Genomic DNA, 60948 nt, shown 5'->3' on the forward strand with positions numbered 1-60948 from the left:
CCAAAATGACCACTGTACTCGATACACGTTAACGACATTTCAATTTAGAAGTAATTAAAATCATCATGATGAGTCATACGAGTGTAGAGCTCACACACAACTGTCTCCCAACTAGCGGTCATAGAAAAGACTAATCAGCACAAAGGGAATTGACAGGGATAATTACTCTATTTAAAAATTAATTACATTATCCTGAGGAAAGCAGCAGCATTCACCATGGCTAGCCATCATCATGACAGGTCCAGAAAGAGTACTAAGCTACTGTCCACCAGTGACCACCACTTCCCCACATCCTGGGTCGCCAGGTGTGATGTCTTCATTGCAGGTCTGAGCAGGTGAGTACAAGAATCGCTCTCCACCAGCATGGAGTAAGACACTCATACCCGAATAGATATGAGTGCTTTAGTGAAAGAAAGAACAAAATATATAATAAGGGTAATAGACACTAACAATAGCTAACAGCAAGAAGCACCAGGGACACAACAAATCAACCCACTCTCCACCAAAGCAATTGTCACGGCTAGCGCAATGCTGCACATAATTACTGTTTGAGAGGCAGGCAAAGAACTGAATCGTGATGCTTTTTTTGTCCTGTACAAAGTCTCAGATACAGATGTCCTGACGATGGGGGCCTCTTCTCCCTAGTGGTTACCTCCTGAACTAATTTAATTATAAAATCAAGGACTCGGTTACATCAATGTCTTCTCTGTTATTAAACTCATCAACCAATTTATGGCATCGCTTTTTATGGAAAAGCTAGAGGGGGCTCACCTATAGCACAGACAAAAATAAGGGTGCTTGGCAATTAAGCACTTTTACATCAAAGTCATAGACATACTAAACGACTAAACAGACATACCAGAAAGACACTTTTTCTAGTCAATAAAAAAACACTCCAATTTTTGCAATAAAATTCTATAAACTAGTTTTCACACTGTATGGCACCTGCTGCCACTACTGTCAAAATACCACATACCACATAGGAGACAAATATTAAATAAGCCCAGAAAACTCAGTCATAAATAGGCTTATATAATGGGCAATACAAAACTTACATTTTCTTCCTGTGCTGTCATCCTATTGTGGGAACTTGCACCTGCATTCGATTATCACAGGGTGGCACTGTAGACAGGAGGTCTTTACAACTTATTTAATAAATCAATATCACCTGCTTATTTTCTTTATCACACTAATAATGAGTTTCACTTTTACAATAAAAATCATAAAAACTAGTTCAGAACAAACATTTTGACAGCTATTTTTCAAACAACCAATTATAGTAGCCATAAATTATAATTTATGGTTGCTATATGCCCACTATTTATAGAAAGACAGCATACAGAAACAAACGCTAAGAAGAAAAAACATAACTGAGCTTGGGAATTATGTACTATTATCTCAAGCTCATAGGGATACTGAGTAATTAGATAAATAAATAATCATTATGAATGACTAAAATAACTTTTAGCAGTAAAATTGTACTCATTATGAAAACCGCTACCATTGCTGTCTAAAATAATAACATGCCCATAGGAAAGAATAGCAACTGAGACTGAAGCACTCAGTCACCAATACGCTCATCTATCGCATGCGACATAAAACTTGTATTTTCTTTCTATGCTCACTTCCCGTTTCTTCCTCTAGGATTCCAAGTCCCGTCATGGAGTGATCACAACAAGAATTATTAAATTTAGCAACTGTAAAGAACATTTACCGTATGGTTTCACAATTTGTCTCCATGAGCAGGCACGCAACCATTCTCCCTTTATTGTTCACATTGTCTATGAAATTTAAGTAACATTACTTAAAATGCAACAAATAATTCTTGCAACAAATGCAAACAAAACGATTTGCCGTGAAATATGGACTTGTCTTAGGGAGACGGAAATTTCTACCTCTTGCGTTAAACGCCCAGATACCAGCATTTCTGTCCAAATAAGAAAATAGCTATGACTGCAAAAATTAAGCCCCATCATCAACATAATTGTTATGATGTGCGTCATGCCTTCATCAGCAAAATGCATACTAACAAGCATGCACAAACACTTACTAACAAATAATATTTAACACACCATTTTCTATTGTCACCCTGTTAAAAAAAACGAGTACGCTTTAAACTAGAAATGTTACTGGTCAGAGTGGAAATGCCACTGGTCAGACTGGGAAACACTGGAGTTCAGACTGGCAATACTGGAAACTTGTTCATACTGGTCACTTGATGTACTGGATCTCCACGGGGTCATTGGAAACCAGTGTACACTGGTTACTGACAGTACTGGAGCTTCACTGGATAGACTGGAAACCAGTGCATACTAAATACTGACCACACTGGAATTTCACTGGGTACACAGAAACCAGTCCACTCTGGTTACTCATCTCCCTGGAGTTTTACTGGGAGAAGTGGAAGTGCCACTGGAGATACTGTAATCCAGTGTATAATGATTACAGGTCATAGTCCAACTGAACTGATGTACCAGAGATCAGAGATGTGTTAGTTTTACTCATAACCTTCAAAAAGTACTTACTTACATTACTGGTTATTTTTTATAATGCACTACCAAATCATTACTTCAGTACAGTATGCACCTAATCGGTCATTACATTCGTCAAGTTGCTAACAGAGATATATTACACATCAAGAATATAATGATTTTATATGTCACACATTATAATGTAATGCACTCTTGAGTCTTGGAAATATGACGAATTATCATTACTCGCTGCCACAATGTTGTAACACATTACAGGTAATTCGCGGTCCCCATGCTTGTAATGCCCTACTGGGTCGCTTCGAACATGTGATTATATGATTAATGAATTATATGCTAGTCGCAATCAATCTGAGTAGGTTGATCTCAAAGTTATTTGGATTTCTGAATTGTAACTGCATTTGATGCCAAACATCTTAGCTGGCATTCCTACAGATGTCTCAGTGAGGGCAATTTGACGAGTAAAAATTGGTATTCACCTTAAAGAGGCAACCTTGAATTCGGGGAAGAATTCGGCTAGACCCTAAAACTTCAAGATCTAATAATTATGCATGTTATGCAAAAAGCTCAAACTTGCCTTCCTGGAGAGATGCAAAAGAGTACCCAAAATATGAAAGCCTTCTCCACAAGGAATATACGTACCATGGTCTGTCCATACCAAGTGACCAAGCTAACCATACCTGTTTTGCTATAGCTGCTCCTATGAGCCAAAATCACCTGCTATAGGTGTTTTTCTCTCACGTGCAGTTTATATAATTATCACCCTTGATTAACAAACTGGCACATATGGTCTTATTTTTGCAGTTCGCACTCAACTGTGAATTCCAAAACTTATTTTTGAATTACAGTTTCGTTCCTGAGAGCTTCATGTGTGCCTTCATGTGTGGGGCACAATCATCAACAAGTTAGACGACAATTTGTTGCAGCATTTCTGGACCCAACATGAAACGGCGATTAGTTGCATTTCAGAACAACTGTGCCAGAGAGGAGGCATCCATGCGCTTGTCACAGAGAACACCAGAGAATCTGGAGGCCATTACCTAAGTAAGATCATACTGCAGTTATTTTCTATCATTAAGTGGACATTCAAATTCCAGCCTCAGTCAATTTGCATTTCTTTCTCTGAGCAAATTGAAGAGTCTGCATGAAATATTATGGCATATGCTGAACATCTCCAACATTTTCATTTTAGATGGCGTGCCACTTTACATTCAGGATTCACTTGAATGGGGGGCGGCGAAACACTGTCTTGTCCCTGGGGTTCCGCAGCAGATCCTGGAGGGAGGGATCCTGGGGCTACCAGTATGAGGGAGCACCTTGACTCGCACATCTTCCAAAGACGGTGATTGACCGTGCTGAATGAACGAACAACAACAACAACTTTGTTTTGACTTTGGAGAGTGGGGAGGTTCATCGCCAGAGGCGATACTCTACCACCATTGCTGGTGGGGATGTGGGGAATAAAATAACGAGCCCCTTCACAATAACGATTGAAGTCCGATTGTGTCCAGAAATGGCAAAAGAGCTTTGAGCGCAGATCGTTGCTGGGCTGGATTGGGCCAGGGACCAAGCAATTTTGATAGGAAGAAGGGGCGAGAGTCCAGCTGACGAAGAGACTCGGAGAGTGCGATTTGGGAAGGTTGGTAGTGGGAGCAATGAAGAAGAATGTGCTCCAGATCCTCAAGAGTACCACAGTGGCAGCAGGTGGGAGAGTCAACTTGTCTCAAGCGGTAACTCCACTGAGCTGTAAAGGCCACATCGAGGCGCATTCGGTGGATTAATGCAGCATCTTGACGAGAGGCGTTTCGTGGCATGCTGAAAGCGAGTGTTGGATCAACTCTGCTCAACATAGATGGGTGGAGAATGTCGGTTGTCCATTCGCGGGAAGCCAGTGTCACGAGGCGTCGCAGAATGGAACGGCGCTCTCCTCTCAGCAGAACAATACTAGTCCGTTTGCGATATGAGAGTGCTGCTTCTGCGGCGCTGTTTGCCTGCTTGTTCCCCACGACACCACAATGGGCTGGAACCCACTGGAGAACGAGCCTGTGGCCTGCTGCGTAGACAGTGTAGTAAGCCATTAACACATCTGTGACTTGGGGTGTGGATGGGCCTCGTATGCCGGAATTTTCAATAGCTTGAAGTGCAGATTTGGAGTCTGTGAAGACTGCCCATTCCCGCGGTGTAAAATCACCGATGTGTTGTAGAAAGAAAAGGATGGCATAGAGTTCCGCAGCTGTTGAGGATGTTGGACGTGAACGGCGTCGTCCGTGCACTACGCCTTCGGATGATATGACGAATGCTGAGGCGGACTTGTTTCGGGATGCGCCATCAGTATATGCTGCCATAAACGTAGAGAACTTCTCGTCTACCAGAGCATGAAAATGGGCTCGGAGGACTTGAGGGGGGACCTGATCTCTTCTCTCTAGAAGGTTTGGAAGGCTTACAAAAGTCGGCGGTACCGGCAGAGACCAGGGGGCTTCCGGCGGTATATAGTCCTTAGCTATGAAGCCAGTGAGAGTCTGGCGTGTCCTCTGCGCTACTCAATAGAAGTCGCTTTCAGGGCTGTATCGAATTTTCCTGAGAAGCGGGTGACAGGGAATATGAGCACGCAAACGTAGGAAGTGTCGAGCCGTTTCACGTTCACGTAGAACATGAACGAAAGGCATAGAGACCCGGGCTTGGACAATGTTTGCCGAAAGCATCCTCTCCTGTGGCCCCCGGATCCTGTTTCCAGCTGAAATAGTCTGGCACCTGGTCATTGAATAGATCGGCAAACAGGACCACCCTGATTGACCCTTAAAGCCTCTTTTTCCATTCGAAGACAGTCGGGTGTAGCTTCCAACTGCTGTGATCGGAATGGAACCGAGACGCCTGGTCCTCCACCACACTCAAAGTTCTGGAAATGTGCCGCGCTTGCACCATGAGGTCATTGGACAGGCACCAAGGCAACAGCTCATGGGCTGCCCGGTTGAGGCGCGTAGAGCAAGTGTTTCCCATAGGACTGACTGCTGCGACTGCTGCCCTTCTGAATTTGGAGAGTTGCAGAATAATGTACTCAATCTATTCCAAGCGCTTTCAGCCCCAAAGAGGCTGCCACCAATTCGAACTCGTTTATGTGGAGCTGAGCCTTCTTTGCAATCGACAGATGGTCAATTACATGGCCATCTGAGCTGGCTCCCCAACCCTGTAGGGAACTGTCTGTCTGAATCACTTCTGTAACTGGACATTTGCACCAACTCCGACTGAGGCAGGTGAGAAGCACCTTGCTCCACCACGACAGGTCCGTTCTCGCTTCTGAGAAAAGTGTAGTCATGCTCTAGTATGAAACCTGCTTCAAAGTTTGGAGAAGGAGGGATTCTAATGATCTGAGATGAAGGGGGCCTTTGAGCACGAAGAGATGTTGCGTTGAGAAGACCAATAGTTTTTGCCAACTGCCTCGCTGATATCCTTGCCCGCAGTAGTGTATTGAGTTCTCGAGATATGACCATGCCCTTTTTGCAGGGGGACAGCGACTTCCAACGGAGCTGCTGAGTTGGAGATAAATGAGACGTCTCCTGATTCACTACAAAGTCCAGAGAGCAAAGGAAATAGAGTACCTGCTGCATGGATGACAACAAGGATCGTGGATACTGATCCTTGAGCAAAATGTCGTTCAGGTAGATAACTAACCGGTTCTCTTCGGGTCTTAGGTAAGCTATGAAGATTTCATGACCTTGGTGAACTCTTGGTGCCCAGCATAGGCCAAAGGGAAGGACATCCCATTGATAACAAATGTCGTGATGGAGGAAGCAGAGACAGGGACGATCGGGCTGCGCTATTGGAATGGACGAGTATGCATCCTTCAGATCGACACGCACTACTAGATCCCCTTGGAGAAGCAGGCCCTTTAATGTGTCTCAACCGCCCATTCTGAAATGTTTGTGACCATTAAATTTGTTCAGCTCTCTCAGGTTCAGTATGGGTCGCAATCTTGAGTTGTTCTTGGGGACCAGAAAGAAAGAAGACACAAAGCGAGCGTTGTGTACTGGTAAGGGAGATAAGGCCCCTTTGAGTTGTAACTCTGTGATCATGCTCGTGAGAGCGTGAGAGTGACTGGTAGTCGGACTGATCTTGATGCGGTAGTGATGAGCTGGTATTTTGGAAAATTCGAGCTGATGTCCCGTAACGATCTGGAGTTCTGGGAAAGCTGAGCTCAGACATGAGGACAATGACGTATTCTACCTGCTGGCAAGAGTGATTGCGGGACTTACCGCTGGGGTTATGTGTGGCCCTTTCTTGGTATCCCTCTGGGAAAGGTCTTCCCTGAAAGGACTGGGCTGAAGGACGGGAGATGGTGGAGCTGGATGACGCCAGCCGACTGCGCTTGACTGCGAGCTCCTCTGGGGTACCCCGTGAGGTCCCCTGACATGCCTTATGGAGGGCTTGAAAAGTGGCATTCCGAGTCGGGTTCTGCTCGAAAACGGATTTCCCAAAAAGCTGGTTTGCTCCCTCATCCTCAGTCGAGTAACTTGTGTCCCCAGGGATCCTAGTTCTGGTGTAATCCAGAAAAGGACGCTCTCCCCGCGCTCATTTCCCAGAAATGCGAATAGCCATTCCAGGTAAGAGAAGGAGGCTGCTAGGTGGTCTGCCACCACCCGTCTCTCGACACGGCCGCCCGAGTCCCATCGCCATCCCATCGCCATTAGTGATGATTCTTGATTGGCACAGCATTCGAGCAGGGCCACTAGGGGCCTCACTGCTGATAAAATGGCGGCTTGTGCATTCCCGATGGCTTGGTCCCTCCTGCACACACCTGAGTCCGAGTCTGCCTGCATGCCGGTGCGCCTCCGACCCCCTGCCGCCTCCTGTACCAAAGACTTCATTTCCACATTCAGATCGGGGACAATGAAGAAGGGAAGCCTCGGGTGCGGGAAATCAACTAGGGCCATACCACAGCATTCAGGCGTCCCCTGTGGGCACCAGTGGGATCGTACAAACTCAACAATGACCACAGTCACCTCGAACTCCGTCCGGTCGAACTCCGTCCAGGCCTGCGAGTCAGTTGTTAGTCCCTGAGGCTGGCTCAGACTCCTCCTCCTTCTCCCCATCCGGGCCTATAGGTGCTGGAGGGCGCAAAGAGGCTCGGAGGATGCTGCGTCGTCCTCCAAGAAGAACGTGGCTACGTCTACCTCTTGATCTGGGAGCGGTGATAGAAGAGTGGCAAGAGAAGCCACTGTTGAGACCAGGTTCTCCACTATAGCGCGGAGGTCCGCCTGAGACTCGGTACGGGAGGACAGAGGCGACATCGTCTGCGGGAGGTAGAGAAATTGGACAGCTTGATTTACCACCGAAAAGGGTGTTCTGCTGGAGAATGCATTGTTTGGGCTGGCGTCATCCCTCCGCACGTTGGTTTCACCTCACTGTCGAAATTGGCTGAGTGAGGGCGTGGCAACTGTCAAAGCCGCCCTAAACTAACCTAAACTGTCGCTAGTTTTGGGTAGCTTGTGAAATATTTGGGTTAGTAACGGCACATAAATAGTTAAAGAGAAAAATACGATTCGCCGACCCTAGACTAGCCCTAAGGACAAAACACAAGTTATGGCTTGTGAACACCCTAGGCTGTTAGCCCGAGTGAGAAAACAATCGGGCCTCAGAGGCTATACAACCCAAGTGAGGTAGTCAGGGGCTTGACCATCAGGCCTAACGGCTCTGAATACCCAACTAGATATTAGTTTTGTACTCGGACCCACTCGGCGTAGTGATCAGGCCCACGGTTTCGAAACCGTTGCTGCTTAGCCATACGGAACCAGGGTGAAATCGAAGAGATGAAAGAGAGAGGCAAGTGGTGTATCCAGACCGGGATCGGTACACGAGACTTACCTGAATATGAAGAACTGAAAATAACGAGAAATGGGAAATGCAAGAGCAATGAACTGTCCTCGACAGTGTCAAGAAAGGAAAGACGGGAAGACCTACGGAAAGGGTATTAAGTGGCGCCATCTAGGGTTTTTCGGATGAAATTTTTTGGCTTTGAATTTGACCTCGAACGTGCGTTAAAAGGGAAAAAAAGAAACCTTGATAATAAATGGTGACAAATACAGAAGTACAATAGATTCCTAATCAAGAAGGACGGAACGGAAGTCGCAGGGCCGACCCATCGCACGAGCTTCCTGATCAACTCTCTCACCACGATTTGATCTTCGTATTAATCTTAGTAATACAGAATGAGGAAACGGCGTTTTTTGTCGTGTTGACATGCATTTTTAGACCTCGGTCAAAGTAAGCAATACCACCGTACTCATGCGGCGTTATTGGTGTGGTCGCGTAGGAGGGCTGGTAGGGACGCAATAATGATGATGAAAAGAAGAGGGCTAAGCACACTGCCTTGGGGGACCCCGCGGCAGACGGAGAAGGATCGGGTGTCACCATCAGAAGTGCGAACAAAGAGGGACCGTGACGAGAGGAAGTCCTGCACAAGGTATAGCCATTGTACTTCCTCTGACCAAATCTACCCGCACTTTACAATCAGTGATTTATCGAGACCCCCTCACTACAAGCCTCAAATGTTTGGCGTCAGGTTGTGTATTCGATTCCTACCGAGGACGCAGTCGGCTTTTCGCCAGGGTACAAGTTGCTTATACAGGGTGTCTTTTTTTAGGCGATACAGATTTTTCATTAAAAGACTATAAGGGCTATAGACATACTGTTCTCATTTCTATCATCTCTGGGCCGGCGGACGTTCTTGGCCAAATTTTGCTCGACCGTCAAATGACTAATTACCTAAAAATCGTTAATTAACTTTTTAATTATAAGAGATACGAAGTCGTCCTGAGGAGAACATCGGTTCCTTTCGGTGACCTGATATCGTAGCCGTTTTCAGAACAAAAATCCGTTCGGTAGATCGTCCGCAAAAAAATCGTGAAGGGACACCATTTTTTCTTTATTTTGTTCAATGCGCGTCTTCGAAGGCCCGTCTTTCCTTCACCCCCAATGTGAGAGGGGGAAAGAGCACGCTGTCGCATCTTGCGTCCTGGAAAAAGATTATCAGAAAATGCAGCCCGAGATAAGGGCTGTTCCGATAGCGTCGCCCGATACATGTGGTTTTGTTTTCTTTCCGCAAGTTAAAGCTCATCTTCGACGGATGAGGCGGCACTGTAGCAGCATTTCCTACGCATGAGGCTCCTTCACCATCTCACGTTGGGGGTGAAGGAAAGACGCGTCTCGGAATATGCGCAATGAAGAAAATAAAGAAAAAAAATTGTGTTCCTTCACGAATTTTTTGCGGACGATCTACCGAACGGATTTTTGTTCAGAAAACGGCTACGATATCAGGTCACCGAAAGGAACAGATGTTGTCATTGGGACAACTTCGTAGCCTTTATAATAACAATTTAATTAACGATGTTTAGGTAATTAGTGATTTGACGGTTGAGTAACATTTGGCCAAGAACTTCCGCCGGCCCACAGATAATAGAAGTGAAAACAGCATGTCTATAACCCTTATAGTTTTTTATGAAAAATCTGTATCGCCTAAAAAACGACACCCTGTAGAATGTGCACGCGCAGCGAGCGAGCGCCCAATGCATTGCCGAAGCTACTGGGAGGGTCCCTGGAAGCGCAGGGATCCCTCAGGGCTGAGGAGAATGCGGTGGCATTCACAGACTGTTGAATCATGTATGGTCATTGTTGTCTCACGACATAAAGCAACGCATTACCAATTGCAAGAGAGAGCCCAAGCAGCACAATGTACTGAAAGTCGAGTGCGATAGGGGTGGACGGTATGTGTCTTATCAGTGTTCTTCCGTTTAACGAGTCTGTTCAAGGCCTGCCACCTACCCATCCACCCCTACCCAAGCAAGCAATGGCCGATGGCCGACGGTTGACAAAAGGTCGGATGACGGTTGGCCAACGACTATTTCGGTCATCCAACTTTGGCGCAACGTTGCATAGTGATAGGCAGAGCGAGGATTGGAAAGCTGTCGGTCACGGTACAGATCCGTATCAAGAAACGAGCTCGTTGGCCAAGCACTTGCCAAAACTTACACCAACCTAGCTTGTTGGCCGATGATGTACCAAGCAAGACCAGGTAGGCCAGCCTAACTATTGCCAAGCTTGGCCCAACCTTTGTTTGTTGCTTGGGTATTGCACTCGACTTTCAGTACATTGTGCTGCTTGGGAGGGAAACTCATGCAGCGAGCAACGACCTTGTACTGACTAAGAGCTCGTGACGCCCTGATAAGCTATCCATCGGCACCGTCGAAACTGTTCTGTTTTCTAGCCGGCGCAGTGCGAACCTCTGAATTTCACGGGGAGGGCATGTGACTCGAAACTGAAGAGTACCTCGGATCCCCACAACACTCCTTCCGCAAGGCACGCAGCTAGCGTCAGCGCATGCGTGTAAACAGGCACGTGGCCGTGTGCCACGGCCGCGACCAAGCGCTCCCATGCCTTGGGTAGACCGGTAATCACACCAGTCATTCTACCTCACCATAGTAAGACTGCCCGTGACAGGCCTTGACATTTATGCCATGTGCATCAAAGAAACTCAACAAAGCTTTGAACACGTCTTCAGCCTCACACCTCTTGTCAGGCAGAGACCCTAAGGTCATCTTCTGCAATCCATCTCATCCTTCTTTCACTGTTTGTTAGTTTATCCTTTATTTCCTAATTATTTTCTTTTCTTTATATTTATTTTATTCCTGTTTCATTTCTTTTTCTTTGCGGAATAGCAAGCCGACGTCCCGTTTGGCTTGCCTTTACCTCTTTTTTTCTTTGGTCTAATAAATATACCCCCTACGAATCTTTCAACACAGGTAGTATCTTTCAAGTGCACAAAAGTTCTTGATGATTCACCTTGAGAGTTCTTGAAGGTTCACCTGATTTTGGAGACAACCTAAAGCCGTATCGTTTACAGAAGAAACAGTGACAACTGGAGTTGTTGAGGCTCCCTTTTGGTGAGGGCCTCCGGGCTATGCACCCTTTGCTCCCCTTACATCCAGCACTGGATAATATCATCAATCCCGTGAAGCCACAAAGCCTCAGCTTTCTGTTTTCACTTTATATCTTTACTTTTTTGTTTCTGTTTCTTTGTATTCTGCTTGTTTAATATCAGTTCTCCCGGGCCAGGAGCTACAGAACGAGCAGTCCGACACATGTCGCCGAGCCGAAGGAGTGAACATCGTTTATTCTCCAGCCAGTACATTAAAAGGGACTGCGTACTGACTGGCAAACCTGCAAGCTTCATACACATGAGGTCCATCCGCAGGAGAGCACCACTGTCACTAGCAGACTTGTCCCCATAATGTAGGTTCTCGTTCTCACTGTCCAGGCCTTCACCCACATAGCATTCACTGTACATTTTGTGCTTCCAATTTACTGTGCTGTGCCAGTATTATTTGTACCACAGCCCAAGTAATTTCCACGTTTTCATCCTGAAGAACCTCCTAAACAGTATATCGAAGTAAACCAAAATTCGAACCAAAGTTCGACGGGTCTACATTATGACGGCGATTTCGCTGTTTCGAAGCTAGTGCCCTCTGGCAACGCCACCAAGATACAGAAGGCCTGCGTAATGCCCCTCTCCCTCCTTCGCTACGTGGACACAGATAGTCAGAATTCGTCTGCTGCCGCGATTCGCCGTTCTGCGAATTCAGGAACTCCCAAGTGATTGCAACTAACTTGGAAAATATCAACCTGTAGAGTAAACGCACAACACATTAAGAGAAAATTTGTCTTGGAAAAAATATGGGGCCATTTTGCACTTTATTTTGCTTTTCTATTGTCACGAAGCGAAATGGGTCGGCGACTCGTCGAATAAACAGCGAACGGTTTATTAGACTACTTGGTAGCAAAACACAAGAGTGATAGCTCTCTGAACACAACTGAGTCCAAAGAATGAATGCTCCAGCTTGGAGCGCACAAGCATTTAAGCGTCGCGCCGAAAAGTCTAGAAACAGCACGTGCGTTTGCCAGAGAGCAGGCGATGTGTCTGGAAGCTTATTGCTTCTTCTTCAGCATGCGCCGGGATGAGATGTACCGTTTCGTGCCTGCGATGATGATTCGTGGCACTATTTAGTATGCGGCGACGTTCACTATAGTGGCAGACTACGGTGGTCACCAATGCGGCTGATATTGGCTCGTTTCCATGGCTACGACCGCTGAAAGCCAGTTCGTGATTGGCTACCGCCGTTGAAAACACGATCATGACTAGCTGACTCTTAAGGCTGGTTCACACTGGCACGTTCGCGCTTACAGGCTAGGGGTTGCACTTACGTAGTACCTATTTCGTTGCCGCCTACCCGTTCCTCCATCGTTCACATTACTACGTTTCGGCGCTCCGTTCCTCCAATGAGGAGCGGCCTCCTAGAGCGCCATCCTTCCGAAGAAAAGTGAAATAGAGCCACAGAGTAGCATGGCGTCCAGCGTCGAGCACCCCGGTGCCGGCTGCTTTGGAAGACAATCAGACATTCCTTGACGATGTTCTTAACTGTTAACTGTTAATGTTGTTAACTTAACGCCATCGTTGACAGTGCAACGTACAACTCGCTACTTCGGACAGATTCATTGAGTAAAGGTATCACCTGACAGGCCCACCGCTATGCTCATTGTCATCCATGAGTTTTCTTTTTTCGTGGCATCACTGTAGTCGCTTCTTTTGCTATTGTATAGCCAGGGAAACATCTCAACTAGCAGAATAAGAGCTTCTAAGACATCCAATGTTTCCGCTATCTTTGCAAGGAGACGCGCGGCATCCGAACTTTTCTGCCATCCTATTGGCCAGTGCGCTTACGGTTACGGAGCTTGCGGGAGAAAAGTTGAAGTTGCTTTAACTCCTTGCGGAAACGATCTTGCGGGCGTCGTCTCTTCGTCGTCATGGCAACCCCCACCGTAAGCGACCGTAACCCGTGGACGCAAGCTCAACGTGAGAGTGTGAACCAGCCTTTAGTTGTTACATCACGTCAACGAGTACGCAGGCTCTCTCTCATCCCGCAACACCAGAACGTAAACTAGACATCCGTAGAAATCTCCTAGATGCGAGGCCTAGCTCACAGCCGCTATCTGGAGGGTTGTGCCCAGCTGCAATGTGCGCTCCGTCGCCGAACGTGCACACTTGATGCGTCTCGCAACACCAGAACGTAAACTAGACATCCGTAGAAACCTCCTGGATGCGAGGCCTTGCTCACAGCAGCTATCTGGCGGGTGGTGCCCAGCTGCAATGTGCGCTCCGCTGCCTAGGTGCACAGTTGATGCATCTCGGAACACCAGAATATGCACTAGATATCCCTAGAAATCTCATGAATGCGAAGCCTTGCTCACAGCAGTCTTGCGGGTACTGCCCAGCTGCAATGTGCACTCCGTCGTCGAAGGTGCACAGTTGATGCTACCCGGAACACCAGAGCGTACATAAGACATCCGTGAAAATCTCCTGGAAGCGAGGCCTTGCTCACAGCGGCTATCTGGCGGGTAGTGCCCAGCTACAATGTGAGCCTCGTCGTGAAAGGTGCGCAGTTGATGCATCTTGGAATACCAGAACGTAAACTAGACATCCGAAATCTCCTGGATGCGAGGCCTTGCTCACAGCAGCTATCTGGCGGATAGTGCCCAGAAGCAATGAGCGCTCCGTCGCCGAAGGTGCAGAGCTGATGCATCCCAGAACACCAGAACATAAACTACACATCCGCAGAAATCTGCTGGATGCGAGGCCTTGCTCACAGCAGCGATAACAAGCGACTTTCAAAACTTTCATCTTGTGGTTACTCTACTAAAACCATACTCACGCCGTGACCGTGGGCATGGAACCCTGGATAACGCAAGACGAGCAGACGACACGGAGACGCTGTGAGAGAAAAAGGCCAACAGATGGCGCACATCGCACACATAATTTTATAGGTTACAACAGTTTAGATGGAACTTCGCAAGGCGAACTTCGCACTGAACTTCGTGGCGAACTTCGCACTGAAACACGGCAAGTACTGGCTGAAGCTGGTGAGCTCCCGATTGAGGTTCTCCCGAACGGGAAACGGCTCAGCACTACCTCCGTTTGCGTGCTCACATTCCCCGCCACCCGCTCCTCAGGAAAATTCGATACCGCCCTGAAAGCGACTTCTATCGAGTAGCGCAGAGGACACGCCAGACTCTCACTGGCTTCATAACTAAGGACATTATACCGCCAGAAGCCCCCTGGTCTCTATCGGTACCGCCCACTTTTGTACGCCTCCCAAACTTTCTGGAAAGAAGAGATCAGGTCACCTCTCAAGTCCTCCGAGCCCATTTTCATGCTCTGGCAGACGAGAATTTTTCTACGTTTACGGCAGCATATACCGATGGGGCATCAACAACAAGTCCGCCTCAGCATTCGTCATACCATCCGAAGGCGTAGTGCACGGAACACGCCTTTCACATCGAACCTCCTCCACAGCTGCGAAACTCTATGCCATCCTTTTCTTTCTACAACACATCGCTGATTTTACACCCTGGGAATGGGCAGTCTTTACAGACTCCAAATCTGCACTTCAAGCAATTGAAAATTCCGGCATACGAGGCCCATCCGCACCCCTAGTCACAGACGTGTTAATGGCTTACCACACTATCTACGCAGCAGGTCACAGGCTAGTTCTCCAGTGGGTTCCAGCCCATTGTGGTGTCGTAGGGAACGAGCAGGCCGACAGTGCCGCAGAAGCAACACTCTCGTATCGGAAACGGACCAGTATTGTTCTGCTGAGAGGAGACCGCCGTTCAGTTCTGCGACGCCTAGTGACACCCCTGGCTTCCCGCCAACGGCCAACCGACATTCTTCCCCCCTCTATGTTGAGCAGAGTTGATCCAACGCTCGCTTTCCGCATGCCACGAAACACCTCTCGTCAAGATGCTGCATTAATCCACCGAATGCGCCTCGATGTGGCCTTCACAGCTCAGTGGCGTTACCGCTTGAGACAAGTTGACTCTCCCACCTGCTGCCACTGTGGTGCTCTTGGGGATCTGGAGCATATTCTTCTTCATTGCTCGCACTACCAACCTTCCCGAACCACACTCTCCGAGTCTCTTCGTCAGCTGGATTCTCGCCCCTTCTCCCTATCGAAATTGCTTGGTCCCTGGCCCAATCCAGCCCAGCAACGCTCTGCGCTCAAAGCTCTTCTGACATTTCTGGACACCATCGGACTTCGATCGTTATTGTGAAGGGGCTCGTTATTTTATTCCCCACCTCCCCACCAGCAATGGGGTAGAGTATCGCCTGTGGCGATGAAACTCCCCACTCTCCAAGGTAAAAAAATGTTGTTGTTGATGGAACTTCGCAAGAGTTGCTGTTATTCTTCAAAACAGGTCTGACAGTATAGTAACGCGTTACGTAGTACATCAGTATCACGTGATACATCTCCGCCAATCCACTGCCCTTCTACTGTTTTCCTCAGCGAACGGAGAAGTTAAGTTTCTAAAAGTGTTAAACATTAGTTAGTACGAAAAGTATGAAGAACTGAGAGGTTAATTGTGTGTGTCATCACACAACAAAGCTCTGCATGACACGACACCGTTAAAACAGAACTTCACCACATAGCACGCTCATAGCCAACCATCATTCCGAATGATATCGTACTGTATATTGATTTGTTGAAAATGGGAGAAGGCGCCTATCTGGGATAGGTTATCTTGTCCCAGATAGGCGCCTTCCCCCTTATTTCGAACAAATCATGACACAGAATGATATTATTCGGAATTATGGTTGCGCGGAGCGTGCTATGCGGTGAAGTTCTGTTTTTAGAGTGTATCTTAAAATACGGTGGTTCTATTTCACGTTACAGCCCCTTTACAGGAAGCGGGCCACACCCCATCAAATCCCGTACCAGCCAACAACGTAAACGTCTGATACGCGAGAAGACAGTCTACACTCTAAAAACAGAAGCTCACTGCAAAGCACGCTGTGCACCAACCATTGCCACGAATGATAGAGTCGTCGCTTCTGATTCGCGTAAAGTGGTGGGCGTACGCCTTTTCTTTTCTTGTTTTTTTGTGGCAATTTGGATATATGATAATTGCCGAAAAAAAAAAACGTACGCCCTCCTCTCTCCTCGAATCAGAAGCGATAACCCTACCATTCGTGGCAATGGTTGGCGCACAGCGTGCTATGCGGTGAAGTTCTGTTTTTAGAGTGTACACTCTTAAAAATGAACTTCACCAAATAGCACGCTCCTAGCCAAACATCATCCCGAGTGGCATCGTTTTCTCCCATGATTTGTTGAAAACGGGAGGCGTACGCCTTTTTGTGACACTTATGTAGAAATGTTAATTGTCACAAAAAGGCGGACGCCTCCCGTTTTCAACAAATCAGGGGAGGGAACGATGTCACTCGGGATGATGTTTGGCTAGGAGCGTGCTATGTGGTGAAGTTCATTTTTAAGAATGTACCGCGCATCACAGGAAGATAGCAAGATAAAGTGAAGCCTTGTTTACACTGTTGTGTTTCAATGCGTGCGTGCGTGCGTGCGGCTGCGTGCCAGCGACGTTGAGCTGACAACGAATCATTGCAAGGGAACCTCCTTCAGGCTACAGCGAAGGTACACGTAAGACGCTGTACGCAGCCGTACACTCTTAAAAATGAACTTCACCGCATAGCACGCTCTTAGCCACCCATTATCTCGAATGATATGGATATCTGCCGTGATTTGTTCAAAACGGGGGCGTACGCCTTTTTTGTGACACTTATGCTGTTCATAATTGTCACAAAAAAGGCGTATGCCTCCCGTTTCCAACAAATAACGGCAGATAACGATATCATTCGAGATAATGGTTGGCTAGAAGCGTGCTATGTGGTGAAGTTCATTTTTAAGAGTGTAGACGCTGTAATGTGAATCAGCCTTAATCGTGTATGCGCGATGACAATGTGCAGCGTATCACGCTCTTTCTGTTCTGTTGCTCTTTTCTTTATTTTTGCGTTCCTTTTCTGTTTCTCTGCTTTTTTGTTTTCACTTTCCAGTCTTTACACTAGTCCTTTCATTTGTTCTGGCTCACAGCCTAACGGGAGCACATCACGTTCTATAGGACATTCTGACGCCGTTCACTTAAAACATGGCTACCTACATGCTGTTGACGACGTACCGATGAAGCTGGAACAGCTCTCCAATCCTGCTGTGGCAAGATTTCAGTTATAAACACTGGGAAGAACACATTCTCTCGATGCACGATGTTTTTATTCAATTTATTGAGCTAACATCGATTCGCAGCGTAGACCGTTATCAAACTACGATGTTGATTTTGAGCAGCCTTCTTTCTGGGGGTTTTGCGGGTTCTTGCTCTTGGTTTCCTTCTTAAATTTCTTCTTACAGCATTTCGCGTCACCTTCCTGAGCGCTGCTGTGTTTCCAAAGACCGTAAGCTGCAACGAGATTGATATTCTGGTCAGAAATTAAATGGGCGAAATCAGAAATGCGAAAAACCAGTGGCATGGCAGAGGGGGTTAAGGCGTCCCGCTCCCTGGTGGTAGCCAAGGTCGTGCTGAAGACTGGGAGGTGGTGGGTTCGAATCCTACCACCGGCTGTGCTGTCTGAGGTTCTCCCTGGGTTTTCCGAAGAGTTTCCCTACGAATGTCGGCAGAGTTCTCCGGATGTCGGCCCCAGGACGCATACTAAACCCCATGTCTACCCACTCCTTCCTCCTGTCCTCTATCTGTCTGCGTCTGTACGCCGCTCGTAGGCACAGTTGCTTCGCGGCGCTAACACGAAATAAAAAACGGGAAAAACAGCTCAGCATTTCTTGGCCCACATTCTCGCCTTAGGTGGTTCCATGTGTACGTTACTAATGTGTACGCAAGACGATAACCATTGGTTGGATGAAAACAAAAATGCTGTTTGTCTCACAACTACTACATTCCAGCCTCCATCTACATTTTCTACGAAATTATTCAATGGATTTCCATACTATTTTACACTGTGTACTTGCCAGCATCGGCTGAGCGACTTCGCTGTTACTTTTTTTTTAATATACGATTTTTTTACGAGTTATTCACGGATGAATAACTCGAGTTTGTCGAATTTGATTCACTGTCTCTAACAAGATGCTGCGTGCTAAAATTTAACCTAAATCCGTCTACTACTTTCTTGAGGTTTCCCTGACATCACTTTTCATAAATTTTGCCACTCTACGTGTAACCAATATACAGGGTGTTTGCTTTAAGGTGCCCAGAAATTTTATTTAAAGCGAGCGATAAAAGAGAAACGAGCGCTACTTTCCAGCTACTCGACTAAGCAACAGGTGCTACTAGTGAAGCAGTACCTGTTCCTTGCTCAAATAGCAGAAATGTACCACTTGCTTTTCTTTTATCGCTCGCTTTAAATAAAATTTCTGGACACGTTAGAGCAAACACCCTGCATAGAAAAGGTACACCGGCCTTTCAATAATAATACTACTGAAATTATCCCTATACCAAAATGTGTCCACTGTAGACCTCACTATACTTTCATAACAGAGACGCTGATGCGAGAAAGAACTGTGAAAAAATGCTAGCACTCACACCTATGTCTCTGAAGCTACAAATGTTTTCTTTGAACACACGTTATGTTGGATCCACTTTGTGTTGAATTGTTGGATAACCTTAGTATAAGACTACATGTACTTCGCAAAAATTTTCCAATGAATGGCTTTACTAACTAAAAGGAAAGTCGTGAGAGTGAGGAACATAAGAGTAATAATAATAGCAGTAGCGGAAAGGTTATGCTTTCAGCACTAAATTCCGCAGCAAAAAGCAACATATTAGCATTAGCCGGGCCTTATGACTTACATTTCCCAGTGGCGAAATCCCCAATCTCGAAGTACACGTTCTCGAAACAAGGAAAATCAAGGAGAATGCTCGATTCCTTCGTAATATAATATGTCCTGTTTAAAAACACGACATCACTATTTGACCACTCAAATTCGCGGGTTTTCTACGTCTCTTCAAGTCATTTCAGCGAACGAAAGTCACGGAACCGCATGTTGGTGAATTCATTATTAGGTTAGTCCAAAGTCAATTATTGCATTTTGATGTCCAGGTTGGTCTAAGTTAGCAGTTGGCAGTTTCCCGCGCGCGACTCCGCATTTTATAGTCAGGTAACATTTATTTACTGTAGTTTATTTTGCAGCGGGAATTTCGACCACTTTATTTCGAGGTAACCCACAGTTCTACATCTGAATTAACGCTAACAAAAATAAATATCCTGTCTATCATTATAAGAACGAACCGGCTGAACCAGCTCTTCACAAGAAACTGTTGATGTACTCACCACCATCCGGATATTTATTAACGTGGCATTTGCCTTCGTCATCAAATATCACTGTTCCAGTTAGTGTTCTATCACCTGCAAATGAGGAGGAAGATGTAGTTGTCACACAGACATAGTTCTGTAATGAGCAAAGCATGAGGGACATACAGGGTGTTTCAAAAAACGTGTCATTCGGACTTTATAAAAAAACGGGGCCACGGAAAAATACGGGGTAAACGGCATTTGTGTGGCAACTGAATTTGCCATCTTGCAAAAATATTTTCATTCGATTTTAATTAAAATAAATTGAATTTCTTTAATTGAACTCCAAAATTTCCCAAGTCAACCTCTCGTTTTTTTTTACAGAATTAGAGAGCCTGTAGCGAACTTAGTCAGATCCACCAAGAAATCCGCTCGATATTGCAAAGGAAACTGCCCAAAAAAGTCCCGAAGTTGAGGCTTCAGAGTTTCGGGTATTCAACAGCGCACCAAATCAGACGCAAAGATTTGTGGAGAGGAGGACATGATCCTGCTCCCATGAAAGATAGAAGGTCGAAAAAACACAGGGCGGGAAAAATAGGCGGAATCATTTTTGTTTGCCGCTTATCAACGTATGGTGGAATGTCACCTGCCTTGTTATCTGCGCGTCTTGTGCTGCACGCCGGTCCGGCGATAAACTGTTCTAGCTTCATGGGGGCAGGAGCATGTCCTGCCCTCCGCGCATTTTTCCGACTCATTTGGTGCGCTGTTGAATACCCGAAACGCTGAAGCCTCAACTTCGGGACTTTTTTGGGGCAGTTCCATTTGCAACATCGAGCGGATTTCTTGGTGGATCTGACTAAGTTCGCTACGAGCTCTCAAATTCTGTAAAAAAAACGTTAGGTTGACTTGGGAAATTTTGGAGTTCAATTAAAGAAATTCAATTTATTTTTTTTTACCGGCCTCGGTGGCTCAGTCGGTAGCGTGTTCGCCTTCTGATCCCGAGATCGCGGGTTCGAACCCGGCCGAGGACGCCAGCAACTTGGTGGCAGGGTACAAGTTGCTTAGACACGCCGTCTTCCGCGAGGGACGTTAAATACGGGGTGCCGTGTGATGAACTTTCATCGCACGTTAAAGAACCCTCAGGTGGGCAAAAGCAATCCACAGACCGACCGCTGTGGCGTCGCTCATGATCTCAGTTGTCTCGCGACGTAAACACCCAATTATGAATGAAATCAATTTATTTTAATTAAAATCAAATGAAAATATTTTTGCAAGATGGCAAATTCAGTTGCCACACAAGTGCCCTTTACCCCGTTTTTTTATAAAGTCCGAATGACACGTTTTTTGAAACACCCTGTATATGTCACACAAAGCTCGGGGGGAATTCGTGGCGGTTTTATTGCCAAGGCTCCTCGTTATCACTGAAGACCATGGTGTAACTTTTCAGGGCAAGTGGCCTCGACAGGAAGTATTTTTAACGAGTATCGCGAAACGCATATTCTCTCCAATGTTGCCGACGCAGGCTTTGGCCAGTCTAGATGGGCGATGAAAATCCGCTTTGCGAGAATTCCACACACAATTAAGACATGTTTCGATATACAGGTTGTCCCAGAAAACGTGTCATTGAATTATAATTTAAAAAAACTACGACACCTAGAATCATGCGGTCAACAGCATTTGTTCTTATTAGGTTTTTGCCACCTCCTAATGTGAATGTCATGTACTCCAAGTTTAATGATGTAAATATTTCCAAACTGAACTCGGAAATTTGTAAAGTAAAGGTCACTTTTTTACCCCAAAGAGCGTGCCGAATTCACTCAAATTCATGATAATTCACAATGATGTTCACGAGCTATCCCATCGGAAAAAATAGCCGAATATCGTGCTTTTCGGAGCACCGGATCATAGCGCGCGATGACTTTTTGAGCGCAATCGCTCTCAGTGCGACGAAAGGAGGTTCCTAAGCCAGCCCACAGAGTGATAGTAGAAAAAGTAACAGTTCCTAAAATTTGGAGAGGGAAAGCATTATCCCAGCGAAAGTCGGACGTGATAAGCCGTTCCTGTTTTATCTCTTTCTGCGATGTCGGGGAGGGCTGGGTTTCCAACCTCCTTTCGTCGGACTGACAAAGATTGCGCTGAAAAATTCATCGTGCGCTATTCTGTGCGACCTCCGTAGAGCATGATGTTCGGCTATTTTTTCCGATGGGATAGCTCCTGAATATCCCTGCCAGTTATTATTAATTTGACTAAATTAGACACGCTCTTCACATTGGTGAGGTAAAAAAGTGACCTTTACTAGGCAAATTTCCGATTTAAGCTCGCAAAAATTTACATAATTAAACTTACGTTACACGACATTCACACGAGGAGGGGGCAAAAACCCAGTAAGAACAAATGCCATTGACCGCGTGACTCTAGGTGGTGTAGTTTTTTTATTATAATTCAATGACACGTTTTCTGGGACACCCTGTATATAAACATCTAGGTGTTTCCTCCGTGCACTTACCCAGTGTTGCTGTTATGTTGGGGCCCGAGGTATAAAACTGCCATTCGTTCGACTGCCTGTTCCCAGCAGGAAAATAGAACAAAAATCATCTTAGCACGGACATGTATCAAAGTTGCCACCCGTACGCTACATGTAAAGTACTAGAGAAGCATATCCACATACTGTCTCACTGTTGTAGATATTCAAAACCAATGGAGATATAAAAATGGCCTACTCAAGATGAACAGGGTCTCGCTTTTGTTAAGCAAAAATCATCGGCGCCCACCAACGGTGAGTGTAACAAGCTAGCATGGTTCGTTCGCAGATTCCGAGAGGTTAGTAAGCTTAGCATAATACGTTGAAGGGGGGTAATTCGTGCGTCTCACGGAGCTGAATGTAGCGCAAACACAACACTGACACACGGAGAGACGCCGACCGGACGGACAGGCGCTTACTTTCAACTAACTTTAGTCGCCACCTGCCACACACACCCACACTCTAAATATTTTCACACCTTTAAAGGTGTAAAATTGGTGTATTCTCATGTATTACACCTATTTTACACCCTAGAACCTTGGCTTCAAAATTTTCGAGGGTGTAACTATGGTGAATTACACCCTTTTATGAGACATTGTCAGGAGGGTGTGATGAGGGTGCAACAGAGGGTGTATTTGGAGGTGGGACAGGCTCCATTTCACAGGCTAAATGTATTCCTGTTCCTGTGCAGTGTTGGAGTCCTTGTGGTACTCAGAACATAAGCTTGTGATACAAGTTGTGATATAAAGACCAAATGCACAGTTACTCAACATTTGGTACACTGTCATCTGACCCCTCAAGGTTAGATGACTGGAAAATATAAAATTACTACTATGTGATGAAGCTGTATTAAGTGACACGTTTGAATACCTTCATGCCTACGTAATGTAGGATATGTATGCTGCATGGCATAATGTCAACCTAATAAAAGCATAACTATTCAGTTCTTGTGATTGTGTCTGATATGTATGATGCCCGCATATACCCACATCAATCACCTATAACATGTGTGTGCTGTGCAACATGTGTCTGCAATGTCCTATTTTTGCTTCACACAGGGTACAGCTGAGTAGTGTACTTGAAAAGTATTACAAGTTCAGTGTGAGAAAAGTATATTCTTCACTTTTTAAAGAATATTTTGCATGGCTGTGATCGAAGAGTGATGCCAAGATAGCCACAATGACACTCCAAACTACCAAGCATGTGCCTTCTGTAAAAACTAGAAACACTATATTTTCGCAGTGAAGCTGTAATAATTTCCAGCTGCCTCTTCTATGGCCTGCAGGTTACATTACACCCTTCCATACAATTACACCCTTGATTTCTTGATGGTGTTCCGTTACACCTTAAAAGGTGTGCGCCATGCACATGTTCTTTTACACCCTTTAAGGTGTAAAATTATTTAGAGTGCATAGGTGGTGGTGGTGGTGATAGGGCTTGCCGTTGTCGGCCTCACGTATGTGGGCAACGTCACGACTCACGCCCTGGGGGAATGTGCGTACTGGGCCGACTTCTAAGGGAACTGTGCCGACATATGTCTGAACGCGTCTGAGGAAAACCCAGGAAAAACCCCAGACAGCACAGCCGGCACCGGGATTCGAACCCGGGTACCTCCCGGGTACCACCCATATATACACACGTACACACTGCGCTGACCATTGTCGTGAGTCCGAGAAAAGGAGGTTGCTAAACCCAGCCCACAGAGGGATAGTGGAAAAATTACAGACAACCACGGAAGGTACAGTCTATTTTGGATCACCACCCCCGCCTCTGGGTGATATACACAGATCCGCGGGCAGCACTGAAGTGCGTAGACAACATGGGCATCCGTGGCTCCTTGGCTCCGGTGGTAGTGAACGCTCAAAGTCTTAGAAGACAGGGGCCACCGGCTGACTCTCCAATGGGTCGCTAGCCACATCGGAATAAGAGGCAATGAAGTAGCGGATCGGGCAGCTGCTGCGGCTCACCATCGCCGCACCGCAGTCCCCATCTTACTTTCGAATGGGGATAGACGCTCCCTCTTGTCCGCGTTGACGTCGCCTTGGGCCCATCAGGAATGGTGTCATGACATCACCCGGTGGTCGCTTCTCTATGCTGTTGACCCAACTCTATTATTTGAAATGCCAGGCGGTTTCCCTCGCCTCTTTACGTCTCTCGTGCGTCGTTTACGACTTCGCGTCGCATTCACCCCTGCACTCCGGTATAGGCTGGGCCACAGCAACACGGCGCTGTGTACAACTTGTGGTTTCCCGGCAACAATCCGGCACATTCTAGAAGACTGCAGCCAGTACGTACGCGAGCGACGGGCCTTTAAATGTCAACTTGAAATGTTGGATCAGAGCTCCGTATCCGTGGAGGACACTGTGTAGGGAAGTCGGAGGGCGAGGTCGTGACCTCGCGTTCGTTTTCCTGCGAGACATAGCAGGCCGCTACTGATGACTCATTCGCTACCGACCCACCAGTATAGATGGCGCGCCTCAGCGGACAGGCCGAACTGAGATGCTCGAGCGCGAGCTGGCGGGCTACTGCCACAGGCACATCGTTCTTCCTCTGGAGGCCGGGGATAGTCGCACAGATAGTGGTCCTGCAAGCGTCCACATCGCAGGGGCGTGCAAGGGTAGGGAGAACTGTGCAGGGACGGACCCTTTGAGGCGAACGAGAGCACGACCGAAGTCAGAGGCCGGGCAGTCCTCGTCGACGTGGCGAAGGTAGTAAAGAGGGGATTCGGTGTTCTTCCTGGGCTGACTTCGGGCGAACTGTGCAGTCATTCCTCTTAGAAGTCTTCCACAAAACCCAGAGCCAACTTTACACAGTACAGCCGGTGGTGGATTCAAAGCAAATCTCCCGCACAAACTTGGCTACCGGACTCGTCTACCCATTCTGCAATGCCACTGATCGCTCAGTGTGGCTGCACGGCGCGTCTCACGTGATGTGGCCTACTTCGTCTGGACGAGGCCCATGCCAACCTATGGTCGGGTTTGCGGTTGCGCCGCACGCGTATCACGTAAGGTCACCGCGCAAAGACTGCCCCTTCGTCTGCTGCAATGCTATCGCGTTTCCTATGCGTGTGGCTGTGCACCAAAGAGTGCAGCGATAGTTTGTTGTAAATTAACTGGAATGGAACTCCGAAGCAAGAAAGAGACGTGCGTGGCGGCGTGCCGCGTTTCCATTGGCCAAGACCGCTGTCGACTCCACGTTCGAATGATAAAAAGGTAAACAGTAAGGAATCCGCCATACGTTCACCGTGTTTTTCCGTTTTGTTCAGCGACACGATGTTAAATACCGGCTGTATTTATAACTGTACTTCGTCGCATTTGGATGTACGAGTAGTATAACTTTTTTGTTATTTCCGAAGCGCCCACGGCTGCGTCGACGATGGGAGAACGCGATTAACTGTTGCTGCTACTGGCGGGTCCAAAAGCAATTCTGCGGCTAGGGGATTGTTTGTGTAGTGCGGTGTGTTTTATGGTAGTAACGGAAACAGTGCACTACCAAGGCTCTGCCTCGGTGGCGGAAACGAAGAGCGCTTCCGTAGGTCACAGTTTAAAGTGCTGTTTCGAGTGGCCCCATAGAAGTTCTAACGCCTAAAAACAGTGCAGTCCCACAGATTACATGGAACGAGCCTCATCATTGTCCGTTCGGGTACCACTGTCACAGTATCAGGCTCGTGTTGCCTCACATTGTAAGACTGGAAGTTCGAACGCGTGCTCAGGCACGGTTGGCTTCGTCCCGTCGTCCGCGGTAATTTAGAGCATTGTAGCTAGCGTGTGACAATGGGGAAAACGTTTGCGTATGCTTACACGAATGAACTTATACAAGAGCCGAATAGTCCAAACTTCAGCAAACATACTGCCCTAATCCTCAGTTTGTCTTTCGTCGGTAAACCAGAATCATCCTTAACGAAACGTGGAACCTCCAATACAGAAATCAGAGTTGTCTCACTCCTCCCGGAGGCACTCTGTGCATCGCAAGCTACTCTGTTTACCTTTACGAAGCGCGACCAATCAGGAGCGTCCTAGAAACTCCACCTTGACGTCATGCACATTGACCTCGCAGACTTGCGGAGCGTATGGTGTAGCAGAACTCCAGAATGATGGTATACCAGTACTTTCAGCTCCGAGTGAGTCTAAATGATCACGTGACTTTTTGTTACCTGTTTAAAGGGACGGTCGCATCCGGTAAACCCGTCTGTGAAACCGATCCCAGTATGTTCGGCATCGGCCGACAATCGACCCGGTTATTTATTTATTTCGTCCGAAAGTTCCTTAGATATTACATAAAGATTTAAAGACCAGTGCTGCTTCCGCAGCCGCGGAAGCTCCAGCCGCGTGACGTCACTCCGTAAGCCGAGGAGTGAGAAGGCGGCGGCAGAGAAGGAAAGGGGCCATCCAGACGCGCCGTAGCTCTACGAGATGTCCGCGCGGTCGTGGCATTCCTTTCTCAAGCACCCGCCCTCATTGGTTCTTGAGGAGTGAGGTTTTTTTCAGAGGGAATTCCGGAATACTTTCAACACCTGGCGTCTGCTCTTGTCATGTATTACCATGGAATAATAGTCAGTAGTCCAGAAGGAATAAAACAGCACTATAGTTTGGTAGTAGATTGGAACTTACGCGACCTCCCCTTCAAGGTTGTGTCAGTTGTCCATTGAGGAACTAACTCACCAGTCTCCATGAAAGGGTTATTATTGCTAATTCTCATGTGGTTACCTTTAAGCCGCTCATTATGAAATATGCAAATTAACAACATGCACGAATAAGTGCTTTACAAATTCGGCCTTGCTCTACCTGCTTACCATTGGCCGTCCTTGTCCTTATAAGTCATTTTGATTGTTGCATTTGGCTTAGTTGGATTTTTGGGTACCTTCCCTCTCAGACAGTCCTTCGGGTTTTCTTGCGTTGACAGCTGGAGCCGATATACTCCACTTCCGGGCTTTGTAATAGCCTGTGTTAAAAATGTTACATGTGATCATAGGAATAGAACCGCCGTTTCACGCGCGCACACACAGTAACGATGATGTGAGATGGGGCTGATGCCGGCCAGCAGGCTGGGCGCAGCCCCAGTGCCAATTGTGGAGAATGAAAGATGGTGAGGATGGCAGTTCAGGTGATCAAAGCATGGAGGTCACGCACATCGTGCATTGGACCGCATAATGATAGAAAGTAAAAGGAAACAAAAAAACTGTTCGAGGCGAAAAGCAAATCAGAAAGAGAATGTGGGAGACAATGGGGAGATGTCCGCGGCCAGAGAAAGTCGCTCTGCAAACGCGGCGTTACGGTATTTAACTACACCGTTCGCGGAAACGATAAGCGATACCGTTTTGCGACATCAGGATATTTTCCTCTTATCCCCATTGAAAAAAATAAAAAAACAGTGTTCTAGTAGATCGCCTGTGTAGCCGATACAATAAACACCAGGTAGGCGCACTTGTCCTTGTAGACAGTCGTACAGCGTCGCAGACATGCAGTTACCAAGGAAGAAAAGGCTAACTTTGACATCTCAGTAAGAACGCCCCCGCCTCTTCCGGCCAATCTTTCCCACCTATAAACGTTCATATTTAAACATTTGTGGAGACGAGCTCCATATTTGCGAACATCTGTGTTAACTAGGTCTCCGATAGAACGGCACAAGTAGGACCTGTTGCAATCAATCAGATAAACCGAGTCGTCCTGTATAGGAAAAACACTGCGTATATTCGAGATCAAAATGCCGTGAGGGGCGATCTGGCATCATGCTGTGTTTGCTAATGCGGGGCGCCGACGACAATATTTATCTTTACGTCCAATATACGTATTGTTTTCTGCCTACTGCAACTCATCAACCCTAAGTCCATACGGGAGACAAATGTTCTTAGCAAAGGACGTTAACTGTATAAACGCAATACAAATAGAGCTAGGAAAACCTTCACGGATGGCTAAAGAAGTATTTTTTAATTTTGCTCCATTAGCTAAAATAGTCCGTTTTATATTCAAATTGGCCAATTTAACAATAATACGCCTACTTCTCGAATGAAAGAACGAACCCCCTCAATGCACATAGTTCTATATCTGTTCTGTCAAGGATCACCCCTAACTTTTGACTAAAAAAACGTTCTAACCTCGTTCTCAGTCTAAGTCCTAGACACAGACCGTCTATGTCATAGAAGACAGTATTGTGTCCTCTGCTTCCTTATTCGAGATCAACACACCTCGACGTGAGCTCTGATATATCTTGAGACTATCGACACAGGCTCGCAGAACCAGTTTTTATAAGCTGAACCTCTCATCCCAATTCAGTGATTTAGTAATCAGTAACAGCCTGTCTGCCCCGATAAACAACATTGAAAGTTTCATTGAGAATAAGGAAGTACAGGAACCTACAGAAATGTACGGTTGCGGCAGAAGCCAGACGTTGACGTCAATAACGTTGAAAACCTTACTAAAAAAATATTAACAAACGGCACATTGTCGATTACTCGGATAGATCAATGAGGCCCAGTTTCACCAACGCCGATTAACACTTCAACCGAGATGAACGATTCCTTAACCTGAATTTAACGCATAACTGTGCTTCACTAAAGGGAGTTATTGTTAACATTCATCACTTCACCAACTAGCCTTTGTAAAAAATAATTGAGCGTTAACTTTTAAAGTTTTACCACAATTGATCTCGGTTCGAAGTTAACCAGCACTGGTGAACCAGTGCCTGAAGTCAGCTAACTGGCATTACACTGAATATGGCGTGTGTGTCACTCCATCGTCTTCCAAAGTCCCGCCCCTAAGTTAAGCGAAACAGTTGTTATTGAACAAGGCAGGATATTAGGTTGTTTTGTGTGTGTGTGACGGCATCATGATGTGATACGAAGCACGGACATTATGACTTGAGATGAGGGAGGGTAAGTAAATTCATGCCCACACCACACTCGCAACCCAGGGTGATGACGGTGTGCCCGCGCTACGCGCGGACGCTGTGCGGCTGCACCCACGTTTCATCCGTAACCTGCAACTGCAATTGCGCTAGTATAATGTACGCGGTTTCACTGTGTACTGCTTGCTGAAAGGTTAACTGCAACACTGCCTCGCCCCGTGGAGCAGGGTGAGAGATATCCTAGCGGCGTATACAGGGTGTTTCAGTTAAATCCTCGGGCTAAATAATTCGCGAACGGATGCACCAGTCGAGTAACTTTCTTTTTTACAAGTATCCGTCCGATATGACCAACAAGCAACGCATACAGTGCAGTGGCGCCTGCATAAGTGAGTGCCCCGCTAGAACCGTTTATAGAGACAGCTTGGCCATTAGTAGGAGCCTAACTTCAAGCACGTCATGCGACGTCACGGCTGAATGACCTCCCTCCACCGTGCTCTCTTGTTGTCCAGTCGTCAACCTGTCGCCGACGCCATCGATGCTGGACAAAAAACTAGAGAAACTCCGACTGAACATAACAAAATAACGAGGTTTATTCAGACGTGTCGTCCGTCATGCGACGGACATCATCAGACATCAGTGCCAAACGGAATGAGAGATTACACAACCGGTCGCTAAGAGATGCGAGTGTTGTTGGGGAAGGAGGCCACGGTTTTTGTTGCAAACCGAGGGGTCACCACGTATGTGCCAAGACTCTAGAAGCTTGCTGGGTCCCCATCTTTGTTCTCGAGGCAAGGTCACCGCGTTGTCGAAGTCAAAACAATGTCCCGTGTCCCAACAATGCTCTCTAAGCTCCGTCTGAAAGCGTGTGGCAAGCGTGGCGCTCTTTATGTCCAGCTTATGTTCTTTGAAACGAGTGTTCCGTTTCCTGCGTGTCTCGCTAATGTAGCACGTGTCACAGTGTTGGCATTGTACTTTGTAGACTACTCCAGACTGGTCTTCCGGGGGGAGGGGGGGGGGGGTCCTTCGGTTTCGATATGAGACTTCGAAGTTTAACATGCGGTTTGAACGTAGTCCTGATATCCAACGGAAGCAAAGCCCGGCGGATAGATTCAGAAACGCCTTTGACATAAGGGATGACAATGCGTGTCCGGCGGATGCGGTTCCCGTCCCGCGATCCAGATGCTTCCATGCGTTTGCGAGTGTCCTCGATAAACCTGCGTGGGTAGCCGCGTTTGTCCAGAAAATCGGCGATCGTCGCGTCCTCAGAAGCCTGTAACTCGGCGCAGGATGATAACTGTTGATGAGTTCCACTCGGTTCTAAACACCATTGCGCCATCGATCAATTTTACTTACAAGATGGAACAAAATGGCAAGATTCCTTTCTTGGATGTGTGTGCGCGCCGATGTAGCTCGGGAGACATTCAAACATGTGTCTGCTGAAAGCCTTGTGATACCGGCAGTTTCCTTGGCTTTGACTCACACCACCTGTCATGTTGTCGGCTCCGGGAAACAGCAACGACGACGAGGCATTGGCATCGACGGACTGCTCGTGGCCAGGTGACGAGGAAGAGAACTGAGGAACGGACTGGCAGTTCGAGCCTGGACTCGGAACGAGGAGAATAAACCCTGAACACTCTCACGTTGTTGTCTTGTTGTAGGTCCGGGAGAGATTTAACTGGCGCAGCCGACAGGATCCCGACAGGATCCCGACAGGATCACCCAGCGTCACGCTCCTGGCAGGACAGGTGGACAGAGTGTTCCGGCCATCCTACGTCACTACTCGGACCACTCCGAAGGAGCGGCAGCTCGGCGGATCGGACTTCTGGCCTACCGAGCTAAGGCAACGGCAACCACCGTGGGCTGCGTGGCATCGGCTGCAGCACACTGTAAATTTCGGAACACCTTTTTTGGTGTGTTTGAGGTGTAATTAGGGTGTAACATTGCATATACTCCCCTATTACACCTTCTATGGAAAAACAGTCACCAGAAGTGGTGTTAATGGGGTGTTAGTGTTTCGAAACACTCTCTTTCCAACGTGTTATCACATTTTGGTGTAAATATGGTGTAAATGAACAACATATACACTAATGAGACTTTTATTTGGAGGATATCCACAGTGGGTGAAATGTTGTGTTCCAGTTTGACATTTTCTTAAGAAAATGCAATGAATGGATATGTGGCGAATAACGAATTACCTTGTGCTTGTGCTGTCAGTACCTAATATTTACGACATGACTTCATCATTAACTAATACCATAAAGTAAAAAATACCTGTCCTGCCCAATGTTTTTGTGGACATTATGTCAGATGTCAGCCCAATACAGTGTGGTAAGCAAGTGCAGTGCATATTCAGCAAAAAAGAATTACGATAAAGGATTGGCAGAGCAAAAAGTTGTGTATTCACAGAACAGAGAAAGGCAGCATTTGCATAACGAATACAAGGGTACATACTGCACTAACAAACACGAAACCATGAAGAACTGTATGTTCAAGTGAACAAAATTTGTACTAATATCTGTATTTATTAATTTTATTTTTATTATATTTTGTTTTATTTCATTTATTTATATGTATTCATCTGTATCATCCGTATCATTTATGTATCTGTATCAGTTTGGCTTACAGTGGTTGCTGGAATTCGATTGCTGAAATTCCAAAGCCCAGCCATGGCATCTTCAGACATTCCTCAGACGCGTTCGCGGACTTCATTTCGCCGTGTCCCATATACGACACATGGTGCACTGCATTTACACCCTTTCCACAAGGGTGTACAGATTCCACTGGGTGTAGGATTACACCAAAAAGGGAGTCAGTTATGATACCGTTGAAATACACCAATTTGGGTGTAAGGAATACACCTTTTCTGAGGGGTGTAACTTTTCCAAAGGGTGTTGATATACACCAAAAAGGGAGTCAGTTATGATACCGTCGAATTACACCAAAAAGGGTGTTTTGAAATTTCGTGTGCAGCAGAATTCTTGCAGTGGAGGACAGGTGGCGAGTCCAGGGACGGGTGAGAACCTCAATTGATTTTCTCCCGAAGGACCAGGTCAATGGTGAGGACGAGGGGGATGGAAAGGGCAGAACAGGGTAGGGATCTCGCGCCGGAAGGGGCACAGCAGACTCCATTGTCTCCTGGACATATGGAAGGGGTGACCGACTCTGAGCAGGACAGAATGCGCGGAGACCCTGTGAGGCAGAGTAGTGGTGAGATGGTGAACGCGACCGCTGATCTGGGGGCGGATCGAAGGGACTTGGAGGCGCTTAGGTTGCAGATTGAGTTGCAAAGGTTAAGGTTGGCGACAGTGCAGACAGAGGTGCAGGCTCGTGGGGAAAGCGCGGCTGGAGGTACGCGAAGGCGCATGGGCGAGTACGCAGCAGAACTACGGGCTACCTTGCCCCCGATGCCCGATCTGGATGCCTTGGTGCCAGCATGGTTTCGGAGTGCTGACGCGTTATGTAATTCCCTGGAAATTCCTGAGTCTGTGCAGGGCGCTGTGATCCTCCCTTTCTTGAATGAGCGGATGCGAGCTTTCGTGGCTTCCCAGACGGCCACAGAAATCCTAACCTATGGGCAGTTGAAGACGTTAATTCTTAAAGAGTTAAGGCTAACGGCGAACATGTACAAGCGGTTATTTAACAGCGCTACGAAGACTACGGACGAGTCTTGGAATCAGTTTGCCACTAGAGTAGAGACGTTGTTGAGGTATTACTTGGACAGTCGAGGCGTTCAGACGCTGGATGACCTCAGGAAACTGATGATATCAGACAGACTGACGGAGGAAATGTCTGAGGAAATGCAAAGGTTTGTTTTGCAGGGTGAAGTAAATCAGTGGTTACGTCCTAGGGAACTGGTTTCAGCCGCAGAAAATTTCGAGGAGTCGTGGCAGGATGTAGTTGATGCGAGAAGACGCGGTGGGGTCACGCGAGATTATCAGAACGGCCATGTTAGGGCGGACAGGGATACCGCACGACCACGTAGGACAGGGGACAGTGACGATGGGAACCCGAGACGCTGTTTCCACTGCGGGAGGTCCGGCCACATGCGTAGGGCTTGCCCAGAGCTTCAGCGGGGATCGGAGGGGCAACGGTCCGTATCCCGAGCGGATGGTCCACGGAGGTTAGTCGCAAAGGTCGGGTTCCAGGGTACAGACGGAACAGTGCGGGATCGTGCGGACTGGGTGGACATTGCCATAGAAGGTAGAGCGGTCACAGCCAGAGTAGACTCCGACGCGGATGTAACGGTGGTGCACCCGAGAGATCTACCAGCGAAGTGTTGGGCACAAGCGGGGGGTGTTGTACAGTTAAAGAGTGCTTTCGGAGCCCCGGTTGAGGCAAAACTGCGATATTTGGATATCGCGCTGAAAGGGGAGAATAGGGGAGTGGGAGTTTCTGCTCAGTGTAGGATCTTATGTGCGATTACCAGTGAGTTGTCGGATGACGTCGGTGCCCTGATCACGCCTCAAGATTACGAGGAGCTCACCAGGGCTGTCCGAAGGGCCAAATCTGAAGCGGAAGAAATGTTCGCTATAGAACGCCAGGTGGATGCAGGTGCAGGGATGACCACGATGTGTGAGCACATAGAATTGGAAGACAGCGTAGCGGAGGAGTCAAGGGAAGCCGGCGCAGTTGTAGGAGCAAACAGTGTAGGGGTAGCGGGCGAATGTGCAGAACCCCGTTTGCCAGGGAGCAACGGGAAGACACGTCCCTTTCGGACGCGTGGGAGCAGGCCCGAAGCAAGACGCATGGCATGCTCATTGCCACCCCCGCGTATCGGATCGTGTTCCAATCACCCCGCTGACCAGACCGGAACAACCGTTTCAAATCGTGTATATAGACTGCATAGGCCCGCTGGAACCGGCATCCGCGAGAGGTCATCGTTACGCCTTGTGCCTAGTAGACCTCTGCACACGTTGGGCCGAAGTGATTCCTCTTAGAGCCTTAACAGCAAAAGCGTACGACCCATGGCGGTACGTCAAAGCAGCTGAAGGGTACGATGTACTGGACACAGAACGAGCTAGGCTCAAGTTTGAAAATACGGTACGGTGGCGTTGTGACGACTGCAAGATGGAAAATCGAAGGCCGCGGGGTAATGCCAGGATCGTGAGGTGGGAGATATTTCATGTCCACAAGCAGTCAGATTTTAGAGAGGGAATAGGTCTGGAAGGATAGAAATACTCCATTACCAGGCTCAGGCAGTTTCAGGTGGGCGACGATCGAGCGCGAGGCGTGCGCAGTCGTGCGGGCACCCGGGCGGCTGGACACTTGGGTATTTCGGGAAAGGACAATGTAGCTGCAGATTTCTTGTCGAGGTCGTGCACTTGATCGGGCCGAGGGTTGGAGAAATGTATGCAGTGGTCGAGGGTTCAATTGTGGGAAATAACGTGTGCTCCCTGCTCGGGACGGTTGCGGGATTTTAGTATAACGTTAATGTCAACTGTGTTTTGCTTTTGCTTCTTGGGGTTTAACTTTATGTACATTATATACTGGTCGTTCGTGGAACGTATCAGTTGAGGTGCTAACCGGTTCAGGGTCATGTCGTCTCTAAGTCCGCAGTGTCTCGTGCGCCTCATGTGTATTCGCCAGCCTTCATCAGCACGCATGAAACGTGGACACGGTTTCATACTCGAAAGGAGGGAGGTGTCATGTTGTCGGCTCCGGGAAACAGCAACGACGACGAGGCATTGGCATCGACGGACTGCTCGTGGCCAGGTGACGAGGAAGAGAACTGAGGAACGGACTGGCAGTTCGAGCCTGGACTCGGAACGAGGAGAATAAACCCTGAACACTCTCACGTTGTTGTCTTGTTGTAGGTCCGGGAGAGATTTAACTCCACCCCACGGAGCACAAACAGAATGTGGTACGAACGTTATTTCACCGATCTGAACAGTTATCATCCGGCACCGAGTTACGGGCTTCTGAGGACGCGACGATCGCCGATTATCTGGACAAACGTGGCTACCCACGCAGGTTTATCGAGGACACTCGCAAACGCATGCAAGCACCTGGACCGCGGGACGGGAACCGCACCCGCCAGACACTCGTTGTCATACCCTATGTCAAAGGCGTTTCTGAATCTATCCGCCGGGCTTTGCTTCCGTTGGATATTAGCACTACGTTCAAACCGCATGTTAAACTTCGAAGTCTCATATCGAAACCGAAGGACCCTGCCCCCCGGAAGACCAGTCTGGAGTAGTCACTGTACCCGGGGGAAGAGTATCGCATTCGCTTTCCCCGTGTCGCCGCCTTGCTCATTCGCAGAGGCGCGTCACGTGGTGCGTTTTCCTCCTCTTTGCTTCCAACCTCTCGGCGGGTCTACGGCAGGTGGGAGTAATTCGCCATCTTCCCATGCATTTCTCCCTATTCAGCGCGTCAAATGGCGGCGGCAGCCATCAGACGTCCCACAGTCATTAGCACAGAAATATCTCTCCCCATACTTGGAGCAAAGTATAAAGTGTCTGGGCACACTGCGCCTAAAGTTGGGTGATTGTTTGGATCCAAGTGGATTACAGACTCAATCCAAGCCATCCAACTGGCAACTTGTCCAAGCCAAGCCTAAATGCTCCTAATGTCAACAAGAAGCACAGCGAAGGCGAAGGTAATGCGAAATCGTCGTTTTGTGAATTGAGGAAACGTATTTTTCGAAGTTCTTGATCTACAGTATGCTGCACAGTTTTGTGAAATTGGTGATTTGTGGCTTCCGGGCTTCAAGCCTTGTTTACGTCGTCGCGTTTGTTGGAGTAGTGTTGTCGGTGCTGTGGCCTTTACATTTGCGTGCCATTTACCACTTCTACCATGAACGATGACCTGCGTTCGTTTTTTGTGAATTCGTTTCAAGTTTAGCGAAGTGAAGTACGCAGCATATGGATCATCGTGCTAGCTGCATCATGCAATTGAACTATTAACAGATGCATCAAGTTGTTTGCATCGAATACGCATGTTGACGGTACTTCGCACAGAGCTCTGTAGGTCGATGTGCGATATCACAATCTGCCGTGATTCAGGCAGAATAGCTATTCGAATGCACGAAGTAGAGGGAAATGTGTTGGTGAATGAGAGAGCAACACACAACTTTGTTGCAACAAAGAAAATCTGTTTATTAATGCGCGTCACGATTTCATTAGAGAACAGTACAGTAAAATTTGGCTGTTTCACGGGGTAGTCGACAGACATGTAGCTGCTGCTGCCAGGGAGCATGTAAAAACGTAGTTGTGGATGGGATGCTGTTCTACAGCGCTACGTCTGGGCAAACTATACTTGCGTCAATCTTTTTTTTTAAGTATGCTTCCTAGAAAAGGGAAGAAAAATGTTGAGGTACAGTCTTTCAGTTTCCCATCTGTAAATCAGGATGACATCAGGTGCTTCTGATGCATTTGGGTGTTATAAGCTTCGTAATTTTTCTATTGTCTCTGTGCAACTGGACGTCAGGTAAAGGAAGTCAAATATACAGTTGTCGCAGTTGTCACAAATGCTGAATGTTGTCAAACGTGCCTTGCATAGTTTATTTTTGTACTAAAATAATTTTACATCATACATATGCATTCATATTGCCACTAATTAGTAGATATGATACATGATTGGAGTTCAGACAGAGATCATGTTCAACCAAAATTGGGCTCAACTGATTCGGGGTAATAATCAGTAGGAGATGAGTTTAACTTGAAAAAGTCAGACCGTAAATATAATGTTGTAGGTACACAGGCGTTGTTCGACACTGGTACACCTCTATATTCAAAGAATGGATGGTGATCATGAGTGGTCTACTTTATTGTATCGAATACAATTAACACACAATTTATGAATGGTCAATATTCCTGCAGAATATTATAACTAATTGAGATTCATAAAGCGAGGCTTATAATTTTGCAATAAATAAGGAAATGGGTTTTGTTTGTGAGGGCACTGTTAATAAAATAAAGGAATTTGTGAATTTCATCAATCAAGAGGTGATTCTACTTTGTTTCAGTGAAAATACAATTGTATTGACTTTCTCTGTAACATGCTGTGACTGTATTACACAGGAGCATTCACCACGCCACGCTGCACTGTCAGTGTCGGTACTCCCCATATAAAAGAGACGATCGACTGAGCAGCCACGATGTAGAACATGTTGTAGCACATATATGCTTGATGTAGACAGTCGCAGTGCCCGCACACTTTGCTGGAAATTCTTCCTTGGGTTTGGAATAATTGCACAAAAATATAAGCCATAGTTTTGTGGTTAGAACATGAATTTTAGTCATGTAACATGTGCTAGATGAGTATGCCTCACACAAACTGTCAGACCACCCTTTTTTTTTTGCGTTTCTGGCTTTTAAAAATTACATTTATGCAGCAATCGTGTACTTTTAATTAGTACTTTACTTTTTAAAGGATTTGAAAATCCTCGCTCAAGCAAAAAGTACACTGCAAGCAGACTTTCAACTGAATGGCCCAGGTGAAGCCGTTCCTGTGTCATGGCTTCATGGCAAATGCTTGAAGAGGTTTGCATCTGGGACACACTTTGTTGTTGGTATACTCTTGCATGACCTGCACACAAGCATGAGCAGGATAAAATTGATATTGCTGACAAATTGACATTGTTGAAAATGAGTGGAGCACATGAGGTCGTGTTTGCAGTCAGTGTAGGATTTCACAATCACTTCCTCAAGTCGCTGAACCCATGTCGAATATCGTTCCATGCGTTGTTGTGGGAGACTGTGAAGGCGACAAATTTTCATTAACAATGTTACAGAAACAACAGAAGTAGTGCCCTCTTTATCTTTATGTAGCACACGTATAATACACCTTCAAATGTGTCGGAAAAAGCTATAGGATCTCCAGCTGCAGGTGCATGCATCCCCAGAGCCTTGCCGAGTGGAGCTGTTCATGGGATGGTGCAGCATCTGCTTGCCATATTCCCAGAGTGAAAATATCCGAGTGCTTGTATTTTCTTGAGGAAAATACCAGGTGCTCCTATATGTGTGTGTACTCGTATCTGAAATGCAATTATTTTCTTAGTAACTTGCACTGCTTCTTTCGGTATCTTTTCTCAGATGGTTGAACAAAGGCATGGCAGATGGGATCAAACAAATATAAGTAACTGGGATAAGGTGGGTGCTAAGCGGCATGCTACCTTGCGGCATATGCCCTCTAGTCAATGCTGTGTTAGTAAAATATTTCTGATGTTGAAATTTATAGGTTCGGGTGAATGTTACAAATATAAAGCTATGTTTGTACATATTGGCACTCTGATGGACAAAGCTGCACGGCCAAGGAAAGGCAACCTTAATTCGCTCAAAAACATAGTGGAAGAATTTCACACACATGAAAGTAGGAAAAGCAGGCTATACTTACTTTAGAAAAGATGCTCCTGATCCACCCTCTCTCTGCACTGCTTGCAGTTCTCTTTTATGCATTTATTGGGCAACAACAATAACAACTTTATTTTAAGATTATGAATGGGGAGTTCCATCGCCAGAAGCCAATGGGGAGTTTCATGTTTATGTTGCTGACTTCCGAAACAGAGCGTCGAAGCTCTGGGATTACGGCTCCATTTAAAGGCATCGGTAACCACGATATCTTTGAAATTACCAATAAACTCACTAATTAAAGACACGGTCACGTGTTTTATGGCTTGACAGGTCTGACAACCACGGAATAGAAACCGAAATCTAAGTAGGCTCGAGTTAGAAAGCTCAGAGGTGGAGGCGAGTCTAAAAGAATACATCGGAACAATAAAACACACAAAATATGGCCCCACTCTAGATTTAATCGCTTTTTACCACGTTTCACACATCTTTGTTTGGTACACAGAGTGACAAAACGACAAACATGAACCAAAACCATTGTTCAGATTTCCTCCGCCAAAACTAGCGGGCTCCGCCAGTTCTGGCCTGGCAACACGGGGACGTCTAATGGCGGCTTCCTTAGTTTGACGGCAGTTTTGGATGAGCTCCGGTGACCTGGTCTACGGGGAACGCAATAGCTGGGACGCATGTGCGCGTATGTTCGTGTGCCGCTCTTAGTTTTTTGTACGTGAAATGGATCTCAGAGAGCTGAGGAACTACGAACAACCATGTCCGGATGTTGTGCTGCAACGGGACAGAATGTGCAGAGTGCCTGAATGTGCATGTGCCTGAATGCAGAGTCAGGCAAAGCATTTTTCTGCATTCCGACGGGCAAAAGTGACGAAACGCGTAGATCGGCACAGAACCTGCCGGAAGAACTTCGCGCCTACGAATAACATACGTTTGAGCGAGGTAAATTTCGTGGCGTGTTTATTTTTCATTGCAGAACCTTTGCACACAGTATTGAATAACAGTTCAACTGTGCGAAGAACAGCCGGTCGTATCAAAGTAGTGCTTGTTGGATCTTCCCATTGCGTTCCCTGTCCTGCGGTGCTAACAAAACGCCACTATCAGGACCACTTCACACGCGACGACTTCGAGGACAAGGAGATTCGAAAGAAGTTGAAGTGGACAGCAGTTCCAAGCAGTTTTGCATACCGGACACCTACGAGGCTCAGGAAGGCTCCTATCCCCCGTTCTTCGCACGCAGAGTTCTCCGAGGACTCACCAAAAGACTTGCACACTGAAGTTGATGACAACATAGTGTAAGATCAAGGGGCAGTGGAGGATGATAAAGCGTCGAAATATATGTAGATATGCACTATGAAAATTATTGAAACTTATGAAAACTATTCCTAAATACGATCAAGGGGCAGTGGAGGATGGTAATGCGTCGAAATATATGTAGATATGCACCATGAGAACTATTGAAACTTATGAAAACTATTCCTAAATATTGAGTTATGAAAACTATTCCTAAACATTGAGCTGTAATTGTGAGTGAATCAACTTTGTAGAGGAGGACAACACCGTCACAAATTTCTGTGACCAGAGCATCGAGGAATATGTACAGGAAAAACCTGCAGACAAGTCATGTGATGGTCCCCTCGACGAGGTCGCAGTCTTAAAAGAAACAAGCAAAGGCTGAGACGGAATGTAGTGACTTGAAGCTCACGGTCTACTCCTCATGGAAGATCAACTGCTTGCGTTGGAGCGGGGGATTGGAAGAACAACCCACAGCACTTTACATGCGCGTGAAAAAACGTTGGCATTCACATAGCCATTGAACGTGTGAAATAGAAATTTAATTGCGAACAGATGAGAATAAAACTGGTGGAGGTTATTTATGTCAACCTGAAGCTGCACACACGAGCACTATAGTTTTATGTCCACAAAACAAGTGAACTAAAAGAAAAAAAAAACTCATCTATAGAGCGCAAACGAGACTCGACGATGCCTTTTAGAGGCGAACACGCGCCAACATAATTCGTCTGTTAGCTACAGAATACAACAAACTATACTGTAGTGACGCTCGTGCCCTGTTTTATTAAGTATTAGCCGAGTCCCACCACAGGAAGTCACAAAATTTTTGGTGCACAGCCGCGAAATCAACGCGATGTAACACTGACTACAGCCAGAGGCGGAGAGTTTTCATTTTCCCAGGGGGGGGGGGGGGCAAGGGCGCACCGCGAAGTAAGTACTCTGGCGGGGGGGGGGGGGGATATGTTTATTAAGAAAAAAAAGGAAAAGAAAGCCAGATGGATGTCGGCTTGTTATTCCAACAAAAAAGTGAAAGGGGGAAGAAAAAGGCAAAGAAAAGAAGAAAGGCAAAAGAAAACAAAAAGAAGGAGAGAAAAGGAAAAGAAAAATGATGAACACAAAACTAAAGTTGAAGAATCACACACTCCGGCGGGATCCTATGATGTATGCAGAACTGGTATAGAAATAAGAGGAAGGAAGAACAGAAAAAACAAAACAGAAAGAAAAACAGAGAGAACGTAAACAGTGAACATGTGCACAACTGAAGGCATTACGCCTTTGAAAACTGAGTGCAAAAGGAACAAAATGCATTGAATCCTCGGTGTTTGACCCGAAATGCGCGCAATATAATGAATATGGTCAACGAAATAAAGCACCGGGAGTTGAACCCGCTCCCAACGGATATGCGTTCCGAAGATCCTACCGTTACACCTCGCAGCTGCTGGTACCCTTTCGACTGCTTCGTTTCATTGACCTGATTGCTTTGGGCGAAATTCAGTCTATGTGTTGTGTCATCCTCTGTGTTTCTTCGCCTCACCTTCTACTGTGATAGTGAGTATGGTGGGCGGATACATATTTTACAAATTGCAAGATGCATTTTTGGGGTTGGTGCCTCTTCGCTCTTTTGACCCTGGCGCGCCGAGCCCCAAAGGTTGGTGTCAGTCTCTTAGCGGGACTTCCCGGGGGAGGCGGCGCCCCCCCTAGTTCATGTTCCGGGGGGGGGCAAGGGACCCCCCGCCCCCCCGCAGTCGGCGCCTATGACTACAGCTATCCTAACACGCGATCCGCGGCGGCTTGGAAGCAATATGGCTGCCGGAGCAGACGACGCGGAGCGGTTGCGGTACTCTTCCCCCGGTACAGTGACTCTAGTCTGGAGTAGTCTACAAAGTACAATGCCGAGACTGTGCCACGTGCTACATTTACCAGCTCCGGTGGCGCAGCGGTAACGCGTGCGCTTGGAGACTGGGAGGTCCGCGGTTCCAATCCGCGAGCCGGCTGTGCCGTCTGGGGTTTTTCCTGGGTTTCCCTCAGATGTGTAATAGGCGTATGCCGGCACAGTTCCTCTGAAGTCGGCCCATGGACGCAGCTATCCTCCCCCCGAGCGGATTCCGCTCGGTCTTCCACTTCACCCTTTCCTCTCCTCCTCTCCACCACCTTTCCCTTCCCGAGAAACATGCCGCCTAATCAGGCAGGCAGACCTCTCGGGTTCCTCCCAACGACACTCCTCCTCCTCCTCCTCGCTACATTGGCGAGACAGGCAGGAAACGGAACACTCGTTTCAAAGAAGATAAGCGGGACATAAAGAGCGCGACGCACGCCACACGGTGACGGAGCTTACATTGCATTGTTGGGACACGGGACATTGTTTTGACTTCGACAACGCGGTGACCTTGGCTCGAGAACAAAGATGGGGACCCAGAAAGCTTCTAGAGCCTTGGCACATACCTGGTGACCCCTCGGTATGTAACAAAAACCGTGGACCCCTTCCTGAACAATACTCCCATCTCCTTAAATAGCGACCGGTTGTGTAATCTCTCATTCAGTTTGGCACTGATGATGCCCGTCGCATGACGGACGACACGTCTGAGCAAACATTGTTATTTTGTTTTGTTAAGTCGGAGTTTCTCTATTTTTTTGTCCAGTTATGTCGTCTCCCGGCTTTTTGAGTATTTTTGCATATTGATGCTGATCGTTGTTTACAATCCCACGAGAGAAGACACGTGCGTACTTCATGCTTCGAAAGCCTTTCGTCCTTGAACTCTTTGAGTTTGGCAACAAAGCCCCCCCCCCCCCCTTATCACTGGCGCCCGTGGGTCATACGCCGGTTATTCCTGCAGATTACATTTAGCGCGACCACGAAGCTGTCGACCAGCTGGCAGACAGCATCAATATAGCGCGGACCAGATGGCTAAGAAGCGCATTCCGCTTGATTCAGACTTTTTGGGCGGTGCAACGACGACTCTGACGTCAAAATAGGCTCCACCCATGGGGCGGCAAAAGATTAGAGAATGGCCAAACTCTCCCTATAAATGGCTCTGCGCTTTGCGCCCCGCCTTCACAGGGCACCGCGCCAGTGGCGTCTTCTCGAATTAGAGCGGTCGCTAAATACCTAAGAGAACCCCATCGCGTGCGTTGTCGGTGGGAGAAGCATGGAGTAGTTAGCAGATCACGGCGCCGTATTTGCTCAGGATTAAGCTTTCGTTCCTGTTTGTAGTTTCAGAGCTTTGCGTGCATCCAGCTGTTTAATAATGGAACGATATCTGACCGCCGTCAAACGATAATCATTTTGGGAGTCCGAAAGAACAAGTTTGGATCCTCTGTGCATGATCTTGGGATAATTGTGAATAGCGGGCTTCTGAATAGCGAACATGTGAATAGCGAGCTTTTGAGTAGAGCACTTGAGAAGTATTTTGGGGGGGCGGGGGGGGTGAGAATTTATGTTAGGAGTAGCAGAACAAGTCGGGAGACGTGTTCAATTTCTTCTGCTGTGCAAGACTTTTTGTTCCAGAGCACTCGCTCTGAATGTAGTTCCAATAAAATTTCAGTGTATCGTTTGGGCTAGCCTTCATGCGTTGAGATCGGAAGACGTCCGGCATCGCGGCGAAGGAGACCACGGGGCGGAGTTGTTGCGACGGGAATCGTCTATATTTTCAAGGACCGTGAAGTGGCGAAGTTTGGGAACCACTGCACTACGTGTATATTGATGTGATATTCATAATTTAGTCAGGTAATGGAATGTCCTGTTTGCCTTTTTTCTTTTTTTCAATCGTTCAATCGCGGCACTATTCCACAAAATTTTCATGTTACGCGTCGCAGCAGTCTTTTCTTTTCTTCAGTTTCTTTTCTTTTCTTTTTTTTTTTTTCACGTTACGGTTTCTCATAAAGCTTTATTTGTGTGTGGGGTCTTCGCATGCAGCTGTGGCTGTCAGAGGCATACAGACGTGGACAGATGGAGAGACGACAGCAGGAAAGAATTCGCACGGGGGTTAGTATGCGTCCTGGGCCGACTTCAGGCGTACTCCGTCGACATTGGCCCGGAAAAATCTGCCGCGAATGCCACGGAAAAACTGAGACCGCACAACCGCTGGTAGGATTCGATGACACGTACTTTGTAATAAAGTGATCACCGTAAAATCGCCGTTGCAAAATAAACCACTGTAAATAAAAAATTAATAAACGTTATCTGAGTATAAAATGCGCAGTCGTGCTCGCGAAACTGCCAACGGTTAACCTAGACTAACCTGTACATATAAATGCAAACACAAAACTTGGGCTACTAACCTAATATTAAACTAACCAACATACTGCTCTGTGGTGTCCGCCCTGCTAAGTCTACCGTCTACTAAAATGTGGCCTTCGTTCGCTAAAACTAGTAAAACGGACATCGAAAATCCGTGAATTGCAGTGGTTAAATAGAGATTTCGAATCGTGATTACGAAGCAATTGAACATTCTATTTGAGTTTCCTTGCTTCGAGAACGTAAATTTTGAGACCGGGCATTTCGCATCCAGGAATATCGAGGTCCTTCCGTTGTAACGTACCTCTTCGGGAAAGCAGCAGACCAACATCGATTCGACACGTGTCACACCCGTATACAAAGGGTGTTTCTCTTTGTTCAGCTGCACTCCTTCTTTCGCGCTTAATTTGTGCCCATGACTGTAACTTCTGTCGCCTTGTTGTTTGTGACGTCATTATACGCCGTGTCTTTGAAATAGTGGTCTTCCTGGCATGTCGTGAGGTCGAAGGAGTCTCGATACACAAGAAAGTGATAAATATTAGCAGCAACTCAAACTAATACTCTCCACGTGCAAGTCGTGCTTCTCCTGGAGAGACATTTGAGTCCGCGCGAACAAACTAAGCGTACATCCTCGCTCGCGTTTGTTAACATAAACCTGAATTTTTGTGTTACTTCTATCCACGCAGGCAAAACTGGCTACACACGAGGCAAGTGCGTACATTAGGGCACGGTCAATGTATCTAGACGGTCATAGAAAACTATGCTGCTCTTACGTTCCAGGCATCAGGAGTTCCTGTGAAATCACACTGTTTCTCCGCAAGGGCAACGCCTCCCAGAAGGCAGAGCGAGACGAAAAGAACGTGAGGAGTTCCAACCATCGTCGAACTGGACGTCGTCTTCAGATGAGCCTGATTTCAGGCAGCAACTGCAACACAGCGCTTCCCCTTGTGTAGTCGGCTTCCCTGGATGACTCACAGCAGCGTGACAGTCTGCCCTTATATCTCCTAATTTTTTTAATTAGCTGCCTGAAGAGCTGCTTTAACCGCCGAAGTAAAAATTTACCGCCTTAGCAATGAACTGCCAGAAGTCGATTCGATTATGCTGCGCCCGTTCCCAATTCACATGGACCAAGATTGCTTTTCATGTAATCACTCCAGTAATTACCCCTACGTCGCCTGCCCGCGCAATGCTGACAATGGCCCAGTAATAGCGAAACAGCTGCCCAGCACCGCTATGTCGACGTCGAAATTAACCGCCTTAGTAATAACCTGCCACAAATGAATTTGATTATGCTGCACATGCTACCAATTCACATGGACCAAGATTGCTTTTCATGTAATCACTCCAGTAATTACCTCTATGTCGCCTGCCCGCGCAATGCTGACAATGGCCCAGTAATGGCGAAACAGCTGCCCAGCACCGCTATGTCGACGTAGACATTTACCGCCTTAGTAATAAACTGCCAGAAATGAATTTGATTCTGCTGCACATGCTACCAATTCACGTGGGCCAAGATTGCTTTGCTTGGAATCACTCCGGTAATGGCGAAACAGCTGCCCAGCGCTGCTATGGCGACATAGAAATTACAGGCGACGTCTAGCCACGCCTTCTTTTATTGTATTTTATTTTTTTAGTCATACCTGCTTTCGGCCGTCTACCCAAGCATCGAAGTGTATTGTTAGCGCAACGTTGTTTTATTTTAGGACGAACAAGGTGCGAAATTCTTTTTGTAATCCGATCGTAACAAGCAGATGCTGGGGAGAGGGTAATTTAAATAAATGCGCCATACGTGGCACTAGGAGAGGGTGAGTAGGAGTGGCGGAGAGGGTGAAATTCCTAGGGCTTTACCTTGTGCCAACATTGAACGCTCCAAGAGCATTTTTGGAGCTACAGGAACAATTTTTTGTGCGTTTGTTTGTTTCTTCTTCTTCTTTACGTCAGAGATAAGGTTTCGGTATCTGTGTCACTTGACTAAGACGTAGATATGGTCCGACGTAGAGCCATTATCTGAAATAACAAATGACCTCTTCCGGAATGGGGTCTTTTCCCAAGAACCGAAGTTACAAGGGTTGGGATCTGTGATCGGCAACGACAGGCCTACGTCTCTTATTATTGAAAAACTGATCCGCATTAGTCTTGAGCACTTTTTTTTTTTAATAGCTGTTTACTTAGCGAGCAACCGTTTGGTTTTCGAAAAAATGAATTCACCACACTTGCATCCTTACATGCTACCGAAAGAACTACGTTCAATATTGAAGCTAAACTATCAACCATGAGTATATTTGTCGACGCCTGTCTGTCTGTCTGTGCGTGTGTAAGAGAGAGTGAAAGCCTCATCGAGGCAGAGGTATAAGTGGAAAGCGAAAAAGTGGAAACAACAACAACAACGCTATTTAAAGGTATATAAGATAAAGATTTCATGTGTATAATACGTCTTGGCAACAAGGATCTTTACCACCAACCTGGAAGAGGCATTGGTTGTTCCCATCTTGAAACCAGGCAAGCCCTCAAATGCCCCATCCTCCTTTCGCCCTGTGAGCCTGACAAGCTGTATGGGAAAACTGATGGAGAGAATGGTTTTGCATCGCCTCGACTGGTGGCTCGAAAAACAACGTGCGTTCCCTCAAGAAATGACCGGATTTCGTCGCCACCGAAGCTGCATGGATCCAGTTCTCGACCTAATCTCTACAGTCCTACACTCTAAGAAAAAAAAAGGAGTACTTTTACTCCTTTTGGGGACTAAATGCATTGTAACAAAAAATAGTCCCGTTCGGGAGTAAATGAATGTTACAGAGTGGAGACTGCATTTCACGCGCTGTTGTAAGAGTCCCAAGTACATAATTCATGTGCATGCATGAAAATAATTTGAAGCAAACCGTCCTCCATGATATATCGAGTGATATAAAATCTTGCGCCATACATAGGGCACAATTTACGAAGAAAGATGCGCTGTTTCTTACCCAGTGTGGCTGGAAAATTGCTACGTTGGCTGAGTTATGCAGCCCTATGCCGTTCAAATTGACCATGGGCACACATTTACGTAGACTGTTGCATTCAGGATACCATTCGCGAAGTTCAGTGAGAATTTGCAGTCCTGGGGAGTAAATGTCGGGACTAAACGTCGGGTTAGGGGACTAAAATGGGGAGTAATCGCAGACTAGGGGAGTAGAAGCTGTGGGAAAACTACCGCCCCTGCCCAACTGGGCACAGGGCTCCCACTCTCGGGGCCTTCCGCATCCGTTTGCCTCGCCGGAGGTAGTACGAAACAACCATTCAAATAGCAGAGAAACAACAATTTATTACCATACTCGCATACCCTGCGATGCCAACGATCCGTGACCAGCTCGAGGATCCCCCGGGAAGTGTCACAATGCAAACACGCCCGCCTTTTTAAGGGTATCGATGACAGTCGTCAGCGCCCCCTACTACTGCACGTGTACGATATCAGCGGGCGATAACCGGCTGCACCGGCCGCGAGATAAGTCACTATCTCCAAACCCGACACTCCCCCGACCAAAAAACTCGACGTGCCGTCACGGCACTGAAAAACAAAAGAGATCCCAAGGCGCGATCACACACGCAATTCAGTTCATATTTTCAGAGAAGGTCGTCCATCTCGTCGTCGGGGATGTCGATTACGACGTCATTTCCTCTTGGCGGCTCTGCAGGTTGCTGCTTGGTGTCCCGTAACGTTTCCGGTCTGTCTTTGGATGATCGCAAGGGCTGCTACCACATCGGCATCTCAAACCCTCGAAGCCCGGGCGGCCTCTATCCTGGCGCGGTGGAGGAACGTGGAGGTAGGGGCCTCCTGCGGCGAGAACTTGCTGGATTTCGAGTTTGCTGGGACGCCTAAAATAAAAAAAGGAAAGGTAATACAGGAAAGTGACCAGAAGGAATCTCCTGGCGAAGAGGCGTTGTTGGACCCTCTAATCACTATGAAGTCGCGGTCGTGTGAATGACAGCGAACTGGATGCCAGGACGAGTCAGGAGCACTAGGTCCTAGTGACCGACGTTTCGGCGGCCACCTACACGGCCTGTAAGGTAGCATACTGTAGGCAGCACTGTATCGGTCGCGAGTCCGTCTGCATGTCGGCGCTCAACCGAAATTAATCCCCGTCGAACACATGCAACGCGGTTCTGACGCCTGATCCGACGTAGGCGGGGATGGTATTAGAGTTCAGCTAAGAGGTCGCCTTGTATAGCACGAACCTCCTACGGCATCCTTCCCGGCTGGTGAAGTGACGGGCTCGAAAATTGGGCGAACGCGTGAGTGGCACTGACGGATAGCCGATGCGACCTTCCGCGCTTCAGTCGCAGAGGAAACAACCCTACTGAACGGCCGAAGTGAAGCCCGAACGAATTCTACATGGCTCTCGTCGCAAGGATGAGTACGCTTATGCAGCTCCTTTCGGAAACGGCGTTCGTAATCCGGCAGGAGAAATTCGTTCATGAACCGTGCTGGGAGTCATGGAATGACGTGTAACTCGGCTGCAGCCGATGCCCGCGAACGGCCTCTCCGAGCGTGCCGCCAGCGCAGCTGACGCGGCGTCAGGTAGCAGTAGCGCGTGCACTGCGGACGGTAACCTGTGCGGAGTCGTGGATGAGACGCCATCGATACGTCGGACTGCCGCGCGAGCCCTGCGGGTACTACTGCGACCAAGTCAGGCGTCCTACTAGAGGAGGGCCGGGGAACTGCGAGTGCCCCAGTCTTGCTCCAGAGTCGCAGCCACGTAGCAGCTTACAACTGACCGGGAGCGACGAGCTGGTCACAGAGAACAAACATAAAACGATTAGCAACGCCGAAAACAACTTGCCAGCCCAAACCGCCAACATACGTGGCACATGACATACGGGAACCCTCCACCGAACGGACTCGGGCACAACGTTGGGCGCCATTGTAGGAAAACTACCGCCCCTGCCCAACTGGGCACAGGGCTCCCACTCTCGGGGCCTTCCGCATCCGTTTGCCTCGCCGGAGGTAGTACGAAACAACCATTCAAATAGCAGAGAAACAACAATTTATTACCATACTTGCATACCCTGCGATGCCAACGATCCGTGACCAGCTCGAGGATCCCCCGGGAAGTGTCACAATGCAAACACGCCCGCCTTTTTAAGGGTATCGATGACAGTCTTCAGCGCCCCCTACTACTGCACGTGTACGATATCAGCGGGCGATAACCGGCTGCACCGGCCGCGAGATAAGTCACTATCTCCAAACCCGACAAAGCTGCGATTACTCCCCGTTTTACTCTTTTTTTTTTTCCTTAGAGTGTACATGCTCGTGCCCATCGGCGGATCGTCCTGTGGGTTTTCCTCGACATCAAGCGCGCATATGATACCGTCTCGCACATTTGTGTCCTGCACGCCTTGCGCTCGTTTGGGGTATCCATTCGGCTCTTCATCTGGCTTCAAGACTTCCTTACGGATCGAACTGTCGCTATCCGTACGTTCCGAGGCCAAAGCCCTCAGCATCCTGTTCATCAAGAAGTCCTCCGAGGAAGTATTCTCAGTTCGACACTCTTTAATGTGGTGATGGCCGACCTACAATCAGTAATTCCTTGCAAAGTGTCGTTTTCCGTGTATGCAGATGACGTCGCCCTTCGGACAGTAGGAAAATCACGCCCAGCCATACAGCGCCGCCTGCAGCTCGCTTTAAATAATGTGTATACGTACCTCACGCACCTTGGGATGGACCTTTCACCCGAAAAGTGCGTCGAGCTCCCTTTCACGCGCAAAGCTATGACCAAATTCCCTCTTTGGGTTGGTGCCAAGAAGCTTGAGCCGGTACGCTTCCACCGCTTCCTTGGCGTGGTAATCGACTCGGACTTGCGCTGGGCTCGCCACATTAAACACCTTGAAACTAAAGTGCAGCGATGGCTCCCTCAGTGGCGTCACTAGGCGGGTGCGGGGGGTGCGGTCCGCACTGGGTGAAGCGACGGAAGGAGTGACGAGCCGCACCAATACTGCCGCTTCCTCCCGTTCTCTGCGGCTCGATGACGCCAAAAAAACAACATGAGGAGCCTTCTACGAGGCACTTTTTGTTTCTGAGTGTGGTGTAATATGTTTATTTATCGTGAATCGCCTGGTAGGGAAACGGATTCGTTAATGGGGCATGGGGTTTGGGCGGGGGGTGACGCACAGATCCCCCGCACCGGGTGATGCGTACCCTAGCGACGCCACCTCCCCGCAATTTAACATCTTTCTGACTCAGGATGGGGCTGTGATCAGCGTTTCCTGCTCGCAGTTCACGCGGCGTTGGTGAGGGCGACTGTGCTTTACAGCCTTCCTATTCTGCACAGGATATCAACAACATCATTAAATGCCCTTCGGTCCTTGTTTGCTCGTAGCCTTCGTCGCTGCCTAGGAGTCCCAAGAATGGCTGAAACACGGCAAGTACTGGCTGAAGCTGGTGAACTCCCGGTTGAGGTTCTACGTGAACGTGAAACGGCTCGGCACTTCCTACGTTTGCGTGCTCACATTCCCCGTCACCCGCTCCTCGGGAAAATTCGATACCGCCCTGAAAGCGACTTCTATCGAGTAGCGCAGAGGACACGCCCGACTTTCACTGGCTTCATAGCTAAGGACATTATACTGCCGGAAGCCCCCTGGTCTCTGCCGGTACCACCGACTTTCGTAAGCCTTCCGAACCTTCTGAAAATAAGAGATCAGGTCCCCCATCAAGTCCTCCGAGCCGATTTTCATGCTCTGGTAGATAAGTTTTCTACGTTTACGGCAGCATGTACAGATGGCGCATCCCGCAACAACAAGTCCGCCTCAGCATTCGTCATACCATCCGAAGGCGTAGTGCAAGGACGACGCCGTTCACGTCCAACATCCTCAACAGCTGCGGAACTCTATGCCATCTTTTTCTTTCTACAACACATGGCTCATCTTACCCCGCGGGAATGGGCGGTCTTCACAGACTCCAAATTTGCACTTCAAGCTATTGAAAATTCCGGCATACGAGGCCCATCCGCACCCCTAGTCACAGTCTTGGCTTACCACACTGTCTACGCAGCGGGCCATAGGCTAGTTCTCCAGTGGGTTCCAGCCCATTGTGGTGTCGTGGGGAACGGGCAGGCCGACAGCGCCGGAGAAGCAGCACTCTCGTATCGGACACGGTCCAGTATTGCTCTGCTGAGAAGAGACCGCCGTTCCATTCTGCGACGCCTCGTGACACACCTGACCTCTTGCCAATGGACAACCGACATTCTCCACCCATCTATGTTGAGCAGAGTTGATCCAACGCTCGCTTTCCGCATGCCACGAAACATCTCTCGTCAAGATACTGCATTAATCCTCCGAATGCGCCTCGATGTGGCCTTTACAGCTCAGTAGCGTTACAAGTTGACTCTCCCACCTGCTGCCACTGTGGTGCTCTTGAACACCATGGATCCAGTTCTCGACCTAGTCTGTACAGTCCTACATGGGCCGGAGTTCAAATGGGCTGGATTGGGCCAGGAACCAAGCAATTTCGATCGGGAGAAGGGGCGAGAGTGCAGCTGTGTAAGAGACTCGGAGAGTGCGATTCAGGAAGGTTGGTAGTGTGGGCAATGAAGAAGAACGTGCTCCAGATCCTCTAGAACACCACAGTGATAGAATCTGGGAGAACCAAATTGTCTCAAGCGGTGACGCCACTAAGCTGTAAAAGCCACATCGAGTCGCATTCGATTAATTAATGCAGCATCTTGACGAGAGCACATCTTCATGAACAATGCAGATAAGCAGTCTCAAACTGGTATACCGTCGAGTAATACGCAGGAGCAAGCGACTTAGGTTTGTCCAGCTTCATGACCTGCATGTAAGAGCATTATCAAAAATGCAAGAACCAGACTGCACAGAAAAACGGCTTACGTATCACACTTGGTTTGCAGCATGCAGCACACATGTGTATCTATGCAGCACTCATGCACCATGCAAGTATAACTAACAACAACAACAACGTTATTACGGGATGATGGCTGAGGATTTTCATCGCCGGGGGCGGTACTCTACCCCATTGCTGGTGGTGGTGCGAGGAATGAAATAATGTCCTATGGTGTCCAGGAAGGTGAAGAGAGCCTTGATGGCAGAGCGTTGGTATGCTGGATGTAGCCAGGGACCAAGCAATTTGGTGAGAGAGAGAGGAGGCGGGAGTCTAGCTCGTTGAGCGATGCGGAGAATACGGTTCGGGAAGGTTGGTAGTGTGGGCAAGGGAGAAGAATGCGCTCTTGATCTTCAACAGCACCGCAGTGGGTGCAGTGGGGAGAGGCAACTTGTCTCAAGCGGTAGCGCCACTGCGCTGTGAAGCGCAATGGGCTGGAACCCATTTGGGAACGAGCCTGTGCCCTGCTTCGTAGACAAGTTTGCAAGCCATTAACACATTCATAACCAACGGTGCGGAGGAGCCTCGTATGCCAGAATTTTCAATCGCTTGCAGCGGAGATGTTGAGTCAGTGAAGACCACGCAATTCAGTGGAGTAAAGTGAACGATATGTGCTGCAGAATGAAAAGTATGGCATAGAGTTCCGCAGCTCTGGATGAGGTATGATGCCAAAGGCGACGTCCTGTCAGGTATAGCTGGAGCTGGCATACCCCATAAATTCACAGAAGCGTACAATAGACATACAACACACAATACCGCACAATCGAAACTCAAAATGAGACTAGAGAATAAATGAAAAGCAGGCACGCGCTACTTTGACTCCCTCCACTGCTGGCAATCATGCCCGATAGTTATTGAGGTGGGTATCGTATATCTAAAGAAATAAAAAAATAAGAAAGTGAGGGCGGTCCACCTGCCGATAGTTACTGCGAAAATGTATACCGGGAACGGCAAGATTGTGTCGATATGATGCACAGGTGTTTACGGGCGATTACACTGACGGAATCAACTGGAAAGACCAACGTTGCTTTTCTGGAAGTAATATAAAGCACCTACGCCATCTTGTCTATGCCATTAATTCCCTAACAGTTTTGTAGGTGATCACGCTCGACATGATGTGGAAAGACCAAGGCTGCTTTCCTGGAAGTAATATCAAGCGCTAAGCCATCTTGTCTTTGCGATTAACTGCCTAACACTTTTGCAGGTGATCACCCTCGACATTAACTGGAAAGCAACCAATGTTGCTTTCCAGAGAACGGACGTTCTCTGGAACGAAAGAACGCATGTATCTTCTAGGAAAGCAACCAAGGTTGCTTTCCTGGAAGATACATGCGTTCTTTCGGTTCTCAATCCCAACTCCGAAGTGTGTTGTCGTCGAGTAAACAAAGGAATGAGCTCACAAGACTGCGCAGATCACTTCTCGCCAATATTATTTTATTTTGCTCCCCTCATTTGTGTTGCAATTCTACCTGCTCGAGATGAAAGGGGTTCTGAAACGATTTCCAAACTTTTCAAGAAATCAACTGGCACATATTAATCTATGTGTACCGAACATGCACATCAAAACGCTTTGTCTCCGCGGTCCCGCATTACGAAGCTATTGCAATCCAAAGGTCGCGCGCTGAGCGAACTCATCCATCACTCTCAGCCCTTAATCTCTTCGACTATTTTCGGAATTAAAGTCACCCTATTTATTGACTCGATTTGGAATAACGTCTCATGTTCGAAAAAGGAAGCGCATTCTTTTCCGTTTCCATGACGACGTAAAGTGTTGTAAAGAGGGAGACGGCCGTCGGACCCGTTTCGGCACGTAGACCCTGGGGAACTTCGGGCAAGCGCGCACACCTAAAACGTCACTTCCTGTTCGTCTGCAAATGTCTCACAGCACTGGTCAGCGCCACTGTCTACGGTGGCATAAAAATGCCGTTTTAAAAACCCAATAGTAAGGAAACTGTACAAGTGATGAATGTGGGACTTTCTGGGTCGGCTCCATGGAGTACAGTATATGAAACGATGCCATATATTTAGTAGGTTGCATTTGGTTTCTCAACACCTTTAAGTGGTTACTCACCTTACGTGGCTTTGTGGCTCGTATTCTATACTGTTCCGTATTCCATATTCCGTTGTACTCGAGCATGGCGTCTCGAGATGTTCTTTTCCTTTTTAAATGCCTTCACGGTATGTTAAATTGTATTGAGCTGTCAGCATCTATTGTGTTCCGTGTTCCTTTCAAATATTTTCGTGGTTCCTCAGTGTTTCATGCTGAAGTTCATTCACACCTGTCTCCTATCTCGCGAATTATGACTACATATTCGAGACTCTTTTCAGCACTTGATATTTTTAACGATGATATTCGTAGGATTCGAAATGCTGTAGTGTATAATCGTAACTCCGATGGCAACACCGTTGTCATTTTATCGTTGCGTTTTATTAGTGCACCATTATAGAGCCTCTTGCTGTTCATGGACACTTCGAATAAATATTCGATGCTATCAGTACAATACTCAATACATACTAGTACTCAATACATACTCAATACAATGCTCAATATGACAGGGTGCATGATAGGTTGATATGTTGTCAACCAGAAAAGTCGCATGGCACGGTTAATGCGAACTACAGAGAAAAGTGCAACATTTTGCGATAGCAAGTATAGCTGCAGCATGAGAAATGAAAGGCGTTCCATCAATCCTGTGTCAAATGCATGCGTAGGAAGTAACAACTTGAGCAGGTCAACAAACTGTTGAATCGTGCGATGTGGCCGGGATGGGCCAGAAAAACAACTATAGGACCAAATCAGTCGGTAGAACGGAAAAAATAAGCGAAACACACGCGCAGGCACCACGAATCTCAGAGAAAAACCCGAGCACTTCGTTGTCTTCTCCGATCTTTTACGCGGTACAAATTTATGTCGGTTATTACACTACAGATACCCGCTCATGAATATTTACTACAGCCGCCAGAAAAACATGCGTTTGGCATATGGACCGCCACAGAATTGATGGATACCTTTCAGCAGTGGTTTACGCAGTATTTCGTCCTCGGAGGTGTTGGGCTTCGCAAGAGGGAGCCTTCACATGCTTTTGACGAAATATTGTGCAATTTAAAAAAAATTTGGTAGGTCTCCTGTAGATTTTGGGGGGCGTAGGGAGGTCTGGATAAATCACTGATTTTTAGAGTCCCCTCAAAAGTTCGTTCTACAAAGTTATACTTTCTCGCTCATAACTCTAATCAGTGAGTGCTAGATAACTAATTTCCGTGTCATTTTTGTTTATTTTTTACATGGTCTTGTAGATGTATTGTTGCGACGACTGTGTCGGTGTACTCAGGAACTCGACACTGTGGATATTTTCACCGTCCAGGCTTAAAAGTGTATTTTACAAATAGAGGTTAGACGCCTTATTTTTAAGCTCTTTATTTCAGCGTCCTCTATGCACCGTTAACACGGTATTAAAACTTGTGTTGTCAACAAGCGCACACCAATAAAAGAGTAGATACGAAGTAATCTTTGTGGGATATGCAATATTCAGGGGACTTTTTTGCGACATTCTCTGACAGCTATGGAACATCCCAACATTCCAGCACACGATACGAATGTAACACTCGCAAAAACTTACGACCAAGAACTGAACAAACATCACGAAGCCGTCACAAAAATCAAACAAATTAACGAATGCCTCGGAAAAACTGTGGACCAACTAAGCGCAGACAACCGGACGCTGACAAAAAAAAACGCTACTTTAGAGAAAGAGAACGACGTATTCAGGAAAACAGCGGAAGATCCAATAGGCCTGTTGCGCTGGGCCAGGTGGCGCTGCAAACCTTGTGTGTCAGCGCCGCTAGTGGCGACCTTTTCAACACACGGCCGCTCCCTCGCAGACGACACTCAGTCTACGCTGGCTAACTTGGTGTGGCGTTATCATTTATCATCTGTTTTAGGGATAGAAAAAAGTCAAGAACATTGACAAATTATTTCAAAAAAAGTTGCTGAAACACGTGTACGACGTGCGGCACGATGTACATGTGCAGAATGTGTGTATGTCGCGAATGACGCTGTTTGTTAGGGTGTTTAGTGTGCTTCTCTGGTGCACTGGTGGTGCCAAAGTATAAATTTCATTCTGAGAAAAATCAGGCTTAACGAGAACGAGGCAAAGAATAATTCGCAGGGTGCTTATCGAATTCAATGGGGACTTAACAAAACGTTCGTCAGTAGTAATGTAACAACCCAAGATTTACACAGAAAATCCACGGCAAGTATTGCACTTTTTACTTTAGATTATTTTAAAGTTACTTTAAAATTTTTTTTAAGATTTAAATTTTAAAAATTTTTAAATTGTGCAAAATCTGACTCAGTGCAATACTTGTCGTGGATTTTCAATGGAAAACTCAGGTTGTAGAAAATAAAAAAAACTAGATAGAAAGGAAGCAGACAGTGGTAAATAATTTATTTGAAAATCAATGACACCATCTTGAAGAAATCACGCCGGTGCGGGCGACTGGAGCACGACGGTTGCAGAGGCAGGTGGCACGCTAGTTCCAAGGCATCACACCAGATGGCGCCAGCATCGTAGCTCTATACGAGAAACACAGAGAACAAGAAAGTACTAGCGACACATAAAAATGGCAACACTGCTCGACAAGTCTAAGCATGCCAGAGCGCGGGGAAAAGGCCTAACCGCTACTGCTAAACAGCACGAAGAAAACACTACACATCGGGGGAAAAGGCTTAAGGCAATCGACTAGGCCTAACCACAGCGTCACAACACTTCGCGGCTAACACAAGGCGGGAACCACACGATGGTAAACGTGCGTCAACAGGCTTGGACACCGCTAAACAAGTCTAAACATGCGAGAAAAAGCTTAACACGAGCACGGTAAAACAACGCGCAAACATCGGTAAATCACTCACCTTTTTCCCCGCTGCGACGGAGCATCCGCTCTCGTCGACAGCCAGGGATCAGGTGACGACGGAGCGAACGACCGCACGTCTTCTCCCAACGAGAGCCAGAGCTGGACTGACGTAAGCGCCACTCTACGGGTGCTACGCATGCGCGCGCTCGTAGCACCCTCTGCGCGCTCCTACCGCCACCTGCGAGAGGCTAAGAGCATTCCTGCGCCCTCTTCTCTCGTTGCTCATTGGTCGTGAGGCTAAGTGAGAAGAGCATTCCTGCGCCCCCTGCTGGCCGTTCTCATTGGTCCAGACATCATCCTATTGTCTCAGGGCTACACTGTTTTTTTCCACTAAAGCTCCTTTGGTCAATCTGCAGTGAAGCCACGGTATGACGTCATCATGCACCTGCGTGGCTCAAGGACGCGTGCGCTCTAGATAGGGGACCTATTATTTATTGAATCACTATCCCAAGATTATTTCCTTTATTCTTCTGTAACGATTGCATAGGAAACTATTGCAGAAGAGCACCATGCATGAAAGCTGATCGTAGGAATTCCAAAGTCTTACTCAATGAGACTTGCAAAAGAACAAAATATCCTAACACGTAACTCCATCAACGGCAAATAAGAGGACTAGGCACTCAACAAATCAACGCGCGCAGAACTCAGGGCAGCACTATCGTCAAGACGACAATGTTCCTTGTCAAAAAAGACAAAATACAAAGCGTTAACAAAGGAAAGCATGCATATCGGGGCATGTCAGGACACGTCAGGACAAATCGCACGACTGTTGGGCAACAGAGGAAAACGAACACTTGAACAGAGTGAAAAGACGCTCACTATCATCGGACACGTACACTACATTCCCTCATTGTAAATCCGCTCGTCACAAAATCCACCTGCATCGTCGAACACCATTCACCAGTGACGAACCACACATCTGCACCCCATCAGAGGCAGACAGAACCCCACCTAAGCTACGCTCTTCCAGTGACGATCAACGCAATTGCCAGGATCATTATTACCGTGTCTACACCCGCCAGTGTCCAAGAGAGAAGTGAATCCTTGCGCCCCCTGCAGGCCAGTCTCATTGGTCGTGACGTCATCCTATTGTCTCAGGGCTATACTGTTTTTTTCCACTAATGTTCCTCTAGACAAGGTCAACCTGCAGTGAAGCCATGGTATGACGTCATCATGCAAGTGCGTGGCTCAAGGACGCTTATGCTCTAGATAGAGGACCTGTTATTTATTGAATCGCTATCCCAAGATTATTTCCTTTATTCTACTATAACGATTGCATAGGGAACTATTGCAGAAGAGCACCATAGATGAGAGGAGATTATAGCATTTCATTCCCAAAGTCTTACTGTATAGGGAAAAAAATGGTTCAGCAAGACATGTTCATCCCACCCGAGAGCCAGGCAGATAATTGAATAATGATGCTTTGTTCCTCCTGAATAAAGTCACACACCTGTCCCCCTCGCGGTTACTCTCTGAACTAAATGAATCGCAAAAGTATTAAGAATAGCACTATTCCCATTCAAGGCAGCACTATCGTCAAGAATGTTTCTCTTCAAAAAGGAAAAATCTACATGTAGAAGGAAAGCATGTCAGAACAGGCCCAGGCATGTCAGCGCATGTTTGGCAGACAACAAGGGGGAAAAAAGCGAAAAGAAACAAAGAAGAAAACCAGTATCAAACTATTTCTAAGCACACGCACTCCTCTTATTCAAAAACAGTGCTCATCATAAATCTGTCCAGGGGAATACACACCATTTTGCTACACTTTTTTCAGTAACAGTCAACCCATTGCTACAGACTGCGTGACGTCATCACATCCTGTCTGAAGAAGAAGACAGCGGCAAAGACTCCTATTAATTATTGAATCGCAAGATTATTTCCTTTGTCCTACTCTTAATGACATTCATTCTCTCATTAAAATTCAACAAAAAAGCACCCTGCATATTAACGATTTTCACCCCAAATGCTCATCATGGTCATTAGAATTACAGTAAACTACCACTGCTCTTTAAAATGATAAGTGAGTCCACTCCACATCACCTCCAGGCTTATGTAATGCATGACCCTTTCTATGCTCATACATTCGTTGTCTGAGGCTACACCTGCGAGCAAAAAGGCGCGGAAGCCGGGGGGGGGGCAAAGTTCCATTCGCGCATTGCGAGCAAAAAGGCGGGAAAGCCTGGGAGCAAAGTTCTATTCGCGCACTCCAAAGCACAAGACAGAACGCCTTTACGGGAACGTGATGGCATTCCTATACTATATTAATGATTATTGCATTGCAGTTTAGAAAAGCTTCTACAAAACTATAATTTTAGGAGCCCATTAAAATTCTACTTCCTATGGAAACTATAATTGCCCTATTACTTGGATGGCTATTAATGAAGCGCTCCAATTTTTTCTCGCTTCCCATTTCATCCTTGTCATGCAGTGAAGCAGACTCACATCAAAAATAATTAATTTACACTGAGGGTGCTGTGCTTCAGGAATTCCTATCCTACGCTCAGATGCAAGCGTTTCTGCACGAATACCTATAACAGCTGACTTCCTCAACATACCGAGCTCCTAACAACATCTAACAAACAATCAGAGAAACCCTCTTCTCAGCTACACCGTGCGACTTTCTTCTGCGTAAAATCGGTGATTTGAGGAAAGAGCAGCAAAAATTGCGCGCACTTGTGCTTGACTTAAAAAAAAATGAAGCATATGCCAATAAACCAAGAAAAAGACACTCATGCCTGGTGTCTGATAGTGCCACATACAAAGACGCATTGTCGCAAAGAAAGCACAGGACAAGGGTACACAAATTCCTTTAAGCGAGCAGGGAAAAGGCTTAAGCCCTCAGCAATAATAGCAGAGTCACCGGACATCGCTACGCGGCTAACACAAGATAACAACAACAAGATAATAGCTGCGGGTAAAATTGCAACACTGCTAAACAAGCCCCAACATGCCATCATGACGTCGCAAACCAGGAAAAAGAAGCACGCGCACGCACACACAGCAGCTCAGGAATGCACAAGGAGAGGTGCTTTATTGGAATTTCTCCTCCACACTCAGATACCAGCACAAATACTTATAACTGCAGCTTACTTAATACAGCTTACTCCATCATCATATCGAGTAAAGCGAATATTGACACTCAACATATACCAAAAAACAAACACATTCCATTCTCATGAACTCTGCTCTGCCGAGCGGCTTTCTCCTGCTCGACCTGGATGCTGACTGTTTCCCCTCACCTACATTCTGAGTAAAAGCAGTGAAAGGAGAAAAGAACCGCGAAAAATTACACGCATTTGTGCTCCAATAGCTGTAACTGCAAGAAACCGCAGCGCACGCCAATAAACTGAGAAAAAGACACCCATTTCTGCCACCAGATAATTCTTGCATAATGTCACATACACAGCCGCATTACCCTTGCGTAAGGAAAGCACAGGACAGGGATACACAAATTTCCTTAAGTGAGTAGGGAAAAGGCTTTAGTCGAACCGCTCAGGAATAATCGGAGAATCACCGCTCATCGCAACGAAACTCGACGGCTAGCACATCATGACACCAACAAGATACTAGCAGCGGGAAGAACTGCAACACTGCTAAACAAGTCCAGACATGCCACGATGACGTCACAAATCAGGAAAAAAGCACACGCACGCACACACAGAGCACAACGCATTAAACACATGGAGCGCTCAGGAATAATCGTAGCGTTACCGCACATCGCTACGAAGCTCAACGGCTAACACAAGACGACAACAACAAGATATTAGCGGAGGGTAAAAATTGTAGTAAGAAAGACGCTACTGAACAAGTCTAGACATGCGACATCGAAAGCGAAAACACTGGTGATCGGGGAAAAGGCCTAAGCCTGCGGTGGATCATCATAGAGCATACACAAGTTCATTTTTCTATTTCGCGTAAACTAAACGCGGTTTGCTTGGAAAACGACGCACAAAGTTTCTCAGGGAGCAGAGAAATATAGAAATTTCTACTCCGTGCTCTGATACCAGCATTTCCGCTCAAACACCTGCAAGATTAAGCACTGCTTACTTCGATCAAGATATCGAAGACCCAACAAAATCAATCGAACAAACAACCCCACTTCCACTTATAGAACACTATTCAGCTTTTACCAGGAGGCTTTCTTCTGCGTAAAAGTGGAGAAAATAAGAAAGGAGCAGCGAAAAATTACACGCACTTTTGCTCGCATAGCGATAAGAGAATAAAATAAAATAACGAGGCACACGCTAATAAACTGTGACAAAGACACCCATTTCTGCTATCAGATAATTATTGCATAATGCTA

At 47.1% G+C, this 60948-nt stretch overlaps 1 protein-coding gene and 1 long non-coding RNA gene across 2 annotated transcripts; both read right to left on the minus strand.

The window, feature by feature from the left end:
• Positions 1–17639: 17639 nt before the first annotated feature.
• LOC135378952 (moubatin-like) lies at positions 17640–44976 on the minus strand. Its single transcript, XM_064612136.1, has 5 exons — positions 44641–44976; positions 26991–27139; positions 22184–22239; positions 19717–19791; positions 17640–17834 (listed from the first exon to the last, which is right to left on the minus strand). Exons 1-5 carry the CDS (start codon positions 44743–44745, stop codon positions 17701–17703), a joined length of 519 nt encoding a protein of 172 aa, XP_064468206.1. The 5' UTR covers positions 44746–44976; the 3' UTR covers positions 17640–17700.
• A 2223-nt stretch (positions 44977–47199) lies between these two features.
• Positions 47200–52914, minus strand: LOC135375497 (uncharacterized). The gene is made up of 3 exons (XR_010417258.1): positions 52677–52914; positions 50873–51665; positions 47200–47716 (listed from the first exon to the last, which is right to left on the minus strand). It is a non-coding gene; the product is annotated as an uncharacterized LOC135375497 (long non-coding RNA).
• Positions 52915–60948: the final 8034 nt, after the last annotated feature.

This window comes from Ornithodoros turicata, chromosome 1, assembly GCF_037126465.1.
Source record: "Ornithodoros turicata isolate Travis chromosome 1, ASM3712646v1, whole genome shotgun sequence".
NCBI lineage: Eukaryota > Metazoa > Arthropoda > Arachnida > Ixodida > Argasidae > Ornithodoros > Ornithodoros turicata.

What these genes read in the sequence shown, in the direction of transcription:
- LOC135378952 (XM_064612136.1), bottom strand. Translation starts at nt 44,745, where the DNA reads ATGGTTGGAACTCCTCACGTTCTTTTCGTCTCGCTCTGCCTTCTGGGA. An exon ending in GAACTCCTGATGCCTGGAAC is followed by an intron (nt 27,140 to 44,640) that starts GTAAGAGCAGCA and finishes TTTTTAACACAG; the next exon opens with GCTATTACAAAGCCCGGAAG. An exon ending in CAACATAACAGCAACACTGG is followed by an intron (nt 19,792 to 22,183) that starts GTAAGTGCACGG and finishes CCTCATTTGCAG; the next exon opens with GTGATAGAACACTAACTGGA.